The sequence below is a fragment of the Amblyomma americanum genome, chromosome 4, assembly GCF_052857255.1.
Source record: "Amblyomma americanum isolate KBUSLIRL-KWMA chromosome 4, ASM5285725v1, whole genome shotgun sequence".
Taxonomy (NCBI): domain Eukaryota; kingdom Metazoa; phylum Arthropoda; class Arachnida; order Ixodida; family Ixodidae; genus Amblyomma; species Amblyomma americanum.
The window spans coordinates 212615371-212687459 of NC_135500.1; the positions used below are offsets into that span (position 1 = coordinate 212615371).

Sequence of the window (72089 nt, forward strand, 5' to 3'; positions counted from 1 at the left end):
ATTCCGTCTTGAACGATGAATGGCGCCGATCGTGCTCCCGTACGGGCCGCAGCAAGACAAGATTGCAATGCGAGGTGGTTTTGTTGCTCGCGTCAAAAGGCTTCTCTATTTGGGAACGGTGGGGAGAGCGAAGCCAAAGAGCTATCGAAGTCCTCCTCCCCGCTAGATGTTGGTGGCAAAGGATGGCGTGACAAGCAGTCGGCATCGCTGTGGCAGCGACCACTTTTTTAGGCAGCAGAAAAGTCGTATTCCTGCAGGCATACAGCCAACGCGCCAAACGGCCAGACGGATCGCGCAGGCCTATGATCCAGCATAGGGAATGTTGTTCAGTTACAATCGTAAACGGCCGTCCATACAAGCACAGGTATAACTTGAGGGCAGAAACGACAACAGCCAAACATTCGAATTCAGTTACAGTGTGCTTGCACTCGTACTTCGTTAACGTGCGACTGGCGTGTGCAATAACGTGTTCGGCGCTAGTGTGAATCTGGGCAAGCAACACCCCAAGGCCGACGTCACTGGCATCAGTTTGGATCTCTGTTGCAGCGGTGGGATCCAAGTGCCGCAAAAATGGGGCCGAGGTCAGAGCAAATTTCAGCTGGTTGAAAGGGGGTCCACGCGAACTCCGAGTCCTTGTACAGGCGAGTATAGTGAGGGGGTGTGCAAGGTGCGCAAAACCGGCGCGGAAGTAGGACGAGCCCGAGGAAATTACGTAGGCCCTTTTAGGGTTCAAGGCACATGGTAACTAACGCTAAAGACAAGGACAGAAGAGAGACGGACACCACGAATGCTAGACATTACCTGGTTTTATTCCAGACAGACACATTCAATATATAGGCAAAACATGCACAAAAGATGACACTCTAAAGCTCATGTGCGACGGCATCTTCCAGTTCAAGAATTGTAATCCTTTGGATGACAAAGATAAGACAGAATTGCTTACGCACGACTGTCGTTCCATGTAAATGAGGAAGGCTTCCAGTATTTCACGTTCCTTCTGATCTGAACTTCAAAAAATGGCCCGTGTCTGATTATATATCAGAGCACACTTATCCTCACAACGTTTGCACTGTGCCGCCAAGTGTCCCGAATCTAATGTGCTTTGAATCTCAAGATCCCCAACTATCCCAGCTTTCCGCTTTAAATGCCTTACTTTTAGGGTTCGTTGTTTTTTGCAAATCCTGAATTGCGGCAAGCTTCTGCGGACCGGGCCGGATTCCGTCATTATCCGCGAGAATTCCCAGAACGGGAGTCTGCCGCTCTCGGAGATGGCACATTTAGAACTTACGATGATTCCAGCCTTGCTGCTGCAGTTGAGAACGATACCGAGGCGTTCATTGTGCTTTAAATTGAAATTCAAATGTCATTTAAATACCGCATGTAATGTCCCATTTCAATCCACGAAGGATTGTATGCATAAAAAGCTCGAACGCCGCAGGCGCATTACACAAGCACCACGGCATTGCACTGAATTCGAAGAGGCTGCCGGAAGTCACGGAGGTGGTTTTCTCTCGATCTGATGAATGCATCAGTATTTGCAAATACCGAGATCGGAGATCAGCGGACGAGAAGTATGACGCCGAGGGAAGGCAGACGCGCGCGGCCCACGGGCCGCAAGATTCCCGAATGACTCTTTTCTGCAGCATCTCTTGGAACTGATCGTGAAGGATTTTATGCTCAGCCGCAGAGACTCGATACGGTTTCTGGCTAGTGGGACAGGCATTCCGTGTATTGATTTTATGTCGTATGCGAGATACTGGCAAAGAGGAAGTAGATCCGGTCAGGGTAAAGTCGAACACGTGGGCAAGAAGAGCGAGAACGTGCTGCAAAGCACGCCGATCGGTAGAAGGAAGGACTTGTTGACCACCTGTTGTAACTGAGCAGAATATTCTGGCACCTTGGAAGCGGTTTGGGGCAATCGGAAAGGGCCGAGACAGTATCGGTAACGTATATAGTCTTCAAATCTCGCGAGTTTATAGCCAGACGAAAGACGCATTGGTGCGTGCGTGCAACGGCACGTTTCGTACACGGCGGCGTGTGTGACAAATACGTTTTCTTCAACACATTAGCTATGACTGCTTCAAATATGATCTGACAATGCCCCAATCAAATTTCGGAAGATTTCACGGGGATGAAAGCTGCGGTCTAGCTCCACACTCGCGCGAAGGGTCAATGCCCAGGATTACGCCATGCGTACCACGTTCTAACGCAAAAAATTCTGTCCTGAAACTTTCTCCACCCAGTGCTACAGAGGAAGAGCAAAGACCAACAGGACTAAAGTTTCACCCCAAACGCCGCAAAAAGCGGTGGCTTGGTCCCACGTAAACACAACTTCCTGCCCAAGACGATGCCTAAACGAAAGTGTCATCCCAGACACAGCGGTGCCAGTGTCTGCCAAAGCAACAGTTTTAACACTGTTCACTCACACAACCACTTTGTTCTTCAGCATGAGAATAAGAAGAGGTATCGGCGAAGCTGACCGTCGGGACCGTCCATTGGTCGCACCAGCTAGATTCCCTCTGGAGGCGGACTGGAACGGCGACGGGGCGAAGGGGAAGAGCCAGGTTGCAGTCGGGGCGGTGTGATAGTACGCCCGGGCACGGGAGACTCCCCATGGTCGGGGGGGGGGGGGGGGGGGGGGGGGGCAGAAGGCGGTTGGCATCGCCCCCGCGTCGACCGAGAATATCCTGCAGGTGCGCGTCGAGGTGTTGCAGGTGGCATGGACTCCGGTAGGTCACCGGGTATAGGTATTGGCCAGGTTGATGTCGGAGTTCAGAAAACAGCCGTTTTCGCCGTAACTCTTGCGCGGGCTGCTCTATGTGTGTCCGAAGTAGGGAGCGCGGGTTGCACGCGTGATTGTGTGTGACACCTTGCAGCTGAGAGGTCAACTCCTCACGCACGATCCGCCAAATCACTGAGGCGATATCCTCAGACCCAGGAAGGTCGACACTGGCGCCACCTGTGACGTTGGATAGCCGGCCAAACTTGAGGGAAATCCGCCGCGACTTGAGTGCCTCAAATGCCCGACAATGCAGCATCACGTCGGCAGCAGAGGCAAGGTTTTCTTTTGTGATGATAAAGCTGTGAACATTTTCGCAATCCCTTTTAGCAGGTGGCCCGCTTTGTCCTTGTCAGTCATATTCCTGTTGACAAGCACGTCCCACCCGGGACCTGAGGTCTTTGTGCAAGTGCCTGCTCAGCTTGTTTTTTTCTTGGTGACAGCATCGCCGAAGGACTTGGTAGTTTCGTCCACAAACTGGGTCCAAGTGGTGAAGGTGTCCTCATGGTTCTTAAACCGCAGAAGGGCGGTCGCTGCGAGAAAGAAGCCGACACTACTCAGCTGAACAGCCGGGTCTCAGAGGTTATACTTCTTCACTATTTGGTAATGAGTCTGCCAGTCTTCAAGGTCGTCCTCAGATTCACAAGTAAACGTGCAAGGTTCACGCTGCGGTGGCCAAGCGCTAAGTGGTAAAGGATATCGGGTCTGAACCTCCTGAGCGGCACTGACGTGACATGAGTGGCATGACGCTGACGTTGGACAGCAGTACAGTGGCAAAGCAGCTGAGCGCCTGCTTCGACGAAGGACCAGGGGATCTAGGACGGCATACCCAGCCGACCTCCACCAAATATTGATAGAGATGGATTGGGTTTATTTGCAGATAAACGCTGGGCGTACTAGAAGAAAAAATAAGAACACTTCTTAACTTAAGAATTTCACACCATGTCTCGGAAGGTTGCCACCCGTGTAATCAGCCAAGATGCAGAATTTGCGCACGTAAGACTACCTCAATAACAGCTACAAGCACCGCTTATAACTATCAGATAAGAATTAATGTCACTTTTTGTTGCGATACTTCAAACGTAGTCTATCTGTTGGAGTGCTCTGTGTGCAATAAAGAGTACAGGGGGCAAACCGAAACTTTCTTCTGTTTACGCTTCAACAAAAACAAGACTCATGGACCTCTCTCCACAACCTTCCGCTATCTAAACACGTCAGCATTCCCGGTAACTGATTCGACAAAATAAGAGTTACCCTTTTACAATCAGGTTTTAGGACACATCGTGACAGAGAAACCCGGAAGTCGTATCTCATTTACTAATTTCATACTGTTTCTGCTGGTTTAAACGAGGGTGCTGGTGTACTGCCATTTCTTCCCCGCTAACAATTTTGCTTACCGCATGTTTGTTCCAAGTTTTGAGTTTTCGCTTTTTTTCTGTATCTTTCATTGTGATTCATGATTGTATCCACGTAGCCAGGTGCGTTCTGTGCTTTGTTCCTAGTGTTGATAAGTTCTTGATAGTTGCTGGCTTAAAAGCCTCCTACCAACAACAAAATTGTTCACTCTGACGAAGGCCGGACCCGGGCCGAAACGTTAGTAATAGGGCGCTCTTCTCCGGTGCCCTTTTCTTACAGACACACACCCCGGAGACCAACGTGTTTTCATTTCGGACAGACACGCACGCACACACACACACACGCGCGCGCGCGCGCGCACACGCACGCTCACACATTATATATATATATATATATATATATATATATATATATATATATATATATATATATATATAGACAAGTTAAAGGAAATGAGGGAAATATATATATATATATATATATATATATATATATATATATATATATATATATATATATATATATATATATAGACAAGTTAAAGGAAATGAGGGGCCCGTTTGACAAATTTTATGAAGGGGGCCAACAGTCACCGAAACCAAGGTGCATAGGGGAACGTTATTTTTTTTTTTAATGTGTTATGCTTATGAGTGGGATAATAATACTTAGATTAATAAATTGCTTAAAGAAAATTACTTATAAAGCAGCAGAAAAAACAACCATGCCGCCGGTGGGATCCGAACCCACGACCTCCGAATATCGCGTCCGGTGCTCTTACCAACTGAGCTACGGCGACGGCCGTCCAATCTGCTGATATCGTGGGTATTTATGTTTACTAGGTGTAAGCGAGCCTTGAGAGTGTTCACCAGCGCCACCCTCGACCATAGCGGCGGACGTAGCACGTCCTGTAATACCGCGAGCGTGACGTAGAACGTCAACTAACGGTGAGGGCGGAAACTGTGCGAGAGCCCTCTTATGCTACCTATGGCATCAAGACTGCCAGAACCGAGACCCTCGTTAAGCTATTAGCAGACAAGTTAAAGGACGTGCTACGTCCGCCGCTATGGTCGAGGGTGGCGCTGGTGAACACTCTCAAGGCTCGCTTACACCTAGTAAACATAAATACCCACGATAGCAGCAGATTGGACGGCCGTCGCCGTAGCTCAGTTGGTAAGAGCACCGGACGCGATATTCGGAGGTCGTGGGTTCGGATCCCACCGGCGGCATGGTTGTTTTTTTCTGCTGCTTTATAAGTAATTTTCTTTGAGCAATTTATTAATCTAAGTATTATTATCCCACTCATAAGCATAACACATTAAAAAAAAAAATTAACGTTCCCCTATGCACCTTGGTTTCGGTGACTGTTGGCCCCCTTCATAAAATTTGTCAAACGGGCCCCTCATTTCCTTTAACTTGTCTGCTAATAGCTTAACGAGGGTCTCGGTTCTGGCAGTCTTGATGCCATAGGTAGCATAAGAGGGCTCTCGCACAGTTTCCGCCCTCACCGTTAGTTGACGTTCTACGTCACGCTCGCGGTATTACAGGACGTGCTACGTCCGCCGCTATGGTCGAGGGTGGCGCTGGTGAACACTCTCAAGGCTCGCTTACACCTAGTAAACATAAATACCCACGATAGCAGCAGATTGGACGGCCGTCGCCGTAGCTCAGTTGGTAAGAGCACCGGACGCGATATTCGGAGGTCGTGGGTTCGGATCCCACCGGCGGCATGGTTGTTTTTTCTGCTGCTTTATAAGTAATTTTCTTTAAGCAATTTATTAATCTAAGTATTATTATCCCACTCATAAGCATAACACATTTAAAAAAAAATAACGTTCCCCTATGCACCTTGGTTTCGGTGACTGTTGGCCCCCTTCATAAAATATATATATATATATATATATATATATATATATATATATATATATATATATATATATATATATATATATATATATATATATACATTTAATGTGTATCACGCCATACAGTTTATAATGAACCACAAAACTCTTGCCTACATTAAAGCAGCGGCGAATCTACGCACACAGTGCCCATGAGACGGTGATGTAACGTTCAGTCGCGTAGGTAGTAAGTTCTGCTACAATTATGATCGGAGAACCCCCTAAATGAGGAGGCTATTTTTTTACCCAACAGTGAAAATATATAGAATTTATGCGCATGCAAATGAAGGCTGAGATATTATCTGAAAATGACAGAGTTTCTCCTGAGCTTTTTGCTCGCTGCTGCAGTCAGGCTGCTTACGTGTTCGGCAGAAAATTGTTGCATTATAACAATAGAGACAGGAATTAGGCCCCCAGTGTGTATACTTACACCATTGTGTTGGCGCTTAATTGGAGGGAGCGAACTATAGGCCAGCGCGACAAACACTCCAAGCCCCGAGCTCAAGATTGTAGCGTCCAGTGCTTCCGTCCTTTCACGATGTTTGGCCTTTAACGGAAGTGGACTCGTTTGCTCCTGTCGTGAACAAAGGAATGGATGTGGAAATAAAGCATTTCGCCTTTAGCAGCAGGCTGCGGCTCGAATTGCTTTGACGCTTCTCCTTGCCTGCCACTTCTTATCTACCTGGCGAAGAAAGCAAACGAGCTTCTTTCCAGCGAGCACTGACTGCTTGCGCGTGCCGTGACCTCAAGTTTTGACTCTGCACGGCTTTTTGCGGTGAGTGGAAGAAATTTGACGCGATTTGCATTTAGTGATCAGTTACATGCGTTCGCTCGCCGATAACATACCGCTCGTAAGGTTAGGGACATTTGACCAACACTGTTCCCACTTCGAGTTATTGATCAATTCGCTCTCGCCCTACCATAAGCTTGCCGTCCCGGTAAGCTCAGTTGGTAGAGCGACCGTTCCGGTGGAGCGGTGGTCCTGGGTTCGAACCCCGAACAGGGACGAATTTTTCTTTAACTATGAAGTTTTTGAGAAAGCTTTTTAGCTTTCCTTTGTAGCCGTATGGCGGCGCACGGGTGGATGCCAATGAGTAATTACGCCCTTATTTCGAAGTGAGGGAGCTCAGTGGCAGCAGAGGAGAGACGGTCACTATAGATTCTATGCCCGACTTTACACCTAACAACTCCAAGGCCAAGAGCGAGTTTTTAGGTTTCAACCCAGCTTCCCCGATAATCAACGCAAGTTCTAAGATTTCTGAAGAAACAAAATTTTTATCACGTGATAAAAAATAGCGAAAACCTCTTTGAAACCTTAATCAATTAGAAATCACTTTCTTCGAATTTGCTTCTTTAAATGTTAAAACGAACAAAGAACCGAAGCTCACGGTGAGATAATAGGCTGAGTATTCGGCGACACGAAAGAAGCAATCCCACACAGCGGTTGTACACGGCGGTATGCGCCTGCTGAAGCATTGTCATAAAGCAGGATTTTTTTTTAATTTTCCACTTCACTTTTTTTTTCTTTTGACAGCGTCGCGCAGCAAAATAGACCGAATTTTGACATAATACGTTTCCGCCAGCGTTCCCCTTGTTTGAAGGTAATAAACCATCGGGGCAACATCTCTATTGCAAGGAAATGCAGGCACCACTTCTGATGTAGAGGCTTCCTTAAATCGGGGAGAAAGAGAATTTTTGTTCTTATAGGAAATTCTCCTTTCCTTGCTTTCCGAGTCCCACTGGTTGATCCAGCAGTCTCTTTCCGGTCACCAATCGCAAGTAAGGCCAGCTCTGATCGGCATTCATCGTGGTTCGATTTAACATTTCTAATAGTCTATGCAAGGTCATTTTACGTACCCAGCATTAATTCCCGGTTCCTTAGTAGCCTAAACGACCGCCACCTACTTATTGACCAGAACCATGTCTTCCGATTGGCGGCATATTTCCTTAGTAGTGACACGGCCGCTCGATCTTCCGTGGGAGCGGCGTGCCGAGCCGTAAAGCGGACGATGGGGATGATGGGGAATGTGATTGGCTTTATGGGGGTTTAACGTCCCAAAGCGACCCAGGCTATAAAGGACGCCGTAGTGAAGGGCTCAGGATAATTTCGACCACCTGAGGTTTTTTAACCTGCACTGACATAGCACAGTACAAGGGCATCTAGTATTTCGCCTCTATCGAAATTAGACCGCCGCGGCCGGGATCGAGCCCGCATATTTCGGGTCAGCAGCTCAGAACCATAATCACTGAGCCACCGCGATGGCGATGGGGAATGTGGGACCAAGTCGGCCGCCAGGGGCGCCATGCGTCGCTGAGGTGTATGACACTTATGAAAGCAGCGCTGGTCCATCAAAGCACCCTAGAGAAGCTCGCGGTAGGCGGGCGCTGCGGGTGGTTTAGAAGCTATGGCTGTGCATGTAACGGCCCTTGCGTATGTATAGAGTATTTGTTAAACCTTCGCCGTGCACATGGGATAATGTTTATGGTTTATGGGGGTTTACCGTCCCAAAGCGACTCAGGCTATGAGGGACGCCGTAGTGAAGGGCTTCGGAAATTTGGACCACCTGGGGTTCTTTAACGCGCACTGACATCGGACAGCACATGGGCCTCTAGAGCTTCGCCTCCATCGAAATTGGACCTCCGCGGCCGGGATCGAACCCGCGTCTTTCGGGTCAGCAGCTGACCGCCATAATTACTCAACCACCGCGGCGGCCCATGGGAATATGAGGAAAGCAAATATGTTCAAAGGGTTCTCACGCTTATGTACTGCTAACGACTAATCTTTAGCGAGCAATAAATTTCGCGAAGCGAACGTGGTAGTGTGGAAGATTCCTACAGCTGCTAGGCCGGGACGTGGCTCAATACGAATGGTACCCCACTCTCGCCTAAACTGCCAGCAGCAGGCAAAATGAAAACGCACTGACCACTGGCGCATCTTGAGAAAGACATTTTTGGAGCTAGTCGGTACGCCTACAAAATTATGCAGCCCACCTCACCGGACGTTAACATACATTTGTTTCCTAAACTTCCCTCGTTCATGTGGCCAGCACAAAAACTCACAAAATCCAGCAAAACCAGAGAGGCCTTTTGAGCTCGCCGCTGTGTTCAAAACAGTAGACGGAAGAGAGGAGACCACGGTGGGAAGGCGCTGACAAACAAGAAAGACAAGGACACAAATTCGGTCGGTAACTAGAAGAGATTAGACTTTAGACGCTTGGCTGTGAGCATATTACCTCTTGGAAACAAAGAAAGCAGTTCTAAAAAAAGGCGGTGCATTTTCTTCGGGAAGATCCCCACGAAAATTCAGTCCTTTACAGTTGACGGTGAATTAGGTGCTGCATTTAGTGAACATTGTTTGCGTCCTTTTTATGCTTGCTTCTTTTATGCGCGCGCGTAAGAGGTATCTTAAAGGAGTTTTTTCGAGTGTGTGGCGGTATTCCACGATGCTGCTGCGTGCTGCTGGTCACCGTGTTTAACATTAGCCAGACTCATGGTGCACTCTCCTAGAGTCTCAAGGGCGAAAAAACAGCCCCTGGAATACGCTATCAAGCATAGGCTCCGTTCGCTGTTATGTTACCTACGTTCCTGCTTTATCAACCACAGGGTTTTCGGCAATGCCCAAAAACTGGTGCGTTCCATGCTGGCAGACTAATGCTGCAAGAAATAACAAAATTAGCTGCCATGAACTGTCGTCCAACGCAGAGGTTCCGTAGGCAGAGCTGAGCAACATTTCGCGGCCAAGTATTGACAGAGACAGCCCGTGGCAGCCGGGCTCTAGCCGTTGCGTGCTCGCTACGTTTAAACGACAGTGATTACAAGGATAGAACGAACGGCAAGCATGCTGAGGCCGACAGCGGTTCCGACACATGAAAATTTGTCACCGATAAAGTAATGATAAATAAACAAATATGGACAGAAATAGAGCACAAACCGTTGGGAGGAATAGATGTTATTTTCTGTCGTATACTTAATGGATTTGTCATTTGTTCTTATCACAGTGACTTCTTTCTGTATGAGTTCTTGATCCAAATTCATTTCCTTTAAAAAAATATACTGTGGCAACAGCATATGTATTTTGTTTTTCCAGACAACTGCTGCTGGCTACGTAAGGATTAGTGCGCAATGACAGAGCTCCTCTTCGCACCAGCCAGATTTCTCTGGGAGATCTATGAGAAAGGGGACCCGAGAACCAAGAACTACCCGCTCGTATTGAACCCTCTCTTTGTTTTCCCCTTTCTCGCCGCCTACTTGTACTTCGTCAAGGTCGCTGGGCCCCGATGGATGGCAAACAAGGAACCGTACCAAATAATGAACTTAATCCGCTTCCACAACGCCTGCATGGTCGTCGTTTGTGCCTGGTTCCTCTATCTGCTGCTCAAACTCACGTACCTTCCCGGGGGACGCTACAACCTCTGGTGCCAGGGTGTCACTGGCTACATGGATGAAGAAATGGAGCGCTACTACAGATACGGCTGGTTCTTCATCGCGGCGCGCTACGCCGACCACTTGGACACGGTCTTCTTCGTGCTGCGCAAGAAGTTCAGCCACATTACTCACCTCCACGTCATCCACCACACCATCGTCACTGCCAACATCTGGTACTGGGGGCTGTACGCGCCCGAGGGCCAACCGGCATTTGGCCTCGGCCTAAACGTGTTCGTGCACACCATCATGTACACCTACTACCTGCTCGCGACCATGGGCCCCACCGTGAGGAAGTACCTGTGGTGGAAGAAGTACATCACCAGGCTCCAGATCACCCAGTTTGTCCTCTCCATGGCGCACCTGTCGATACCGTTGTTCGTAGACTGCGGGTTTCCAAGGCACTTGATCCTCATTGGAAACGCGCAGACGTTATTAATACTCTGCCTCTTCATCAACTTTTACGTCAAGGCGTACGTTACGCGGAAAGACCACGGGTGTGGCAGTATTCACGTGCGTTTGGCGACGAAAGGGTGCGATGCTAGGAGTAAGGAACAGTGAGCTAACAGAGACCTAACAGAACTTCAAAGTCTATAAATAAATCATACGATAAAGAACACACGGCGTTTGATGTGAAATTTCTATTATGGTTACCGGCACTTCTTTCATTGAAGCATAACTTCTAGAAATAAAGCGAAGTAATTTTCACCTCACCGGGGGCGTAAGTTCTAATGAAGTTTTCTCCTGTTTGATGCAATGAAAAACCATGTCCTCAATGTTAACACGCCAATGCAGTGTTAAATCAATCTTCTTTGACAGCTGCAATCCTCGGGGATCCGCAGTGGTAATGGCGTTCGGCTGCTGACCCGAAAGACGCCGGTTCGATCTCGGCCGCGGCAGTCGCATTTTGTTGGAGGCGAGATTCTAGAGGCCCGTCTACTGTGCGATGCCAGTGCACGTTAAAGGACCCTAGGTGGTAGAAATTTCCGGAGCCCTTCGCTACGGCGTCCCTCACAGCCTGAGCTGCTTTGGGAAGTTAAACCCCCATAAACCTTACACTGCGATCCTCTATGGCATTATTTTGCATACGTGAAGTAATTTTTAAAGATCGTAAACCATACTTATCTATAGTCCTAATATGTACACGAGGCATGAGCAGAAAAGGCGCACAGATTGGTTCATTTTTAGCGATAACAAACGACAACATGAGGCCTGAATCTCTCCAACGCCAAAATAAAAAAAGCATAGAACACACAAAGAGAAAGTATATACCCCAGAAAAGCGTTCTATGTCCTTCAACAAAGAATGTACTTGCGCAAAGAACACAGGACACAACAAAGTAACACATACGACAAGTGTTACTTCGTTGTGTCCTGTGTTCGTTGCGGAAGTACTTTTTTGTTAGAAATGAACCAACTCGCCCAAACATGAGTGTTAATTCTGTCCTTCAGAGAGAAAAAAAGTCCTGGCACGCTTATGCTCCACCTTAAGGGAATGAAGCGCTAGCGTTAATGGTTTCCTTCAACGATCTGGAGTCCTATTTGTGAATGATGATCATGATTTTTTATGGCGCAAGGTGGTTAAAGTGCACCACGGCACAAGGTTTCTTCTTCTGCTCAAGGTGGGGTTAAAGACCCATTTTCAAGGCACTTCACCTTAAATTACCCGAGCGCCAGGGGAAAGCCTGTACCCATTGTATCATCGGTGGGTGCCCGCAGTCATTGGGGATCGAACCAGGCACCTCCCGCATGCGAGGCGGATGCTCAGACTCCTTGGCCACCGCTGCGGTGTCTCTGCGAATGACTTTGCAGACAAGGACATCGTTGGACAAGACATAGAAGGCCTGCTTCTAACCAAGTCGAACGATCGTGTCTCAACGGCATAGGTGTAGCGGACCTAACTAGCGACCCAAGGTTTACTGGTTCGAGTTCAGTTACTGCAATTGTGTTTTTACCGCAAATGTAAAGTTCATTAGTTAATTTACTTTACATTCTTGCATGTCATAAAGACGTTTGATTCGAGTTGCGACCTTATAATCACAATTTATGTAATGTTTTGATCACTTTTCAATTCCGCATTTTCACGTGTGACGTCACGACCCCTTACCCCACCCGGATTTTCTCGACGTGCCTACTAAGAGGACGGGTTCTCCACTCTGTGAGACCACTAATGCTATTGCATTGAAAATTGACGAAAAAAATTTACCTGCTTGAAAATTATAAATTTCGAATTGTCTATCCGCAAATTTCTCTGTATTCCCTCCAAAATTATATCGCTTATTAGGAAAATTAATTTCATTTGAACGCATTTTATCGTGAGACAATTTAATTTGTAGCAATACTTTTCGCCACCTAGGAGCATGCTTACCTCCCCATCTTTGACACAGCGACATTATAACCTATGGTAGCAGTCCGATAGTAAAACATCTAAAAATACCCCTTATTAAAATAAAGCAACCTTCCCTAATTTTTATTTTCGTTTGGAATGTTTTGGCAGTTGTGACATGCATTCTCCGCACAGACTGAAGTGTCGCAACACCTCGCAAGGCACACGCTGCGAATGGTTTGTTGAAACTTGCGCCCGCTGTACAAGTAGGCTGGAACAATGGAATAAAAATGAGGGGTTTTCCCATTCTCCGCTAACTGTCACCACGTATGTAATTTTAGAGTCTGTTCCATTCAACGGAGAGGATGCATCGCATTGGAACATTGGCGTAGATGTGAACACCAAGTGAAATTTAAGGGCATGTTTCATGGTGTTTCGGCGTTTTTCCTTGCATTTACGGGCGAGCTTTGAGCATTCCTTTTAGGTGCCCTCTAAGGCCAGCGGCGCCGCTCACACAAGGCGACTGGGCTCTTGAGGTGTGAAAACCAGCTGGTAACTTTGCAGCGCAGTGTACCGGCACAACGTCTAGAACATCTTAAACATGGAGTTCACGATCTCGTGTACTCGATCGCAGGATGCTTGAGAAGCCATAACACTTCTCTTAACAGACGTGAATCCTTCAAGGATTAAAAAAATGCTAAGCATCTACAAAAGTCTGTAATGCTGCATTCAGTAGGGGAATACAAAAATGTGCTTTATGATTGATGCCAGGCTATGTCGGCGCTGGTGTTCTCGTGTGAATATGCGGCGAGGACGGCTAGTATTTAGCCTTATGTTACCATGAAGGAGCGTGAGACTCAAGCCAGGACGGCCATGCCAGCCAACTTGGTCAATGCAGGCAGATGATTTGCGGTTGGAAGTGTTGGCGCAGTGACCATACGACTTCTGTTCTCGCTACGGAATGCCTAAGAACAGTCTGCTGTACTGATATGACGACCGCTGAAGCCAGAAGTCTGGGGTTGACTTCCTTAGGCACCTCCAAGCCACCTCCCAGCTCGAGGACCACAAGAATTCCGATCAACCTGTTTTATGGGCTTCATGGCTAGATACTACCACGACGAATACCTCGTTCATCACCTCTCCTTCGTCGCCAGAGGTATTCGCGGTGGCCTTCACTTCGTCTGTTAGCCGCCTGTTGACAGGCTGTTCTGCATAGGTAATTGGGAATTGCAGTTCGCTCTTAAGCAGCCGGCCTATCAGTCATGCTCTACGTTGTCCTCTTGACTCAAAAACACGGCCGACATCAAGCCGCTGAAAGCTGCAGTGTAGCGCTATTAAAGATGTGAAGCAATGAAGTATGAATACTGAACTTCGTTTTCTACCATGGTGTCATGAAGGGAAGTTAATGCGACGAATGTCTTCGTTGCTCAGTAGACCTAACTGGCTTCTAGGAAGAAAAAGAAGAGGGAAGTGGAAATGCTTATGCCGACTGTATGCAATGTTCCTAAGCAGCATTCCACTCTTCTTTCATATCCTCCTCTCCATTTTATTTGCCACGTTCTAGTCCAGACTTTTACGCCCTTTTCATGCACCGCCGTCGCGTAATTTTCCCACTTAAGAATTCAAAGGGCTCACTTTCCTGCTTGTTTTCCCGAGGCTCAAAAGGCCTTCGATGGTCACAATTTAGACGCCTCTTTTAGCAATTACGACATATGAGGAGAGGAAGGAAAAAAGTTCCGCTTCGTTCCCACAAGGCTTGAGATAACTCTGGAGATCATGCCCGCGTGTTTGTTATGTGTTTATCCAGCAACAACAAGAGACTCAAAAAGAAGTAGTGTGGTGGCTGATAATCATCCCTGGTTAAAGTAAAGGAGGAAGAATAGAGGAGAGTGACAGCAAGAGAAAAATAAACTATGGCCTTTGTTTATAGTTGCAGCGCAAGTAAATTTGCGTGCGTAGTCCTTATTGTTGTAACACCGAAGGCTGCAGTTTACTTTCCAGACGAACCAGAACGATGTCGCTCACAATGGTCGCACAACCTGAATGAGAGATTTCTTCTTTCGCTGAGCTGAGCTCGCAGTACAACTGTGCGGGTACGTCCAGCTCGGTACAGGAGCAGAAAAACACCATCTGGGATCGGCTCAACTCAGACGTCGAGGTAAGTGCTAGTTACTCCTTCTACGAGCTAGCTCTCAATGAGGGTACGTTTTTTTTTAAGGCTAGTGTGCGGTGACTTGTGGCACCTGTTTTTGTTCGACTGTTTCGGCAACACATAGATCAAGACCTTTATAAAGCCGATTTTTCGCGACGAGTATCAATCAAGCATCCAATCAGGAGCTTCTTAAGAATGCAGTTAATTGTGTTTTAGTGACGTCCGAACATAAATTCTCGTCTTGAGTCAAAGCGGTTAGTATTGGTTTATATATTAATGCGATCATTAGATCATGTGATTAAGTTTCGATGTTCTGAGAGTTAGTAGAACAGAGCCTTGTTTCTGCGATGAAAAGAAGTGATTATTTTTTAAGAAAGAAAAGCACTAGCACATTAACTTGAATAGATCGCAAGGAAATAGTTGCGCTGGAGCTTTGTAGTATCAAGATCTGAAGCGTCCAGAAATAAGTAGAGGTCCCGCCTGCGGTGCCGTTGCATCGGCCCTCTTGCTGTGTCTCTTCTGCAATTTGTTATTTATTGTCAATAAACCTCGAACTTCCATACCTACATATTTCAAACTTCCTTGGTTATCTGAACTCTGCCTAAAAAGAAAAATAAAGTCGACAGGCGCAAATGCAATCAATGATATTATCTCGCGCATAAGAACTCCTGAGGATAAAATTATACAATGCTTTGAACGAAGCACAATATATAATTCGTGCAAATAGCGATTTAGGAAGGGGAAAATTTTCGATCTTGACCATAGCGCCGCAACGCCGACCACACTTTTTGGCCAGCAAATTTCAGAAGAAGAACTTCGTCTCAGAACACGTTATAATGCGTCCGAGTTAAAAATAACGTCTTCCCGAATATTTGCTACAGCTCATCTTCGAAGAATTTTCACTACATGCTGTCGTGACCTTCGGAACAGGGAACTAGTTTGAAAGAACCACTTCGGTCGTAGAAGCGTCCGTGCTCTTGTGACAAAACAGTGCTTTTAGTAACCAATGGACATTATGATTATATAAGGTACTACATAATGCGCGAGTAAACGGGGTTTTTATTAGTGTATAAATCTATCTGATAAAAAAATTTGCATTATGCGCGCGCGCATTTTAAACGCGCGTGAGCGTTTAATCGGCTGTAATTGAAGTCTGTAGAACGCGCTATGCAAGCTCCAGATCTTTTGCATATGAAGTTACGACACCCTCAGTATGGCACTTTCTGGCCTTCTTATCCTTGCTGGCGACTCCTCTAGTGTATACCTCGAGAACGCCCGCCTCCTCTTATTTAATCTAGAAATTCTTTCTTGGTCATGGTCACTGCCTACAACGGAACTCGAGAAACACATAATTACACATGCGTAATGGGCACCTGTCACTCGCCGCTGTAGCTCCGAAGCCATGTAGTTCTGCAAGTGCATACGAGGTCACGGGTATGACCTCGGCTGCGGCAACGGCGTTCTGATGCCCTCTTCATTGAAATTTTTGAGAATCAAATTAATCCCGTCTTCGAATACAAAATGCCTCAAAGATGCCTTCTCGTCACTCTCTTTATTCAGAATCAGAATAAGTTTATTGGAATTAAAAAGAAAATATAAGGTGGATAAATTTACACACAAGGGTTCCGTCCATCAATTCATCGTTACTCTGACGCTAAATCCATTTGTCAGCTTCAGTGACGAGAAAAAAAAATTGGATGGCACACTTAAGCTCCGCCTTAAAGGTATGACTAAATAGCCTAAAATATTTTTTTTTATATGCAGAAGGTCATTCTCCACTTTACATTCATAGATCCTGTCCCAGTGGTACAGCGGTTAAGCGTGCGTCACTGCCTTGCAATGGCAGGTGGTCCCAGCGGTGGGATCTGTGCGGCTCAGGTAGTTCTTCCCGAGCAAACAGTCATTAATTTAACTGCCACCTGTCTTGGTGGGCAGTTTGCTCACTATCTTGCGGGCAGGTTGCGATGATGCCGCAAGATCACGTGATCTACGTGGGCCGCCTGCTTCCCAGGTTGCTCTCTGGGGACCACCTGCCAGAGTCATACCCGAGATTTTTAGCTCACGACGCAAACACCGGACTTTCTAGACAACGCGGTCCTTAACGCGGTCGCTTTAAAGGAAACTTCCGTAGATTAGGTCTCAACATTAGTTACATGACTTGATTAGCAGCATTTTTAACTCCGTGTTCTACACTCCAATGAGCGACGCGCATTGCTTTAATCAAAGGCTGAGCGTATGGACCTTGCCGACCCACCTTCTAGTTTCCTGTATTCTCAAGCCTAATATATTTTCGACACGAAGCTGCCTTTGAGTCATTATATGCCAACAATATGCGAGAAAAATCTTCAAGCACAGCACCTTACGTGTCATGCATGAAAGCATGTCCCGCATAGTTGCCATAGTCTAATTGTTGCCTTTAGGACTCCTCGCCCTATGCCGCACTGCAAACAGAACAAGACTGAATAGTCAGTGGGCCTAGTTGGCCCATTCTTTTTCCTCACGATTCTAAAAAGACGTTACGGAGGATACGAGCACCGCAAAGGTAGAAATTTCCTCCTCATAGCAAAACATGAATGAAACAGGAAAAAATAGAAATCTCGTAACAGAGGCGCAGGCGGTATATGAAGTCCAGCAAGCCTTATTGCGCAGGGTAATTTCTGGAGGTTTATCAGTTTTCACTTAATTTTACGTAAGGAAAACCATATGTCTTAGTTGAGGGCTGAGGATTAATTTCTATTTGATAGCATTTGGGTGCTTTTGCATTCTGCCTCCGTATAAAAGAGACCACCGCAGCCGGGATTCGATCTCACGTCTGGAATCAGCAGCCGAACGCCAAAGCAACGCACATCACTGCTGGACTTGCAATTTGTTTCTCTCAGCACATGTCGCAAATGATTTCGATGATATAGTGTTTTTGCGAAAATTCACTCGTAATCGCAAACGCGAGTAGTTTAAGAAAACTACATTTGAAGGAAATGCCCTGTGCTGCAGCTCAATGCCCCTTGAAAAAGTATTCACAGACACAGTAGAAAGCGATTAATGCTTTTCCCGTGGTACACACTGCAAGGAGATACCACCACAGTAAAACACGGTATTCTAGACTTCGCTTAATGTAAGCACTGTTTGTGCATTTCATCGCCAAATGCGAGTTTTTGTACACTTACTCACAGGCCGTCACTATGAGGCAGCACACCGTGACGCAACACCAGAGTTGCTGAGGATGAACTCCGCATATTTTTTAGAAATTAACCTGTGTGGGGCTTCGGGGCTTCTGAATTAAACTTGGTAAATTTTCGTGGACGCTACGGCACACACAATTTGCATTCTCGCCAGAAATGCTAACCACTCAGGTAAAGGTGACGGCTATTTGTGAAGCGGTGTCTTTTGAGAAGCGGGGAACGCTGATCTGGCGCTCTCACATGTCACGCGACGGTGCATAAAAACAAGGTATACCTAGACCACTGAAGGTGTGGAGAGACCAAGATATCCAAGTGTGAATGTGGAAGACAGGGAAAGCGAACATTGCAGTATGCTGTAGGACGCAGCGGAAAGCCATGCTGCGGACGGGTGTTTCAGTATTGAAGTATGTCGGCCAACGAAATCCTGCGCTTATGAGCAGCTCGAGTTTCTCATCCCATTCCGAACACGAGCGTTTACATGGATAAAAACGTTTCTAGTGAGCCATTATTACTCGTCACATTTTACAGAGTTCGGCAATACTCACAACTATATACTTCGGTTTATTTGATGACGCTCTATCATGAAAACAATAAAAAATTAAGAAGTTTTGCATATCTGGTCGCTGAATCATTGTTACCTATATATTCGGGACTTGCCAAGGAGACAGCAGTGATGTGTGAATCACACACTGCATAAGGAAGCAAAATTTTGTATTTATCGATGCGGCCGTTTGAACTCAATTGATCTGAACTGCCACAACTACTACAGGATGACAGTGGGCCGACCAAACCATGGAGGTGTTTGCCGATTATTCAGTCGTTTTTCATACTGTTGTTATTCTCATTGCAAAAGTTCATCAGGGCTCCTAACGCATGTCGTATGTAGGGTTGCTCTGCACCCCCAATCACTGTCTACAGAGACCGTAGCCAGTACCTCCGCCTCATGACGTTCAGAAATAAATCGTAAAAGTCGCCCGGATTCTCATACGGATTGCAAAACAGCATGATTAAGATCTCTCAGGCACTATTTGAATACCTAGAATTTTTTGAGGTCTTCAGGTGCCACATAACACGCCACTAATCGTTGTCGGCACCTGAAAGCCAAAAACTCCTGTTTGAAAGCACTGTTATGGAGCGTGGTGTAATAGGCTCCCCAAACCGATTACAGATTGTTGACTGCTGCAATTTAAAAGGACTAATTTCCACCTGTTAGGTTCACGGTCTTATTCATTGCCGGCCTCAGTCATGTAAGTCCAGTTCATTTTGTCCGATATCTTTTGCCACAGTCAGGCAGTGAAGTTCCGCCCCCCCCACCCCCTATAAATAGGCAGAGGCTGAGAGGAGGGTAACTGGAAAGAGGGTAAGAGGGGGAGGGGCAGGAACGATGCCCCACATCGTGCTAAATATTCAGGTGCCAGGGTAAACATAAAAATCTGTCACCGATAAAGTAATGATACATAAATAAATATGGACAGAAATAGAGCACAAACCGTTGGGAAGAATAGCTGTTATTTTCTGTCGTATACTTAATGGATTTGTCATTTGTTCTTATCACAGTGACATCTTCCTGTATGAATTCTTGATCCAAATCCATTTCCTTTAAAAAATATACTGTGGCAACATCATATGTATTTTGTTTTTCCAGACAACCGCTGCTGGCTACGTAAGGATTAGTGCGCAATGACAGAGCTCCTCTTCGCACCAGCCAGGTTTCTCTGGGAGATCTATGAGAAAGGGGACCCGAGAACCAAGAACTACCCGCTCGTATTGAACCCTCTCTTTGTTTTCCCCTTTCTCGCCGCGTACTTGTACTTCGTCAAGGTCGCTGGGCCCCGATGGATGGCAAACAAGGAACCGTACCGAATAATGAACTTAATCCGCTTCCACAACGCCTGCATGGTCGTCGTTTGTGCCTGGTTCCTCTATTTGCTGCTCAAACTCACGTACCTTCCCGGGGGACGCTACAACCTCTGGTGCCAGGGTGTCACTGGCTACATGGATGAAGAAATGGAGCGCTACTACAGATACGGCTGGTTCTTCATCGCGGCGCGCTACGCCGACCACTTGGACACGGTCTTCTTCGTGCTGCGCAAGAAGTTCAGCCACATTACTCACCTCCACGTCATCCACCACACCATCGTCACTGCCAACATCTGGTACTGGGGGCTGTACGCGCCCGAGGGCCAACCGGCATTTGGCCTCGGCCTAAACGTGTTCGTGCACACCATCATGTACACCTACTACCTGCTCGCGACCATGGGCCCGACCGTGAGGAAGTACCTGTGGTGGAAGAAGTACCTCACCAGGCTCCAGATTACCCAGTTTGTCCTCTCCATGGCGCACCTGTCGATACCGTTGTTCGTAGACTGTGGGTTTCCAAGGCACTTGATCCTCATTGGAAACGCGCAGACGTTATTAATACTCTGCCTCTTCATCAACTTTTACGTCAAGGCGTACGTTACGCGGAAAGACCACGGGTGTGGCAGTATTCACGTGCGTTTGGCGACGAAAGGGTGCGATGCTAGGAATAAGGAACAGTGAGCTAACAGAGACCTATCAGAACTTCAAAGTCTGTAAATAAATCATACGATAAAGAACACATGGCGTTTGATGTGAAATTTCTAATATGGTTACCGGCACTTCTTTCATTGAAGCATAACTTCTAGAAATAAAGCGAAGTGATTTTCACCTCACCGGGGGCGTAAGTTCTAATGAAGTTTTCTCCTGTTTGATGCAATGAAAAACCATGTCCTCAATGTTAACACGCCAATGCAGTGTTAAATCAATCTTCTTTGACAGCTGCAATCCTCGGGAAGCCGCAGTGGTAATGGCGTTCGGCTGCTGACCCGAAAGACGCCGGCTCGATCCCGGCCGCGGCAGTCGCATTTTGATGGAGGCGAGATTCTAGAGGCCCGTCTACTGTGCGATACCAGTGCACGTTAAAGAACCCTAGGTGGTAGAAATTTCCGGAGCCCTTCGCTACGGCGTCCCTCACAGCCTGAGCCGCTTTGGGAAGTTAAACCCCCATAAACCTTACACTGCGATCCTCTATGGCATTATTTTGCATACGTGAAGTAATTTTTAAAGATCGTAAACCATACTTATCTATAGTCCTAATATGTACACGAGGTATGAGCAGAAAAGGCGCACAGATTGGTACATTTTTAGCGATGACAAACGACAACATGAAGCCTGAATCTCTGCAACGCCAAAATAAAAAAGCATAGAACACACAAAGAGAAAGTACATACTCTGGAAAAGCGTTCTATGTCCTTCAACAAAGAATGTACTTGCGCAAAGAACACAGGACACAACAAAATAACACATATGACAAGTGTTACTTCGTTGTGTCCTGTGTTCGTTGCGCAAGTACATTCTTTGTTAGAAATGAACCAACTCGCCCAGACATGAGTGTTAATTCTGTTTTTCAGAGAGAAAAAAATCCTGGCACGCTTATGCTCCACCTTAAGGGAATGAGGCGCTAGCGTTAATGGTTTCCTTCAACGATCTGGAGTCCTATTCGTGAATGATTTATCATGATTTTTTTACGGCGCAATGTGGTCAAAGTGCACCACGGCGCAAGGTTCTTTTTCTTCTGCTCAAGGTGGGGTTAAGGACCCATTTTCAAGGCACTTCACCCTAAATTAGCCGAGCGCCAGGGGAAAGCCTCTACCCATTGTATCATCGGTGGGTGCCCGCAGTCATTAGGGATCGAACCAGGCACCTCCCGCATGCGAGGCGGATGCTCAGACTACTTGGCCACCGCTGCGGTGTCTCTGCGAATGACTTTGCAGACAAGGACATCGTTGGTCAAGACATAGAAGGCCTCCTTCTAACCAAGTCGAACGATCGTGTCTCAACGGCATAGGTGTAGCGGACCTAACTAGCGACCCAAGGTTTACTGGCTCGAGTCCAGTTACTGCAATTGTGTTTTTCCGCAAATGAAGAGTTCATTAGTTAATTTACTTTACATTCTTGCATGTCATAAAGACGTTTGATTCGAGTTGCTACCTTATAATCACAATTTATGTAATGTTCTGATCACTTTTCAATTCCGCATTTTCACGTGTGTCGTCACGACCCCTTACCCCACCCGGATTTTCTCGACGTGCGTACTAAGAGGTCGGGTGCTCCACTCTGTGAGACCACTAACGCTATTGCATTGAAAATTGACGAAAAAAATTTACCTGCTTGAAAATTATAAATTTCGAATTGTCTATTCGCAAATTTCTCTGTACTCCCTCCAAAATTCTATCGCTTATTAGGAAAATTAATTTCATTTGAACGAATTTTATCGTGAAACAATTTAATTTGTAGCAATACTTTTCGCCACATGGGAGCATGCTTACCTCCCCATCTTTGACACAGCGACATTATGACCTATGGTAGCAGTCCGATAGCAAAACATCTAAAAATACCCCATATTAAAATAAAGCAACCTTCCCTAATTTTTATTTTCGTTTGGAATGTTTTGGCAGTTGTGACATGCATTCTCCGCACAGACTGAAGTGTCGCAACACCTCGCAAGGCACACGCTGCGAATGGTTTGTTGAAACTTGCGCCCGCTGTACAAGTAGGCTGGAACAATGGAATAAAAATAAGGGATTTTCCCCTTCTCCGCTAACTGTCACCACGTATGTAATTTTAAAGTCTGTTCCATTCAACGGAGAGGATGCATCGCATTGGAACATTGGCGTAGATGTGAACACCAAGTGAAATTTAAGGGCATGTTTCATGGTGTTTCGGCGTTTTTCCTTGCATTTACGGGCGAGCTTTGAGCACTCCTTTTAGGTGCCCTCTAAGGCCGGCGGCGCCGCTCACACAAGGCGGCTGGGCTCTTGAGGTGTGAAAACCAGCTGGTAACTTTGCAGCGCAGTGTACCGGCACAACGTCTAGAACATCTTAAACATGGAGTTAACGATCTCGTGTACTCGATCGCAGGATGCTTGAGAAGCCATAACACTTCTCTTAACAGACGTGAATCCTTCAAGGATTAAAAAAATGCTAAGCATCTACAAAAGTCTGTAATGCTGCATTCAGTAGGGGAATACAAAAATGTGCTTTATGATTGATGCCAGGCTATGTCGGCGCTGGTGTTCTCGTGTGAATATGCGGCGAGGACGGCTAGTATTTTGCCTTTTGTTACCATGAAGGAGCGTGAGACTCAAGCCAGGACGGCCATGCCAGTCAACTTGGTCAATGCAGGCAGATGATTTGCGGTTGGAAGTGTTGGCGCAGTGACCATACGGCTTCTGTTCTCGCTACGGAATGCCTAAGAACAGTCTGCTGTACTGATATGACGACCGCTGAAGCCAGAAGTCTGGGGTTGACTTCCTTAGGCACCTCCATGCCACCTCCCAGCTCGAGTACCACAAGAATTCCGATCAACCTGTTTTATGGGCTTCATGGCTCGATACTACCGCGACGAATACCTCGTTCATCACCTCTCCTTCGTCGCCAGAGGTATTCGCGGTGGCCTTCTCTTCGTCTGTTAGCCGCCTGTTGACAGGCTGTTCTGCATAGGTAATTGGGAATTGCAGTTCGCTCTTAAGCAACCGGCCTATCAGTCATGCTCTACGTTGTCCTCTTGACTCAAAAACACGGCCGACGTCAAGCTGCTGCAAGCTGCAGTGTAGCCCTATTAAAGATGTGAAGCAACGAAGTATGCACATTGAACTTCGTTTTCTCCCATGGTGTCATGAAGGGAAGTTAATGCGACGAATGTCTTTGTTGCTCAGTAGACCTAACTGGCTTCTAGGAAGAAAAAGAAGAGGGAAGTGGAAATGCTTATGCCGACTGTATGCAATGTTCCTAAGCAGCATTCCACTCTTCTTTCATAGCCTCCTTTCCATTTTATTTGCCACGTTCTAGTCCAGACTTTTACGACCTTTTCATGCACCGCCGTCGCGTAATTTTCCCACCTAAGAATTCAAAGGGCTCACTTTCCTGCTTGTTTTTCCGAGGATCAAAAGGCCTTCGAAGGTCACAATTTAGACGCCTCTTTTAGCAATTACGACATATGAGGAGAGGAAGGAAAAAGTTCCGCTTCGTTCCCACAAGGCTTGAGATAACTCTGGAGATCATGCCCGCGTGTTTGTTATGTGTTTATCCAGTAACAACAAGAGACTCAAAAAGAAGTAGTGTGGTGGCTGATAATCATCCCTGGTTAAAGTAAAGGAGGAAGAATGGAGCGGAGTGACAGCAAGAGAAAAATAAACTATGGCCTTTGTTTATAGTTGCAGCGCAAGTAAATTTGCGTGCGTAGTCCTTATTGTTGTAACACCGAAGGCTGCAGTTTATTTTCCAGACCAACCAGAACGATGTCGCTCACAATGGTCGCACAACCTGAATGAGAGATTTCTTCTTTCGCTGAGCTCAGCTCGCAGTACAACTGTGCGGGTACGTCCAGCTCGGTACAGGAGCAGAAAAACACCATCTGGGATCGGCTCAACTCAGACGTCGAGGTAAGTGCTAGTTACTCCTTCTACGAGCTAGGGCTCAATGAGGGTACGTTTTTTTAAGGCTAGTGTGCGGTGACTTGTGGCACCTGTTTTTGTTCGACTGTTTCGGCAACACATAGATCAAGACCTTTATAAAGCCGATTTGTCGCGACGCGTATCAATCAAGCATCCAATCAGGAGCTTCTCAAGAATGCAGTTAATTGTGTTTTAGTGACGTCCGAACATAAATTTCCGTCTTGAGTCAAAGCGGTTAGTATTGGTTTATATATTAAAGCGATCATTAGATCCTGTGGTTAAGTTTCGATGTTCTGAGAGTTAGTAGAACATAGCCTTGTTTCTGCGATGAAAAGAAGTGATTATTTTTTAAGAAAGAAAAGCACTAGCACATTAACTTGAATAGATCGCAAGGAAATTGTTGCGCTGGAGCTTTGTAGTATCAAGATCAGAAGCATCCAGAAATAAGTAGAGGTCCCGCCTGCGGTGCCGTTGCATCGGCCCTCTTGCTGTGTCTCTTCTGCAATTTGTTATTTATTGTCAATAAACCTCGAACTTCCATACCTACATATTTCAAACTTCCTTGGTTATCTGAACTCTGCCTAAAAAGAAAAATAAAGTCGACAGGCGCAAATGCAATCAATGATATTATCTCGCGCATAAGAACTCCTGAGGATAAAATTATACAATGCTTTGAACGAAGCACAATATATAATTCGTGCAAATAGCGATTTAGGAAGGGGAAAATTTTCGATCTTGACCATAGCGCCGCAACGCCGACCACACTTTTTGGCCAGCAAATTTCAGAAGAAGAACTTCGTCTCAGAACACGTTATAATGCGTCCGAGTTAAAAATAACGTCTTCCCGAATATTTGCTACAGCTCATCTTCGAAGAATTTTCACTACATGCTGTCGTGACCTTCGGAACAGGGAACTAGTTTGAAAGAACCACTTCGGTCGTAGAAGCGTCGGTGCTCTTGTGACAAAACAGTGCTTTTAGTAACCAATGGACATTATGATTATATAAGGTACTACATAATGCGCGAGTAAACGGGGTTTTTATTAGTGTATAAATCTATCTGATAAAAAAATTTGCATTATGCGCGCGCGCATTTTAAACGCGCGTGAGCGTTTAATCGGCTGTAATTGAAGTCTGTAGAACGCGCTATGCAAGCTCCAGATCTTGTGCATCTGAAGTTACGACACCCTCAGTATGGCACTTTCTGGCCCTCTTATCCTTGCTGGCGGCTGCTCTAGTGTATACCTCGAGAACGCCCGCCTCCGCTTATTTAATCTCGAAATTCTCCCTTGGTCATGGTCGCTGCCTAAAACGGAACTCGAGAAACACATAATTACACATGCGTAATGGGCACCTGTCACCCGCCGCAGTAGCTCCGAAGCCATGTAGTTCTGCAAGTGCATACGAGGTCGCGGGTATGACCTCGGCTGCGGCCACGGCGTTCTGATGCCCTCTTCATTGAAATTTTTGAGAATCAAATTAATCCCGTCTTCGAATACGAAATGCCTCAAAGATGCCTTCTCGTCACTCTCTTTATTCAGAATCAGAATAAGTTTATTGGAATGAAAAAAGAAAATATAAGGTGGATAAATTTACACACAAGGGTACCGTCCATCAATTCATCGTTACTCTGACGCTAAATCCATTTGTCAGCTTCAGTGACGAGAAAAAAAATTGGATGCCACACTTAAGCTCCGCCCTAAAGGTATGACTAAATAGCCTAAAATAATTCCTTTATATGCAGAAGGTCATTCTCTACTTCACATTCATAGATCCTGGCCCAGTGGTACAGCGGTTAAGCGTGCGTCACTGCCCTGCAATGGCAGGTGGTCCCAGCGGTGGGATCTGTGCGGCTCAGGTAGTTCTTCCCGAGCAAACAGTCATTAATTTAACTGCCACCTGTCTTGGTGGGCAGTTTGCTCACTATCTTGCGGGCAGGTTGCGATGATGCCGCAAGATCACGTGATCTACGTGGGCCGCCTGCTTCCCAGGTTGCTCTCTTGGCACCACCTGCCAGAGTCATACCCGAGATCTTTAGCTCACGACGCAAACACCGGACTTTCTAGACAACGGGGTCCTTAATGCGGTCGCGTTAAAAGAAACTTCCGTAGATTAGGTCTCAACATTAGTTACATGACTTGATTAGCAGCATTTTTAACTCCGTGTTCTACACTCGAAAGAGCGATGCGCATTGCTTTAATCAAAGGCTGAGCGTATGGACCTTGCCGACCCACCTTCTAGGTTCCTGTATTCTCAAGCCTAATATATTTTCGACACGAAGCTGCCTTTGAGTCATTATATGCCAACAATATGCGAGAAAAATCTTCAAGCACAGCACCTTACGTGTCATGCATGAAAGCATGTCCCGAATAGTTACCATAGTCTAATTGTTGCCTTTAAGGACTCCTCGCCCTATGCCGCACTGCAGACAGAACAAGGCTGAATAGTTAGTGGGCCTAGTTGTCCCTTTCTTTTTCCTCACGCTTCTAAAAAGAAGTCACGGAGGATACGAGCACCGCAAAGCTAGAAATTTCCTCCTCATAGCAAGACATGAATGAAACAGTAAAAAAAAGAAATCTCGTAACAGAGACGCAGGCGGTATATAAAGTCCAGCAAGCGTTATTCCGCAGGGTAATTTCTGGAGGTTTATCAGTTTTCACTTAATTTTACGTAAGGAAAACCATCTGTCTTAGTTGAGGGCTGAGGATTAATTTCTATTTGACAGCATTTGGGTGCTTTTGCATTCTGCCTCCGTATAAAAGAGACCACTGCAGCCGGGATTCGATCTCACGTCTGGAATCAGCAGCCGAACGCCAAAGCAACGCACATCACTGCTGGACTTGCAATTTGTTTCTCTCAGCACATGTCGCAAATGATTTCGATGATATAGTGTTTTTGCGAAAATCAACTCGTAATCGCAAACGCGAGTAGCTGAAGGAAACTACATTTGAAGGAAATGCTCCGTGCTGCAGCTCAATGTCCCTTGAAATAGTATTCACAGACACTGTAGAAAGCGATTAATGCTTTTCCCGTGGTACACACTGCAAGGAGATACCACCACAGTAAAACACGGTATTCTATACTTCGCTTAATGTAAGCACTGTTTGTGCATTTCATCGCCAAATGCGAGTTTTTATACACTTACTCACAGGCCGTCACTATGAAGCAGCACACCGTGACGCAACACCAGAGTTGCTGAGGATGAACTCCGCATATTTTTTAGAAATTAACCTGTGTGGGGCTTTGGGGCTTCTGAATTAAACTTGGTAAATTTTCGTGGACGCTACGGCACACACAATTTGCATTCCCGCCAGAAATGCTAACCACTCAGGTAAAGGTGACGGCTATTTGTGAAGCGGTGTCTTTTGAGAAGCGGAGAACGCTGATCTGGCGCTCTCACATGTCACGCGACGGTGCATAAAAACAAGGTATACCTAGACCACTGAAGGTGTGGAGAGATCAAGATATCCAAGTGTGAATGCGGAAGACAGGGAAAGCGAACATTGCAGTATGCTGTAGGACGCAGCGGAAAGCCATGCTGCGGACGGGTGTTTCAGTATTGAAGTATGTCGGCTAACGAAATCCTGCGCTTATGAGCAGCTCGAGTTTCTCATCCCATTCCGAACACGAGCGTTTACATGGATAAAAACGTTTCTAGTGAGCCATTATTACTCGTCACATTTTACAGAGTTCGGCAATACTCACAACTATATACTTCGGTTTATTTGATGACGCTCTATCATGAAAACAATAAAAAAATTAAGAAGTTTTGCATATGTGGTCGCTGAATGGTGCCTAAATGAATGGTGCCAGCTATGGCTCATGGAAATTAATATCAAAAAAAACAATGTTGATGACCTTTTCCACGCGCACTAATATACCTTCTAATGTGTACACAATTAATGAGAATGCAGTTGAAAGAACGGATTGTTTTAAGTACCTAGGTGTTTATCTCAGTGCTGATTTAAGCTGGAACACCCACATAAATCACATCACAAACAAAGCATTCAAGAAACTGGGACTCATCAAACGTCGTCTATATCTTGCCAACCCCGAGACAAAGCTTCGCGCGTATACTACACTCATAAGGTCAGCCTTAGAATATGCATCTTTAATATGGAGTCCAAGTAGTGTTTCATTAATTAACCGTCTTGAGTCTGTGCAAAATAAAGCTGTGAGGTTCATCCTTTCTTCATACTCACCGTATGAAAGTGTGTCATTATTGAAGCAAACTATCAGTATTCCCGACCTTATCACTCGGCCCAAGTTCTCTCGTTTATCGTTTTTTCATTCCTTGTACTACGATGGCTCCCTGTCCACAGCTGATCGACGCCCCTGCCCATCATGTTTCATCCCGGTCTGATCATTCCCACAAAGTGCAACCCATCTTCGCACGAACACTGAAATATCAAACATCACCCTTACTATTATCTATGGCAGAGTGGAACTCGTTACCGGCTGACATAGTTTCTGAAAGTGAGTTATCACATTTCCAAACAAAACTTTCATCGCACCTTGGCCTACAAAATTCACCGTGATATTTTCAGTATTGTTGAAGCATTAAGTCTCATACGCTCAACCTATGTATCTTTCAGCGACTGCAGTGATGTGTACTTGCAATTTGTATATATAGTTATTCTTTGTATTTGTTAACTACTGTGTGCCAATAATCTGTATTGTGTTGTTTTCATGCCCTCCCCCCCTATGTAATGCCCACTTGAGCCTTTAGGGTATTTAAATAAATAAATAAATAAATAAATAAATAAATAAATAAATAAATAAATAAATATTCGGGACTTGCCAAGGAGACAGCAGTGATGTGTGAATTACACACAGCATAAGGAAGCAAAATTTTGTATTTATCGATGCGGCTGTTTGAACTCAATTGATCTGAACTGCCACAACTACTACAGGATGACAGTGGGCCGACCAAACTATCGAGGTGTCTGCCGATTATTCAGTCGTTTTTCATACTGTTGGTTATTCTGATTGCAAAAGTTCATCAGGGCTTCTAAGGCATGTCGTATGTAGGGTTGCTACGCACCCCCAATCACTGTCTACAGAGACCGTAGCCAGCTCCTCCGCCTCATGACGTTCAGAAATAAATCGTTAAAGTCGTCCGGATTCCCATACGGATTGCAAAACAGCATGATTAAGATCTCTCAGGTACTATTTGAATACCTAGAATTTTTTGAGGTCTTCAGGTGCCACATAACACGCCACTAATCGTTGTCGGCACCTGAAAGCCCAAAACTCCTGTTTGAAAGCACTGTTATGGAGCGTGGTGTAATAGGCTCCCCAAACCGATTACAGATTGTTGACTGCTGCTATTTAAAAGGATTAATTTCCACCTGTTAGGTTCACGGTCTTATTCACTGCCGGCATCAGTCATGCAATTCCAGTTCATTTTGTCCGATATCTTTTGCCACAGTCAGGCAGTGAAGTTACGCCCCCGCCCCCCTAAAAATAGGCAGAGGCTGAGAGGAGGGTAACTGGAAGGAGGGTAAGAGAGGGGGGCAGGAACGACGCCCCACATCGTGCTAAAAATTCAGGTGCCAGGGTAAACATAAAAATCTGTCACCGATAAAGTAATGATACATAAATAAATATGGACAGAAATAGAGCACAAACCGTTGGGAAGAATAGCTGTTATTTTCTGTCGTATACTTAATGGATTTGTCATTTGTTCTTATCACTGTGACATCTTCCTGTATGAGTTCTTGATCCAAATTCATTTCCTTTAAAAAAATATACTGTGGCAACAGCATATGTATTTTGTTTTTCCAGACAACCGCTGCTGGCTACGTAAGGATTAGTGCGCAATGACAGAGCTCCTCTTCGCACCAGCCAGGTTTCTCCGGGAGATCTATGAGAAAGGGGACCCGAGAACCAAGAACTACCCGCTCGTATTGAACCCTCTCTTTGTTTTCCCCTTTCTCGCCGCCTACTTGTACTTCGTGAAGGTCGCTGGGCCCCGATGGATGGCAAACAAGGAACCGTACCGAATAATGAACTTAATCCGCTTCCACAACGCCTGCATGGTCGTCGTTTGTGCCTGGTTCCTCTATCTGCTGCTCAAACTCACGTACCTTCCCGGGGGACGCTACAACCTCTGGTGCCAGGGTGTCACTGGCTACATGGATGAAGAAATGGAGCGCTACTACAGATACGGCTGGTTCTTCATCGCGGCGCGCTACGCCGACCACTTGGACACGGTCTTCTTCGTGCTGCGCAAGAAGTTCAGCCACATTACTCACCTCCACGTCATCCACCACACCATCGTCACTGCCAACATCTGGTACTGGGGGCTGTACGCGCCCGAGGGCCAACCGGCATTTGGCCTCGGCCTAAACGTGTTCGTGCACACCATCATGTACACCTACTACCTGCTCGCGACCATGGGCCCGACCGTGAGGAAGTACCTGTGGTGGAAGAAGTACCTCACCAGGCTCCAGATTACCCAGTTTGTCCTCTCCATGGCGCACCTGTCGATACCGTTGTTCGTAGACTGTGGGTTTCCAAGGCACTTGATCCTCATTGGAAACGCGCAGACGTTATTAATACTCGGCCTCTTCATCAACTTTTACGTCAAGGCGTACGTTACGCGGAAAGACCACGGGTGTGGCAGTATTCACGTGCGTTTGGCGACGAAAGGGTGCGATGCTAGGAGTAAGGAACAGTGAGCTAACAGAGACTTAACAGGGCTTCAAAGTCTGTAAATAAATCATACGATAAAGGACACACGGCGTTTGATGTGAAATTTCTATTATGGTTACCGGCACTTCTTTCATTGAAGCATAACTTCTAGAAATAAAGCGAAGTGATTTTCACCTCACCGGGGGCGTAAGTTCTAATGAAGTTTTCTCCTGTTTGATGCAATGAAAAACCATGTCCTCAATGTTAACACGCCAATGCAGTGTTAAATCAATCTTCTTTGACAGCTGCAATCCTCGGGAAGCCGCAGTGGTAATGGCGTTCGGCTGCTGACCCGAAAGACGCCGGCTCGATCCCGGCCGCGGCAGTCGCATTTTGATGGAGGCGAGATTCTAGAGGCCCGTCTACTGTGAGATACCAGTGCACGTTAAAGAACCCTAGGTGGTAGAAATTTTCGGAGCCCTTCGCTACGGCGTCCCTCACAGCCTGAGCCGCTTTGGGAAGTTAAACCCCCATAAACCTTACACTGCGATTCTCTATGGCATTATTTTGCATACGTGAAGTAATTTTTAAAGATCGTAAACCATACTTATCTATAGTCCTAATATGTACACGAGGTATGAGCAGAAAAGGCGCACAGATTGGTTCATTTTTAGCGATAACAAACGACAACATGAAGCCTGAATCTCTCCAACGCCAAAATAAAAAAGCATAGAACACACAAAGAGAAAGTACATACTCTGGAAAAGCGTTCTATGACCTTCAACAAAGAATGTGCTTGCGCAAAGAACACAGGACACAACAAAATAACACATATGACAAGTGTTACTTCCTTGTGTCCTGTGTTCGTTGCGCAAGTACATTCTTTGTTAGAAATGAACCAACTCGCCCAGACATGAGTGTTAATTCTGTTTTTCAGAGAGAAAAAAAGTCCTGGCACGCTTATGCTCCACCTTAAGAGAATGAAGCGCTAGCGTTAATGGTTTCCTTCAACGATCTGGAGTCCTATTTGTGAATGATGATCATGATTTTTTTATGGCGCAATGTGGCCAAAGTGCACCACGGCACAAGGTTTTTTTCTTCTGCTCAAGGTCGGGTTAAAGACCCATTTTCAAGGCACTTCGCCCTAAATTAGCCGAGCGCTAGGGCAAAGCCTGTACCCATTGTATCATCGGTGAGTGCCCGCAGTCATTGGGGATCGAACCAGGCACCTCCCGCATGCGAGGCGGATGCTCAGACTACTTGGCCACCGCTGCGGTGTCTCTGCGAATGACTTTGCAGACAAGGACATCGTTGGACAAGACATAGAAGGCCTCCTTCTAACCAAGTCGAACGATCGTGTCTCAACGGCATAGGTGTAGCGGACCTAACTAGCGACCCAAGCTTTACTGGCTCGAGTCCAGTTACTGCAATTGTGTTTTTCCGCAAATGAAGAGTTCATTAGTTAATTTACTTTACATTCTTGCATGTCATAAAGACGTTTGATTCGAGTTGCTACCTTATAATCACAATTTATGTAATGTTCTGATCACTTTTCAATTCCGCATTTTCACGTGTGACGTCACGACCCCTTACCCCACCCGGATTTTCTCGACGTGCGTACTAATAGGTCGGGTGCTCCACTCTGTGAGACCACTAACGCTATTGCATTGAAAATTGACCAAAAAAATTTACCTGCTTGAAAATTATAAATTTCGAATTGTCTATTCGCAAATTTCTCTGTATTCCCTCCAAAATTCTATCGCTTATTAGGAAAATTAATTTCATTTGAACGAATTTTATCGTGAAACAATTTAATTTGTAGCAATACTTTTCGCCACATGGGAGCATGCTTACCTCCCCATCTTTGACACAGCGACATTATAACCTATGGTAGCAGTCCGATAGTAAAACATCTAAAAATACCCCATATTAAAATAAAGCAACCTTCCCTAAATTTGATTTTCGTTTTGAATGTTTTGGCCGTTGTGACATGCATTCTCCGCACAGACTGAAGTGTCGCAGCACCTCGCAAGGCACACGCTGCGAATGGTTTGTTGAAACTTGCGCCCGCTGTACAAGTAGGCTGGAACAATGAAATAAAAATGAGGGGTTTTCCCATTCTCCGCAAACTGTCACCACGCATGTAATTTTAGAGTCTGTTCCATTCAACGGAGAGGATGCATCGCATTGGAACATTGGCGTAGATGTGAACACCAAGTGAAATTTAAGGGCATGTTTCATGTTGTTTCGGCGTTTTTCCTTGCATTTACGGGCGAGCTTTGAGCACTCCTTTTAGGTGCCCTCTAAGGCCGGCGGCGCCGCTCACACAAGGCCGCTGGGCTCTTGAGGTGTGAAAACCAGCTGGTAACTTTGCAGCGCAGTGTACCGGCACAACGTCTAGAGCACGTTAAACATGGAGTTAACGATCTCGTGTACTCGATCGCAGGATGCTTGAGAAGCCATACCACTTCTCTTAACAGACGTGAATCCTTCAAGGATTAAAAAAATGCTAAGCATCTACAAGAGTCTGTAATGCTGCATTCAGTAGGGGAATACAAAAATGTGCTTTATGATTGATGCCAGGCTATGTCGGCGCAGGTGTTCTCGTGTGAATATGGGGCGAGGACGGCTAGTATTTTGCCTTATGTTACCATGAAGGAGCGTGAGACTCAAGCCAGGACGGCCATGCCAGTCAACTTGGTCAATGCAGGCAGATGATTTGCGGTTGGAAGTGTTGGCGCAGTGACCATACGGCTTCTGTTCTCGCTACGGAATGCCTAAGAACAGTCTGCTGTACTGATATGACGACCGCTGAAGCCAGAAGTCTGGGGTTGACTTCCTTAGGCACCTCCAAGCCACCTCCCAGCTCGAGTACCACAAGAATTCCGATCAACCTGTTTTATGGGCTTCATGGCTAGATACTACCGCGACGATACCTCGTTCATCACCTCTCCTTCGTCGCCAGAGGTATTCGCGGTGGCCTTCTCTTCGTCTGTTAGCCGCCTGTTGACAGGCTGTTCTGCATAGGTAATTGGGAATTGCAGTTCGCTCTTAAGCAGCCGGCCTATCAGTCATGCTCTACGTTGTCCTCTTGACTCAAAAACACGGCCGACATCAAGCTGCTGAAAGCTGCAGTGTAGCCCTATTAAAGATGTGAAGCAATGAAGTATGAATACTGAACTTCGTTTTCTACCATGGTGTCATGAAGGGAAGTTAATGCGACGAATGTCTTCGTTGCTCAGTAGACCTAACTGGCTTCTAGCAAGAAAAAGAAGAAGAAAGTGGAAATGCTTATGCCGACTGTATGCAATGTTCCTAAGCAGCATTCCACTCTTCTTTCATAGCCTCCTCTCCATTTTATTTGCCACGTTCTAGTCCAGACTTCTACGTCGCCTATTTTTTTTATTTCATAAAACTAAAGCTGTGACGCAAGAGGAGCAAGTGAAAGTAATGCTTTAGCAAGGAGAAATGCCAGAGCACGTCAGGAGAGCCTTCGCCCTTTTCATGCACCGCCGTCGCGTAATTTTCCCACCTAAGAATTCAAAGGGCTCACTTTCCTGCTTGTTTTCCTGAGGCTCAAAAGGCGAAGGTCACAATTTAGACGCCTCTTTTAGCAATTACGACATATGAGGAGAGGAAGGAAAAAAGTTCCGCTTCGTTCCCACAAGGCTTGATATAACTCTGGAGATCATGCCCGCGTGTTTGTTATGTGTTTATCCAGCAACAACAAGAGACTCAAAAAGAAGTAGTGTGGTGGCTGATAATCATCCCTGGTTAAAGTAAAGGAGGAAGAATAGAGGAGAGTGACAGCAAGAGAAAAATAAACTATGGCCTTTGTTTATAATTGCAGCGCAAGTAACTTTGCGTGCGTAGTCCTCATTGTTCTAACACCGCAGGCTGCAGTTTACTTTCCAGACGAACCAGAACGATGTCGCTCACAATGGTCGCACAGCCTGAATGAGAGATTTCTTCTTTCGCTGAGCTCAGCTCGCAGTACAACTGTGCGGGTACGTCCAGCTCGGTACAGGAGCAGAAAAACACGATCTGGGATCGGCTCAACTCAGACGTCGAGGTAAGTGCTAGTTACTCCTTCTACGAGCTAGGTCTCAATGAGAGTACGTTTTTTTTAAGGCTAGTGTGCTGTGACTTGTGGCGCCTGTTTTTGTTCGACTGTTTCGGCAACACATAGATCAAGACCTTTATAAAGCCGATTTTTTGCGACGAGTATCAATCAAGCATCCAATCAGGAGCTTCTTAAGAATGCAGTTAATTGTGTTTTAGTGACGTCCGAACATAAATTTTTGTCTTGAGTAAAAGCGGTTAGTATTGGTTTATATATTAAAGCGATCATTAGATCATGTGATTAAGTTTCGATGATCTGAGAGTTAGTAGAACAGAGCCTTGTTTCTGCGATGAAAAGAAGTGATTATTTTTTAAGAAAGAAAAGCACTAGCACATTAACTTGAATAGATCGCAAGGAAATAGTTGCGCTGGAGCTTTGTAGTATCAAGATCTCAAGCGTCTAGTCATAAGAAGAGGTCCCGCCTGCGGTGCCGTTGCATCGGCCCTCTTGCTTGTGTGTCTAACTTCCAAACCTACAAATTTCAAACTTCCTTATCTGAACTCTGCCTAAAAAGAAAAATAAAGTCGACAGGCGCAAATGCAATCAATGATATTATCTCGCGCATAAGAACTCCTGAGGATAAAATTATACAATGCTTTGAACGAAGCACAATATATAATTCGTGCAAACAGCGATTTTGGAAGGGGAAAATTTTCGATCTTGACCATAGCGCCGCAACGCCGACCACACTTTTTGGCCAGCAAATTTCAGAAGAAGAACTTCGTCTCAGAACACGTTATAATGCGTCCGAGTTAAAAATAACGTCTTCCCTAATATTTGCTACAGCTCATCTTCGAAGAATTTGCACTACATGCTGTCGTGACCTTCGGAACAGGGAACTAGTTTGAGAGAACCACTTCGGTCGTAGAAGCGTCGGTGCTCTTGTGACAAAACAGTGCTTTTAGTAACCAATGGACATTATGATTATATAAGGTACTACATAATGCGCGAGTAAACGGGGTTTTTATTAGTGTATAAATCTATCTGATAAAAAAAATTTGCATTATGCGCGCGCGCATTTTAAACGCGCGTGAGCGTTTAATCGGCTGTAATTGAAGTCTGTAGAACGCGCTATGCAAGCTCCATATCTTTTGCATCTGAAGTTACGACACCCTCAGTATGGCACTTTCTGGCCCTCTTATCCTTGCTGGCGGCTGCTCTAGTGTATACCTCGAGAACGCCCGCCTCCGCTTATTTAATCTCGAAATTCTCCCTTGGTCATGGTCACTTCCTACAACGGAACTCGAAAAACACATAATTACACATGCGTAATGGGCACCTGTCACTCGCCGCAGTAGCTCCGAAGCCATGTAGTTCTGCAAGTGGTTACGAGGTCGCGGGTATGACCTCGGCTGCGCCCACGGCGTTCTGATGCCCTCTTCATTGAAATTTTGGAGAATCAAATTAATCCCGTCTTCGAATACAAAATGCCTCAAAGATGCCTTCTCGTCACTCTCTTCATTCAGAATCAGAATAAGTTTATTGGAATGGAAAAGAAAATATAAGGTGGATAAATTTACACACAAGGGTTCCGTCCATCAATTCATCGTTACTCTGACGCTAACTCCATTTGTCAGCTTCAGTGACGAGAAAAAAATTGGATGCCACACTTAAGCTCCGCCCTAAAGGTATGACTAAATAGCCTAAAATAGTTCCTTTATATGCAGAAGGTCATTCTCTACTTCACATTCATAGATCCTGGCCCAGTGGTACAGCGGTTAAGCGTGCGTCACTGCCCTGCAATGGCAATTGGTCCCAGCGGTGGGATCTGTGCGGCTCAGGTTGCTCTTCCCGAGCAAACAGTCATTAATTTAACTGCCACCTGTCTTGGGGGGCAGTTTGCTCACTATCTTGCGGGCAGGTTGTGATGACGCCGCAAGATCACGTGATCTACGTGGGCCGCCTGCTTCCCAGGTTGCTCTCTTGGCACCACCTGGCAGAGTCATACCCGAGATTTTTAGCTCACGTCGCAAACACCGGACTTTCTAGACAACGGGGTCCTTAACGCGGTCGCGTTAAAAGAAACTTCCGTAGATTAGGTCTCAACATTAGTTACATGACTTAATTAGCCGGATTTTTAACTCCGCGTTCTATACTCGAAAGAGCGACGCGCATTGCTTTAATCAAAGGCTGAGCGTATGGACCTTGCCGACCCACCTTATAGGTTCCTGTATTCTCAAGCCTAATATATTTTCGACACGAAGCTGCCTTTGAGTCATTATATGCCAACAATAGGCGAGAAAAATCTTCAAGAACAGCACCTTACGTGTCATGCATGAAAACATGTCCCGCATAGTTGCCATAGTCTAATTGTTGCCTTTAAGGACTCTTCGCCCTATGCGGCACTGCAGACAGAACAAGGCTGAATAGTCAGTGGGCCTAGTTGCCCCTTTCTTTTTCCTCACGCTTCTAAAAAGAAGTCACGGAGGATACGAGCACCGCAAAGGTAGAAATTTCCTCCTCATAACATGACATGAATGAAACAGGATAAAATAGAAATCTCGTAACAGAGACGCAGGCGGTATATGAAGTCCAGCAAGCGTTATTGCGCAAGGTGATTTGTGGAGGTTTATCAGTTTTCACTTACTTTTACTTAAGGAAAACCATCTGTCTTAGTTGAGGGCTGAGGATTAATTTCTATTTGACAGCATTTGGGTGCTTTTGCATTCTGCCTTCGTATAAAAGAGACCACCGCAGCCGGGATTGGATCTCACGTCTGGAATCAGCAGCCGAACGCCAAAGCAACGCACACCACTGCGGGACTTGCAATTTGTTTCTCTCATCACATGTCGCAAATGATTTCGATGATATAGTGTTTTTGCGAAAATTCACTCGTAATCGCAAACGCGAGCAGTTTAAGGAAACTACATTTGAAGGAAATGCCCTGTGCTGCAGCTCAATGCCCCTTGAAAAAGTATTCACGGACACTGTAGAAAGCGATTAATGCTTTTCCCGTGGTACACACTGCAAGGAGATACCACCACGGTAAAACACGGTATTCTATACTTCGCTTAATGTAAGCACTGTTTGTGCATTTCATCGCCAAATGCGAGTTTTTATACACTTACTCACAGGCCGTCACTATGAAGCAGCACACCGTGACGCAACACCAGAGTTGCTGAGGATGAACTCCGCATATTTTTTAGAAATTAACCTGTGTGGGGCTTCGGGGCTTCTGAATTAAACTTGGTAAATTTTGGTGGACGCTACGGCACACACAATTTGCATTCTCGCCAGAAATCCTAACCACTCAGGGAAAGGTGACGGCTATTGCAACAGATTTCGCGAGATCTCTATTGCGCAATAGTTTTGTTTTTCGGCAGGCAGAAAAAATTAAGTCTTCTAGAATGAAACACAGCGCTAACTTCGGGAGAACGAAAGGACAGCTCAGGCCACTTTTTCCTCCTCAGGCCATCTTTGTGCTCCTGCTGCAAATGTAGCAATCTTTCAGTTTCGTCCCTAGAGGCAAGCGGAGCAAAGCGTCTTCTTGCTTCTCTGTTACACAAGTGGAAATTCAAATCTCACGCAAATGTGGAAAGGAAACGCGATGTGCTCCGTCTTGCTCGTACTTTCTTTCCATAGCCTTTCTTCCTCCGAAATGCTTTGGTAATTTTAAGTTCATTCCCTATTCAGAACCTGGCCTCTTTGCTGTAACTATTAAATCTCGGGATAACGTTGTCTCCTCAATTTAAGTCGGCTTTTTGGTGATACCAACCTCCGTACGCGCAATTTGAATAAAGACAGGTTATGCGATTACTGCGCCTCTGGCGTTTGCGTTGCTTTATTGTCGCCCGTTGATACGAAACTGCGTCACTACGCGATTATTTTTAACTCGCAATGAAAATAGCTGGCGCTCCAGCTGGAAATACGTCGCAAAAAGACTACTTTGTATGATTCTCTTGCAGGGTTCCATTCTTGTGGTCCACCAAGCACCAGACTCCAGCAAAGAAATGACGCTCACGTGGAACCCCTTCACCCTAGCCTCCAGGCTAGTGCAGATGGGGGATCCTAGAACAAGGGACTACCCTCTAGTCGTAAACCCCATGTTTGTGTTTCCCCTGGTGTTCTTTTACCTGTACTTCGTCAAGGTGGCCGGGCCGCGATGGATGAAGGACAGAAAACCTTTCGACATAATCAACGTCGTGCGTGCCTACAACCTTTTTATGGTGGCTGTCAGTGCCCGCTTCCTGTACGTGCACCTCAAGCTGACGTACCTGCCCGGAGGCCGTTACAACCTTTGGTGCCAGGGCCTGACCGGCTACATGGACGACGAGCTTGCCTACTACTACAAATACGGCTGGTTCTTCGTAGCGGTGCGCTACGCCGACCTTCTGGACACAGTCTTCTGCGTACTGCGCAAGAAGTTCAACCAGATCACGCACTTGCACGTCATTCACCACACTCTGGTGACTGTCAACGTTTGGTTCTACACGCTGTTCGCGCCCGAAGGACAACCTGCGCTCAGTCTGGCTATAAACGTGTTTGTGCACATTGTCATGTACTTTTACTACTTCCTCGCCACACTGGGACCGCAAGTTCGCAAGCACCTTTGGTGGAAGAAGTACTTGACAACGATGCAGATCGTGCAGTTTGTCGTAGCCATTGCACACGTCTCCATACCTCTTTTTGTGGATTGCGGTTTTCCAAAGTACATTGTGGTCATTGGAAACTTGCAGACCTTCCTGTTGCTGTGCATGTTTGTCAACTTCTACATTAAAGCGTACTTGAAAAAAGAAAGCTCTAAACAAACCCCGCCAGAAGTATTTGCCAACGGGTCTGAACATAAAAGTGTGCAGAATGGCAAGATAGACTGAGGTACTCGCTTTTGTAAATAAAATCGCTTTTGTTTGTGAAATTCACGTGTAATTTTTTTCAAGCAGGGTCATCTCTGCATTTACGTGACTCGCACATAGGCGCTAGTTTTGTTGTTTTTGCTTTCTCAGCGCGCCTGGAAGTGACAATACATCATAAATACTCGCCTTCCAGATTAGCTTCTGACAGCTTCATTTAAATCGCCTAACCTAAAAAGTAAAACGAACGTTCGGTCTCGCAGCTTAAACACTTTTATTATCGTTCTAGAATTTCAATTTTTCCTGATTTGACATCATACATTAAGGTAGTAAAATACAGAATAAACAACTACTAGTTGGCCCTGACGATGTCCAACATCTTGTGCACGTTATCAGGCTTTACCGAATCCTTTCATTACCCCTTGGAATATATGTTATGTAATGTGGTATATAATGCGAAGGCAAAGTTAACCGAAGGTCCTTAGGGGTAATGGAGCGGGTTCCAAGAGAAGGCAAGCGTAGCAGCGGGCGGCAGGTGGGTGGTAAATTTTAAGAAGTTGGTGGGGATACGGTGGCCACAGCTGGCACAGGACAGTGTCAATTGGGTATAGGCATGGGAGAGGCCTTTGCCCTATAATGGGCGTAGTCAGGCTGATGACGATTATGTATTTATCGTGCAGGGCAAAACACATGGTGCTTGAAAATTCTTACGAACACGTCTCCTCTCCACCTGTATCAGAAGGCAAAAGTGCAAAATATAAGCTATTCGGCACGCAGGCGTTTTAATTTAGGCCTGAGGAGCCTGAGAAATTTCCCGGGGACATGAAATATCCCGGGTCAAAGACGCAGCGAGGGGCAGGTTCAAGCAAAAAAGTAAAGCAGGAACACAATGGAGAGGTGACGGCTCGCGGCTAAAAATGACCACGTTGCGACATGCTTATGCGAGTAATGCAGTTTAATTCAAGCTACACCGGCCACTTAAACGGGATGCCGCTATCATTAGGATAATATGGAAGGGCAAGCAGCTTTATATAGTGGGTCTACCACCTCTAGATAGTGGACGCTTCGTTCGACACTTCATGTCATAGTGAATAACGCAGCTGCTATTTTCGGCCTTGTTTTCGTTAACGCTTCATTTTATTTAGTGTTTTTAATGTGAATAAAAAAGGAAGGTGCTAATTATTCTTCATTCACTTGATTCACTTCTACGACGAGTGTTACTGCCACTAGGATCATCGCTGTTCTCCGTACAGCTACTACCGCTAAAATTATTACTGCCATTGGCTTGCATAAAACGAGATAGTGAACGTGGAATGGTTCGTATATTTTATAAAGCGCGTAATCTTTAAGAAGAATACAGTTACTGATAATACAGTTTTTAACTACTGCTAACTTCTATATTATCTAGAAAATTTGGGACAACCCCGACACCAAGGCCAACAGGATCATTTCGAATAAAGGCTGATCGTCCCGAGATTCAAATTTTCAAGAAATCTCGTCAGTCGCACAGTAAGAATACGAGGGTGATAACCCTGGTTGGGGCACCGTGATAAGGAACGGCAGATGTTTAGGACTGGTAGTTGCTACTGAGGCTTTTGACTCTAAGGGGGCTGTCATGAGGACAAGTGAAAGAATCAGAAGCAAAGCTGACGATCAAATGACAAGTATCGTACGTTCAAAACCAAAGAAAACAAATAAAAAAATTGACAGCCGATTACGAAAGCCGGCAGTGAAAAATTCGAGTGCAGTTCTTCATGGCTGGCATGTGGCGTATTACGCTGCTAGCCATCCTCCGGGATCTTAAACTGGGAGCCACTGTCTAGGTGGCAGTAAAAGTACAAAAAAGAGCACCGACGACGGACAAGAACGAAGAAAGAAGGACAAGCGCATGGAATGGCAAATAGTTTTTGCCAGCCGGTTAGGAGATTACAATCGGCAGCCTTTCCGGAAGAGATAATCTTGCTTGCGTGCAATAAAACCGTGAGGAAACTAAAATCTTTCGAGAATTGTCATCCATCAGAGCCGTCAGGTACGAAGAGGCATGCGGTTATACTATATGTTCATCTTTTGTCACATAAATTAAAGAGTTGTAGGCGCCAGATATGGTATTCAAGTGCTCTTCTCAGCCCTGAAAAAACTTGGAAAATCATGTGCCATAGTAGATAGGAAAGAAAAGGCTAAAAAACAGAAAATATCCGATAGTAGAGCCTGCAAGATAAACCACCAAAATAAGTTCACGCCATGTGCTGAAAGGGTAGCCTATGACTGAGTTTTCTTATGGCAAGAAATACATCGGCCAAACCGGAAACTGTGTGAACACCCGTCTACGCCAGCATAATACCTCGTTAAACCCCCCCCCCCCCCCCCCCCCCCCCCATCGACCAACCTTGCGTTTCATAACTGAGGTTTCCCCCTGAACAATACCGGGTTCCTCCGAGAAGAAAATGTGCACACCTCTTTTCCATGAGACGAAGGTTATTTGCAGGCATAGGAAAAAACTAACAAGAAAACTGTGTGAGGCATATCACATCCACGTGAATGGTAACACACGTGTAAGCACAGCTTCGGTGCTTCTTCATTGTGAGATGAAGTATCTACATTCCCATCATTAGAAGTATTTTCGGAGAAGCTTGCATCCTCGATCTTTTTTGGAGTGTATCAATACCTGTTTTTTCCAATAAACCTCAGTTGTTAGTCCGTCGTCACTGCGCTTTTTTTTACTTCATCAATATGCACCAACTCGCTCAGTTTTCGGTTCTTCTGCTATCCAGATGGCGTTCCGCTCCGCTACATGGACAACCGGTTACGCCGACGACAACGACGACACGAAAGCCAGGAACGAGCGCCTCAGAGCTGCACTCTACAACAACAGCCGAGCGGCACATCTTATTTTCTTTCTTGCCCGTATTTCAGTTTCGCACTATCAATTCAGGTATTCACAAACACAACATTCCCTTAGCTGTCATACATCAATGGCTATAACATATACCAGGTGTTTCAGGGAAGGTGATGACTCGTGTTTAAAAATAGGGTTTTTTAGGTAAACAGAAGCTTTTACCGGCATAGTAATGCCAGCGTTGGCGGACGTCAAAAAACAGGCGAATCATCTGAACCAGCTAAGTGATTAACTAAATTCAAATAGTTAAATTTTAGCTAGTACCAGTAGGCATCTGACTGCAATTAGAGATTTGTAGCCGGCCGTTAGTAATAGCCATATCAGTTTTTTAGAATTTCGAAAACGCCATTACTCTCGCCGCTGTGGAACGACAAAATTTGGCTACACCGTGCTTTCGAAACCGTGCTACATCGTGCTTTCGAAAAGTATGCAGGCGAAGCAACCCCTCCAGTGGTCGTAATTAGTCAAAATAGCCAAATTTTGTCGTGCCACAGCGGCGAGAGTAATTGTGTTTTCAAAATTCTAAAAAACTGATATGACTTTTACTAACGGCCGGCTACAAATCTTTAATTTCAGTCAGATGCCTATTGGTACTAGTTAAAATTTAACAATTTCAATTTAGTTAATCACTTTGCTGGTTAAATTGACTCGCCTGTTTTTTGACGTCCGCCAGCACTCATATTACTATGCAGCAAATTGCTCCTCGTTACCTCAAAAACCTTTTTAAAAATTAGTGATCACCTTTCCTGAAACACCTGGTATATTTGCTGCACACGGGACTGTGCACTAGTTTTCCATCCATGGCAACCTTACTTTAATGAAAGCGGAATGCATAAACTAAACAGCAATGCGATGCTCTTATGCGTAACAAAAATTTGAAGAAAGTCGGTGTGGTAGCAACTATTTAGGGTCTCTCCAATAAAAAATATGCCTGATGACACGATCTAGTTTCCTTGCATGAAAATGATCTATTTTTATGCTTTACGGGCGCACAACGCTGTACACGAAGTACTTGTTTGTCAGCATGACACGGGGATAACCGAATATGCGCATTTCTTCTAAGCTGGTATGAAAGGGGCTCGCATATTTCCAGTCAAGAACCTGCTTTGATAATGAGTGACATATTGAGGCCTCCTGTCACATTTACACGGGCAAGGTCAGCTCGTGCAATAGTAAGTAGTGTTTATGGTTTATGGTTTATAGGGGTTTAACGTCCCAAATCGACTCAGGCTATGAGGGACGCCGTAGTGAAGGGCTCCGGAAATTTCGACCATCTGGGGTTCTTTAACGTGTACTGACATCGCACAGAACACGGGCCTCTAGAATTTCGCCTTCATAGAAATTCAACTGCCGCAGCCGGGATCGAACCCCCGTCTTTCGGGTCAGCAGCCGAGCGCCATAACCACTGAGCCACCGCGGCGGCAAATAGTAAGTAGTGTAGGAGTTGTAGCGCTTTATCAAGAGATGATCCCATTTGCCCTACTAGATAGAGAGTTTTGCCATTTGCATTTTGTGAATACTCCTTGCCAAACTACGTATGCGGAAGAAGCGTTTTCTGCGCCTCGCTTCATAATGCTCTGGCGGAGTCCTCATTTCTTTTCCAACCCACCTAGACGTCGACTCCCTTCTACTGCTTCCGCAACCCATCTCCAGACTGAAGTCACCTTGCCTCAAGCAACAACACCCCGCGCTTGATTTGGAACAAGAACTCTCGTTTTTACCTCTGTATACGCCCAGACGTAGGTGTTCCCGAGTCAGTGACAAACCGGAAGTCATCTTCTCTGGCCGCTATAACCATCAAGCAACGAAGCGAATGCAGGCGGTGGCTTGCCGGCTCCCAATTTAGCCGGCTGAAAGCACGTGCAGCACTCTGCCCCGAATGATTTTTTTTTTACAAGCCTGCTGCTGCGACTTAGAAACAGTGTCACTGGCAGCACCCATGGACACCAGCCCCGCACGGAGAGGTCGCTTAAATGCACGACCGAAGTACGCGGCAAACCTTTCATTCTGGTCTTCGCGGCGTTGAAGAAGGTAAGTTGTCCGTACACCTTACGAAGGAACTTTCTGTTTCCAATACATTTTGATTGTCGTTGAAAACTATTCTATGACGGATGTTTAAAGACTCGGTGTGTCTTGTTCATAACCCTTACTGCTGTTTTTTTTTTATCTCTTGTCGCTGGTTTCAATATGTAGGTGGTAAGGAACGGAAAAGAACGGGGCAGCGGATGAAGGAGCACCAAGCTCTTTACCTGTCGGCGGCTATACTAAACTGCTTTGAACTTTCAAGCGTCGAATATGCTTTCCACCGTTGCAAATTAACACTTCAAACTCAATTGCGTTTCTAACTTGGTAGAAACAATGACCTTCAATTTTAGCGTCAATGTGAATGGCTCGCGCTTAATCGAAAGCACTATATAAGTTATGGGCTACGCACGGCTCTCCAGTAGTTCGCGTGCAAATTACTTTGGCAGTATCAGCGGGGCATCATAATGCTAAATGTGGTTTTACTTAATATTTGTGTGCACAAACTAGTGCCACGATAGCTCACACTTTTGGCTTCTTTAAGTACGTTGGCTACGTCTATCAAAGTTCTCTACTTCTTTTGGGCCTTTGCGGTCCTCTGCGGACACTGCGTCAAATTTAAGCGCATGACATGTTGCATATGCGTTGAGCATCAGAACCTATTGTAATGTGCACCACTGACGAGATTCTATGCGATGAACGAGTTGGCTAGCAAGATTCTGATTTAGACACAAAATTTAAAAGTCGGATTGTATTTGAAGGAAGGCAAAAAAAAAAGAAAACCTCGGCGAATGGCTTGTTTACCACAGTTACGAAACCCCAATTCGCAGCACGTAGAGAGGGGCAACTAGATAGCAATAAAACCTTATGGACGCATGAGTGTAAGAGTCCTATCAAGTCGTCCGATCAATACAAATGGCATAACGGAAACAAATCTCCGGCTTTTTGAGTACGAAATCAATATCGGCCCTGCAGACAGAAAGCTGCAAGTCCATTTTTTGCATGTAGCTTGTCGAAAGCATCTTCGCCTGTCGGTGAAAATTCACCCCAACAAGAGAAACTTCTGCATCCTCTCCTAATTCCTGCATTTCTGAACCGCCAATACGTATTTATTTATGAAAAAAATAAAGCTTGACTGCCGCATTTCGGCGAAGAGTGCGAATAGAAAGAACGACTTGTTGAGTACTATCATTTCAAGAAAGATCTGCATTCGAAGCCTTACGCAAAAACAGAAACTGAACGTTTTCCTCAAACAAACGAAACTAATTCTAGTCGCATAGATCCTGAAACGCGCCTTTTGTGACGGGCTGTGCGTCGGCTTGAAGGTGGCACCAATCGTGCCGATGCAGCCCAAAAAACAGTAATCTGGATATATATCATAGAAGTCATGCTGAATGAATCTTCTGTGAACTCAAGTGCGCACGTCGTTCGCATGTTATTTAGACAAGACTGTGCACGTTTCATGACGTGCTGAGAAATCAGTGTACGTAAGGCAATTTATTTCGTTGCTTTTAAATGTATTTTGTTACCTTCGACAGTGATAGCAAACAAATAAGTACTACGTCAGCCCTGTAATTTCATTCATGCACGTGTGGACACGGCGGTTGTCAGCATGCTTACTTAATTTAATACTTGTGTAATAATAAAACAAATTTCATCTACCGTTCGCAGGTCCAAATCTTGCGAGACACAGAGGTACCTGGCTCAGTGAAACGATGGCATTCACCTTGAACCCTATCACTATTGCCAACAAGATCGTGCAGATGGGCGACCCAAGGACGAGGGATTACCCTCTGGTCGTGAATCCTCTCTTCGTCTTCCCGCTCGTGTGCTTCTACTTGTACTTTGTAAAAGTAGCTGGCCCACGCTGGATGAAAGACCGTAAACCGTTCGACATCATCAACCTCGTGCGGAGCTACAACCTCTTCATGGTGGCCATCAGCGCGCTGTTTTTGTATTTGCACCTCAAGATGACGTACCTTCCCGGAGGCCGATACAGCCTATGGTGCCAGGGAATGACTGGTGACGTCGACGAAGAACTCGCCCACTACTACAAATACGGCTGGTTTTTCATTGCAGTACGTTACGCTGATCTCTTCGACACAGTCTTCTGCGTTCTTCGCAAGAAGTTCAACCAAATCACCCACCTGCATGTCATCCACCACACCATGGTGACGGTCAACGTCTGGTTCTACACGCTCTTCGCACCAGAAGGACAACCCGCTCTAGGCTTGGCCATAAACGCATTCGTTCACATAGTAATGTACTTCTATTACTTTCTGGCCACGCTAGGCCCAACTGTGCGAAAACACCTCTGGTGGAAAAAGTACCTCACCACTTTGCAAATTGTGCAGTTCATCGTAGTCATTGCACACATATCCATACCGTTATTCGTGGACTGTGGCTTTCCGAAACCCATCGTCCTCCTAGGAGGTTTGCAGACTTTTGTGTTATTATGCTTGTTTGTTAACTTCTACATCAAGGCTTATATGAAAAAAGAAAGCTTCACCAAAACTCCGTCGGTAGAACAAGATGTCAGTGTTAAAGAACAGAAGGCTAAGCAAGATGGCAAAGATGAATAATGTTGACTTGATGTAACATTTCTGTAAATAAAATATTTTGTCAGAAAAAAAAACAGCCTTATTATGACATATTTCACACTCAACACAAGATTCTGCATAATAGGTAAGCGATACGGCGTGCCTCTCCTATGCATTTCATGGGTGACCTATATTTCTGTACTGCACCTCCGAGATTTCCAACGCATAGTATACTCTGGAACAACTCTGCTAAAAACATTTTTCATTGCTTGCGCATACTTTTATCTGTGTTTATTGTGATAAAATAGATAGTAACATCAAATTGAAAAAATATTTCAAAACTTTCAGTTCCAAGGAAGAGCAGCCTACTAGGAACAAAATTTTTTTAACAACAATACAAAGCTTTTGTTCTTTCTTACAAAAAAATACTGCCGAGCCATTGGTTCAGTCACGCTCATAGCTACTGCTTGTACAAGCCATGGATATCAAGGTTCTATTTCATAAGATGCAAAAAAAGTTTTGATATCTAGGGCTTGGTCTTCGCCCGTTTTTTTTTTTCTCAAGGCTACGATGAGGCGTAAAATAGGTGTCGGAATGGCAACCTGTGCATTCTAGATCCTTTTCCAGCAGCGCATTGCGTTCCACTGGCAAGAAGGGGGAGCTCTGATGTGTCGCCATAGAAGATGGCATATGTGCTGTGTGTGCTAAATCTGGACAAACAAATGAAAACCTCATATTCGAATATGATGGCATCCATCCGGATGTCGATGCAGGCACAGTCATTCTCCCTGTGGCCCTAGGGTTAAGAAATAACAGTGGCCGTGCAAATAAATCTGCGGTGGAAGTTAGCACGAAGTGATAAGAAGATTGGTGGCTAAAAACCAGAGAAGTGGCATAAGGGGACTGAATACGTGTTCAAAGAAAATGGTCAATTTTAAGAAGAATTTATAACACAGTTAAATAAAAAAAAGCCGAACATGGTGGCAACTGCCACCGCCGCGATGGAACTGGGACGCTCCTATATTCCCTCCATCCATGCACTGGTTCATTCCGAACACTTGCCGAGGGCTCTAGGAGGAGCTCGCGCAGCCCTCAGACCCACCGCTCTCACAATGGAATGCAGATGTGGTTTGGCTAAAAGAGGACGCTTAATCTTCGCCTTTAAGAGTGGAACACGACAGCGTGTTGCAGCACTGCCAGGGAGTCCACGGAACGCCATCACCCGTTCGGCGCGACGCCTTGCCCGTTAGACAAATCGCTCTGCTAAGATACGGTGAAAAGCGCTGCCAGGCGCCTTGCCGAAACGCGCGGGACTCAAGTTGCAGTCGTAGTTCGTCGGCACATCGTTCTCGACAAATCCGGTTCCACGAACGCCAGCATAGCTTCCGCGCCAAACGAACGGGCAGCAAGCCGCAAGCGTCCTGGTGAACGCGCTTTGGATGTGCGCCGCGCTGTTCGCCGCTCACCGCGTGATTCCTGCGTGCCCGCACGGCCCCACTGCGCCCGAACGAGACGAGGGAGGCGGGAGCATGCACAGGAACACTAGGAGGCGCTGCAGTCGCGCGCTCTCTGTTGGGGCAGTGGCGCACATTGCGAAGAGGAGGAGAGATTTTTCGCTCACAGCCGACGCCAACGACACCGGCTTTTCTGCGACCCGAGCTCGTTAACGCTCTCGCGTTGAAACGTAGCGCCCATTGGTACAAATCGGCCCTCACCCAAGGGATATCGCGCCATTCCTAGCTCATCCCATGGCAACTTGTATATGTCGGTGTGCATATGGACGTATGTACTGTCTTCGCTAAAAGAATCCAAGGAGCCGCGCCAGTGGCCGAAGTGGGCTCACAGCCGAGCTGCCGAGTGGCGGCACTGCTGTTTCTATAATCTGCTGCCAGGGTAACGTTAGCCGGCACCCTCGCTCTCCTTCCTTGGGTAATAACAAGTACGGCGTAGACTCACGTCAGCCAGTTGTCACTTTCACCCAGTAGGGGAACAGCGCTAGAGTGCCGGACACCGCAGCAAGCCCATGCACTCCGGCCGCCGGTGCGGCTAATCTACTTTTAACAAAGACAGTGCCTCCACGACTGCCAGCGCGTGCACGCTTTACGTACCGGCATTTATCTGTGCGAGCGTCGAACTACCCTGACAGCGTTCCCCGCCCACGGAACTGCACAAATATGAAAAATTACTTCAATATCCAATAAATAGAGAACACTGCTGCAAGAAGGTGCAAAAGACATTTCTCTGGTAAAGTAGCGTGGCTTTTTGGGCTTGTTGGTACATAGTTCCAATACACTGTAGCGCAGCAAAAGACGAGGACACAAGAGACGAGAGACGAACACCACGAGCGCTAACTATAATGCGATACAGCGCGAATAAAGACGGGGACGAAGCGAGACAAGACACCACAGCGCTGACTTCAACTGAATTTTTATTGCGGAGAGGGGATATTTATACAGGAAATGGAAGGGAACGCATGATGCCGCTACTGCTGGAATTGATACGCGGGATAAGATATTTAAGGGCGAAAAGAAGAGGCTGCAACAGCGCACAAGGGTGACTGCTAATAACAAACAACAACGCAGTGCAAGTCAATGATGAACGATAAGACAAGGCACCGGCATTTTGCCACAAAAACACAAAAACAAGAGCCAAAGGGCCTTAAACCGCAGTACAAGGCGAGGAAGGAAACTAGGGAGCAAAAAGCAGGGCACTAACAATTTGCTAGGGGAAAAGAAAGCTGGCGGTATGAGCCGAGAGGGGGCAAGTCCCTGCTTCCTTATAGTTCTGCCCACTCTAACATTGTTAAGCGCGGCATCGCGAACCTGTGTTTTACTAAAGCTCTAAAGAAATCTTGTCTGCACTCTATGGGTGACAGCTTTAACAAACAGTCTTCTAGTCTGGAAAGAGCAGGCTACCCTAAGACACTTCTCATCTCGGTAGCAGAAGGCCTCCTGAAGAAGCTTAAGGGAGGAATACGCGAAGTTGCGTTTCCAGACAAGCACAACAAGGTTGTTGTGATTCCTTACCTGCACGCGGTGTCTCACCGGTTGAAGAGATTAGGCCAGCGGGCTGATGTTAGAGTGGTGTTTTCGGCTCCTGACAAGCTCTCCAAGCTCTGCCACAGAGTAAACGCCCCCGCAGAGCGTAAACCAGCCTGCCCGGTCAAATACCGTTCACCGTTTGTATCCTGCAAAGTCGGTGTCGTGTATAAAATTCCTTTTAGTTGTGGCAGGGCTTACATAGGCCAAACTGGTTGGTGCCTTAATGAGCGACTGATGGAGCACTCTAATGACGTCAGCAACACAGCAAAGAGGAACCTGTGAGTGCATTGCTTGAAGTGTCCGTCTCGCCCTTGCAAACCGTTGTTTCAAGATTGCACTGTTCTAGATAAAAATGCCCATCAAAGCACTCGCGAAATCATGGAGGCATTGCACATCTTGAAACTAGGAGAGGACTGTGTCAGCTCTCCCTCGATCGCCCTGACGAAACGAGAAGTAGATTATTTGAGCCAGATGTCATCTAGGTGATTTCTTCATTCGGTTTTGATTTTCAGCGATTTTAGAACCTTTTGGCTCTTAGTAGTTTTCAGGTGTGTTTGCCGCCATGTCATGAGCAGCCTCTTATTTTCCCCTTTTGGCCCTGCAATTTTAAAGTCTCTCTCGCACGGTTTTAGATCTTTTATTACCCTTTTTTTGGCTTTCTTTTCCCCTAGCAAATTGTTAGTGCCCTGCTTTTTGCTCCCTAGTTTCATTCCTCGCCTTGTACTGCGGTTTAAGGCCCTTTGGCTCTTTTTTTTGTTTTTGTTGCAAAATGCCGGTGCCTTGTCTTATCGTTCATCATTGACTTGCACTGCGTTGTTGTTTGTTATTAGCAGTCACCCTTGTGCGCTGTTGCAGCCTCTTCTTTTCGCCTTTAAATATCTTATCCCGCGTATCAATTCCAGCAGTAGCGGCATCATGCGTTCCCTTCCATTTCCTGTATAAATATCCCCTTTCCGCAATAAAAATTCAGTTGAAGTCAGCGCTGTGGTGTCTTGTCTCGCTTCGTCCCCGTCTTTATTCGCGCTGTATCGCATTATGGAAAAATACCAACTAGCCCGATCTGCCACTCTTGCGAGCGCTAACTTCCAACAAATTTTATTCTCCTGAAGCATCACATTTATACACCAGAAAACAGTAATCACACGTGCGAACAGTATCGATTTCTTAGAAAAACGAGCTCTTTATCTGAGAGGAGAATGGAAGGTGTGCTTACACACGAGCATCCTGACCTATTTATCTTTTCGGCTTCAATTATTTCGCGCGTTAACCTTTCTCTGCTTTTTCCTATTACAAGACTTTTATCACAGAAAGGCTTACAGGGTTTTGACTTGCATGCGAGAATGTGGTCAACCAGCGACCCGCCTTGCCCGTTTCTGACGTTGCGAGCGTGTTCCATTAGGCGCTCGTTCAGACATCTCCCCGTCTGGCCGATACATTCTCGCATGCAAGTCAAAACCCTGTAAGCCTTTCTTTGATAAAAGTGTTGTAATAGGAAAAAGTAGAGAAAGGTTAACGCGCGAAATCATTGAAGCCGAAAAGATAAATATTTCAGGATGCTCGTGTGTAAGCACACCTTCCATTCTCCTCTCAGATAAAGAGCTCGTTTTTCTAAGAAACCGATACTGTTCGCACGTGTGATTACTGTTTTCTGGTGTATAAATGTGATGCTTCAGGAGAATAAAATTTGTTGGAAGTTAGCGCTCGTGGTGTTCGTCTCTTGTGTCCTCATCTTTTGCTGCGCTACAGTGTATTGGAACTACGTACCAACAAGCCCAAAAACCCACGCTACTGAACTATATTCCTAGTACAACAGGCCCGCTTTTTAATGTTCACCCGAATCCCTGTGCTACGGTTTCACTCATAGCGCTTGCAACATGTCGTGCACGCACAATGTCGTTTTGCATTCGCAACAGGTTGCTGCCTGAAGACGTGAGGCGGTTGCTTGGAGGATTCGTCCAATCGGCTGGTCACGGCATGAGGGCGTGCAAGCTTGCCAAATCCTAGTGGTACCGGCAAGCCCGGCTTCACAGGCAGTGCCTCGAGGCTCAGCTTCTCTCGATTGGCGAAAGTCAGGCAGCCTGGCGAACTCTTTGGGAATACCAGCGTATCACTGCTCAAGCTACCGAATGTTTGTGGGCTCAACATATGCCACAACTACGGGCCGACCTTGCGAGCAGGACGAAGACAGCCCGGAGCACCGTCCACACCCTGGAGGCCCTGGATCTACCGGATGACGTGTCAAGGGTTCTATCGTTAGGACCAAAGTTTGCTGTGCAGCCCAAGCCGTCAGCTGCACAACTACTTGCGATGGTACGCCAAGTATCGCAGCGTGCAACGCAACTGGAACACGACCGCTGCATTTCAGAAGCAGTCGACCTTTTGCAATGCTCAAAGCCAGGATCTTCCAAGCTACCCCTCAAGCGCGTCGAGTCCTTCATCAAGGAACAGGACCTGGTCGTGCTGCTTGCTGACAAAGAAGGTGGCTTTGCGATTTTATCCTGTGAACTTTACAAGTCCAAGGCTGACGAAGCCGTGTCTTCTGTATTTAACTGCCGCAACGAAGTAATGATGTCAAAAGTAAAAGCTAAAGCGAAGAAGCTATGCAACAAGTTAAACCTTACCAAGCTGGCTAAAAAAATAGGCGATGCACGAAAAGATTTTTTAGACGTGTTTTTCAGTGCAAAAACCCATAAACCGGAAAAACCATTCAGGGTGATCATCTCTGAAACTGGCACATGGCAAAAAACGGTTTCAATGTACTTACAAAGCAAACTTAACCTTTTACCGCTTGACGACCCCTTTATAGTTAAGAAATCTGACGAAAGTTTAGACTTTGTTCGGTCGTGCTCTGATAACAGCATGGTTGCATTTTCAGTGGATGTTAAGGATCTATATTACTCGCTGCCGAACGACAAGGTGCTGTGCTGTGTAGAGGAGTGCATAGATGAGTTCGGGTGTGTTGCTTTCCAGAATGCGGCGGGTGTGTCGGCGAGCAGTTTTTTAGAAATTTTAGCTATTTACTTGCAGTCAACGTTCATTAACTGGGAAGGAAAACCCTACCTTCAGAAAGAAGGGATATGCATCGGGTCGTGCATAGCGCCAATCCTGAGTAATCTGTTTTTAACAAAACTTGACAAGGCTGTTTCCAGCCACCATGACAGCTTGGACGTAATCAAGGTCTTTAGATTCGTTGATGACTTTTTTATTCTTGTTAAGTGTGACCAAGGCTCACTTGAGTCAAAGGCTCATAGCATTTTAACTACCATGACAGAACATTTTAAACCGCATGTTTTAACATGCGAATTGCCCATCGATAACTCCATTAGATTTTTAGATATTAACTTCACCTTTCACGCTCATCACATATGCTGGGCCTACCAGCCGCGAAGCAACAAGCCGATGCTGCCATATCACTCCGCTCATTCAAAACTGATAAAAAGAGGTATTGTCAATTTATGTTTTCGAAATGCTCTCCAGAAATCTTGTCCGCACATGATGACCGATAGTTTTCAAGAGCAGTCCAAGAGGCTTACTAATGCCGGATACCCCTCCCATGTTCAAGTTTCTGTTGCAAAAAAACTTGTTAAGAGAATGAAACCAGAAAATCAATGTAATCCAAACCCAGTTCCTCATGAACGGAAAAACCTTGTTGTATTACCTTATCGACACAAGATTTCCCACAATTTAAAAAATTGGTCAACGAGCGAATGCGACCGTCGTGTTCTCGGCGCCGAAAAAACTTGCAACGTTGTGCAAACTGGGAAAAACCAACACCAACAAAGCGCGCGGATGCGCAACTAGGCACCAGAAGCCCTACGTCACGTGCGATGAAGGTGTTGTATATCAAATTCTTTTGTCATGCGGGAAACACTATATCGGCCAGACGGGGAGATGTCTGAACGAGCGCCTAATGGAACACGCTCGCAACGTCAGAAACGGGCAAGGCGGATCGCTGGTTGACCACATTCTAGCATGCAAGTCAAAACCCTGTAAGCCTTTCTTTGATAAAAGTCTTGTAATAGGAAAAAGCAGAGAAAGGTTAACGCGCGAAATCATTGAAGCCGAAAAGATAAATAGGTCAGGATGCTCGTGTGTAAGCACACCTTCCATTCTCCTCTCAGATAAAGAGCTCGTTTTTCTAAGAAATCGATACTGTTCGCACGTGTGATTACTGTTTTCTGGTGTATAAATGTGATGCTGCAGGAGAATAAAATTTGTTGGAAGTTAGCGCTCGTGGTGTTCGTCTCTCGTCTCTTGTGTCCGTCTTTTGCTCCGCTAAAGTGTATTGGATCTCTGGTAAATGCAGCGCTGTCAGCTGGCTTAACTTTCAGCCAAGGGTTTTCTAAGCTGCACATCTTTATTAAAAAATGAAAACTGACCTGAACTGCTGGAAGAACAGCAAGCTCAGTGCTCGAACAGATTCTTAAAACTGAATATCGCCGACCGTACAACTTTGTTCTCTTCCGCTTTGCGTGACTGTCGAATGGTCGACAATGAGGGCGGAAGGGCGGCCCGTCATTCCGACCTCCTGACTTCACCGCTTTTACTTTGTTTTTTGTTTCCACGATTCAACGCACCCAACAAGAGCGCTGAGCTTGCACGCCCCAAACACTGTCTCGTTGCGCCATTTTAAGACTTGAGGTTCGTTGACCTGGCGTATAAATCTTTGCACAACTTACCCAACGCCTTCAGTATGCTTATTAGCGTTTGCGTTCATTCATATTTTGAGTGTCTCTGAGTTGGCACCGCTCTTTCTTCCGAGTACTGAACAGGAAGTAGTTGCCCAGAGCTCCGGCAACTCCCGTAGGGCGAAATGAAAGCAGAATTTTGTTGTTTCGTTACTATTATTCAAATTATGCCATGTTGTCATTCAATAGATGTCCTCCGTCTTCGCGAGCTTCTTTGTCATGCCAAAAGCGTGTTTTGTCTTCGATGTGGAGCTGCCGACGGCGCAAGAAAAAAGGCGTCCCTATGACAGTCTATTTGGGGGCTACTCCCGGCTGGACAAGCTCTCTGCTCGAACAGCCAATTTCGTACAAGAAAGAGACGAGCCCAGCGCAGCGGAGTTCACACTGACGTTAAAGTGGTCGTTAAAATGATCTCGGTCGAACAAGGCCGCTTTAATGCGCAACAAAGCTGCCACATGTTCCTCCTGTGTGAACCACCAAGCTCGGGTAAGTGCTAGTTTCTTTTGGACGGCATACTGCTTATGCTATGCATGTCTATTTCAACTAAGCAAACTATTTCCGCGTGCCCTGTAGTGATGACCGACGCTTCGTCTCGAATTGTTTTTTTTATTTCACTTTCAAAGAACGTGTTATTTCCGGCAATTACTGATACCGCAGTATTACATACATCGGCAGTGTCACAGCGTAGCGCCATTCACTTCACGTCTCTTGTCATCACTTTCGTAAATATTTTGGTCGAGATGCCTTGCTTACTACACGGCTATTATACCTATACCATGAGCAGTAAGCGTATTGGCACTGCTGAACCTTAATAGGAGGAATTGGAATGACTTAACCTGTTTTGGGACTAAACCTGCAGTAGTATACACGGCATGGAAATGATGTGAGTGTGTGTTGGCAGGACTCGCTCATTGTAAGAAAAAAAGGGGGGGCTTAAAGATACGTCCGACAGACCCAGTTCAACCTCATTAATGGTACGGCACACGTCATTGTAGGTTTATGGCTAAAGTCCAGCGTATGCGCGTCATGCATGGTGCCTGTCCACTTAGCTACACTCTCTTCTCCGCGAAGCACGGTTGCAAGTTTCACACCACATTCGCATCTTCCGAGGAGCTGCAAAGAGAAGTTCGCCCATTCTTATATCTCCGACTGTCGCTCAATCGATGCGGCTACGCGAAACATATCTAGCTCGTATGTGCGTCACGGCAAAAACCACTGACATGCACGAAGCATCCGTGGCCCTAAATGCACGTGATTATATTCAGATGTAGTGAAAGACTCCCAGAAATTCTCACAGGGACGAGTCTTCAAGCCCGGTTGTGCGCTGCGGGACTCGCACGAGGTCGTATACACAGGCGTCAAGCGATGCGACCTACGCCAGTATTCGAGCCGTGCGTTCCCACTCCGGCTTAGTAAATAGTCTCGTAATCTGTCACCTCGTTGTGCCCGTAGTCAAAGTAAATTATCACCAGCATTTGTTCCGGCGACAATGCTGCAACGGCTTGTGAAGCGCAGTGGTATGCCTGGTAGGTATCGAACTGCCCTACTCGGCGCAACACGCATCTCTAACTGCAGAACACCAACGTGTAATCCACAACAAACATCATTGTAGCTTTTCTACAGACAGACAGAGTGTTCACTGTAACAATTTTAGAGTCTGCCAAACAGCAAATGCAAAAGCAATCGTATGTCGAATTCATTTGAGGACTCGGTTATAACAGTGACGACCAGGCAGACACGCTTGCCGAAGTTAGGACGTACTCGAACACATTGCAAGTAGGCACTGGGGAGGAGCAACCGCAAAGTCTGAAGCGTGTACAAGCAGCTTCTGGGCAAACATCGACACTTTTTAGGTGAAGACGAGGAAAGTGCTCTACTCGCAGCTTGGTCTTGCGCGCAGAAGTTCCCTCATGTGGAATTTAAACCCTCGCTGGCTCAAACATAGCGTGAGTCGAACGCCTCCCATCACCACACATGTAATTAGAGAACCGATGCGGCGTGCACTGACCTTAAGCTGTAGGACAGCGGTTTGTCGCAAGGAAACAAACAAGTCTCCTACTTCACGAAGCTGACTTCGACACAGGGCAGAAAAGCACGTAAGCTCCATTTATGTTGGCCTGAAAATCGCCAGGAGTAATTTCGCAGTTCGCACGCTGCAACCGAACGTCGTGCGGCAAACTGTGCGAACGGAGTACATGGTATTTGCCATGGCCGTAACAGAATAAGTAGTTCATTGCAAGGCGCTCTCGAAGTATGTGCACCGAACGCCAGTCGGCCTATTCTGAGCAGTGAGTGAACATTCTTAAATTAAATGATGATTTATGGTTTATGGTGGGTTTAACGTCCCAAAGCGACTCAGGCTATGAGAGACGCCGTAGTGAAGGGCTCCGGGAATATCGTCCATCTGGGGTTCTTTTACCTGCACTGACATCGCACAGTACACGGGCCTCTAGAATTTCGCCTCCATCGAAATTCGACCGCCGCGGCCGGGATCGAGCCCGCGTCTTTCGGGCCAGCAGCCGAGCGCCATAACCACTCAGCCACCGCGGCGGCCTCTTGAATTAAATGAATTGAAGGACTCTAGTGTATCTATATCCTTGTAGATGGCCGTCCAAAAGAGCGCCAGGAGAAGAAATCGAGCGCACCGCAGAGAGAGCATCAAATAGTCAGACTAAAAGCACTGATCATGGCCGACCGACGCACTCGGAGAAAAAAAAGAAAGGCTCCTAGTCCGTTCGACGCAATCGGGAAAAACATGCGAAGGGTCTGACCGAGGCACATTTAAACACAACCAAAAAAAAGCACCCCAAAACTCATTCGTTAACACAGACTACTGTATCTGCTTTGGCGTTATTATAGTTAATTGTTTTTTCTTATTGCCGTCGCTAATGTTGCTCAGTTTACAAGAAATTCCCTCAGACAAAAGCAGTTCATGCATTCATATCTTCTGAGCAAACTGAAGGCCAGAAAAACGGTTGCAGGAATCAAATAATGGAATAAGTGTATTCAGAAATGAACGCGACATGTTTAAAACATCCAAGCAGCAAGAACGTTTTCAATCGCCGCTATTACAGTCACCAGAAATTCTCGGTCATGTCTTTTGCTGGTTATTTTCCTTTAAATCATGTTCCAACTGGGCCGGCAACCTTCCATAATATGTCCCTCATAGCCTGAGTCGCTTTGGGACGTTAAACTCCTATTAACCTTCCATAATATGTAAACCAGAAATAATGCTTTCGTAACTTTGAGCAAGTGGCTTAGGGTACTTAAACACCGGTTTCACATAGCACCTGGTTAAATTTTTCACATTTGGTTGCAGCGGAGTAGGAAATTCATACGATGTTTTCATTTTTCAACACGAAGAGGAAATTTGGCATGAATACAGACGACAAAATTTCCCTTGTGCTTTCTGTGCTTGGCTCGCTTGAACCATGTTTGCTTTTTAAAACAGGTTTTAATCACACTACTAGCAAATTACCCCTTGGTTTAGGACAGCTGTGCGCTCTGAGCACTCCGTTATCTTCACATTTTTAAACACGTGCCTTTGAAAGCAGAACGCGCAACTGAAAGCGCCGGACAAGCGGCAATTTTGGTTGAAGAGAACGGAAGTGGATTCTGCTTTAGCCCTCATATAACGAGAACCCGCTTTAAACAAAACCGGCCCCTCCATTGTTTTGCATTTGGTCCTTACTAATGACCTCGCGCATTCGTCTGACACGTGCGAGCAGCCAACCACTTAGTGCACGATTACTCCTCGCTACTCTCAACAAAAGCACGGCCCCTTCCTGCTTCCTGTCCAGGGAGAACTGCACAGACCTGCAGCCGCGCTCCAGGCCTTTGCCCGTGTGAAAGGCAAAATGAGCTCGTATTGTCGGCCAAATTTCACACCGAAAGGACATCCTGCTTTCTGAGGTGCGTCTGAGGCCCATGCCCTCCTCCGCCCCATACTTGAAAAAAAAAAAACATAGAGAAGGAGTAGGAGAACCCGTTTCCGCCTGTTACATGCGAATACACCGGGTGATTTGTTTGTTTAAACTTCATAGATTTTTATTTTAAAAACTGTGATAAGTACGTCCACGCAGTCTGGACAGGTGAATTTTACAGTAACGCGGATATTATGCACGTGACAGAGCTGAATAAATAGAGTCTCATTAACTAAATGGTCTAACGAACTTTCTTTTTTTAATGTTATAGGACGAGATTATATTGAAGAAATGAAGGCCGTAGGCATCCTAAATGAGCTCAGTTGTTAAATATTAAGCGACATATGCTGCGAAATATTCAACGTCAAAAAAAAAACGCATTTGAAACCTAGTTGAATTGGCCTTCGCGCATTGCACATTTTTAAAATGGCGTCGCTCGCATTTTTAGTGCAGCAAATACCGGGGACGATCGTCTGTTGTGTAATGTAAAAGCAGTCGACGTGATTTCGGCGGGGATACTGCGCAGGTGAAAGGGGATAGTCCCCTACCTGCACTGTCACGCTCCCATGGTCATGAGATTTAGCCGATGCCATTGGCTTGAAAGAGGTCTTTTGGTAAAGATCAAGGTTTTGGTAAAGATTTTGGTAAACATTTTGGAAAAGATCAAGAGAACATCTATGTGAGTTATCCCCTCTTCCGAAAAAGTGTTGCCGGGCGTCTTACTTGGCGAGTACAAAGCTCGAACTCTCTATTAATTCATCTGTACAGTTCATCGTCATAATCATCATTAGCCCAAGTACGTCCACAAAACAACAAATGTCTCTACCTTTCATCCGCACTTAACCCTGCCGTGCATTTACGGCAGAAACCTGATCCCCGCAAAGGCTTTAACTAATCTGTTCACATGACTCTGTGGCCAATTACTATGTTTACCTTCTCTTGAAGTCCACTCCGTACCCCTCGACCATCGGTTATGTGATCTCTGCAAGCCAAGCTCAGAAAGCACGAGCACGAGGGAAATATATGCCACTATTTTTAATGCAAATGTCCCGTTGCGCTTTTTTCAGCCGTGCAGTCAGCTGACTGCTTTATTCTTCACGCAGCATACCTGAGGCATGCCATCTACTTATCGGCATCTGCGTTCATTCACACTAGAATGTTTCTTTGTAGGCACTGCTCTTCGTTCGAGTACTGAACAGGAGGCAGTTCTCCCCAGTTGCTGCATCCGCAGTGAGAAGACGGAATGAACGCAGCATTTTCATTGTTTTCGAGTTGCAGCGCGAATTGCGCCATGCTGACATTAAATACACATCTTCCGTGTCAAGCTTCTATGTCATGCCAAAAGCGTCTTTTGTCTTTGATTTTGTGCTACTGATGGTACAATAGAAAACGCGCCACTAGGACTGAGTGTTTTTCGGTGTACTCCAGAATGGGAGGGGTGTGTGCGCATAGATCGAATGTCGCTTAAGCAAAAGACAAGCCTACCACATTGGTGTTGACTTACAGACCGCAATAAAATGATCTGGGCCAAATAAGGCCAATTACGTCGCGACAGGATTGGCCCACGTTACTTCTGCATCGGCCGTCGAGGTCGTGTGAGTACTAGTTTCGGTTGAATGACGTTTCGCTTATGCGTCCTCATTCAAAAATTTCAAAGCTAAAAATGACTGCGTGCGTTGTAGTGATAACAAGCTCTTTGAAAAAAAAAACAGTCTTTTGTTTTGTTTTCCTGTTCAAAGAACAGGTTTTTATGCTAAGGATGGATGCCGCAGTGGAACAAACAGGGGCAGTGCCGCAACATAACATCGGTTTCTTGGACCTTTCCATCACGTTCACAATTCTTTCGGCCTGGCTGACAGCGCTGGTCGCGCAGCAGCCTCAGAAATTCTTCGGGCCGAAAAGTCCTGTCGTGGGGGGGGGGGGGGGGGGGGGGTCATTTTGGGCAAAAAAAAAACAATTAAAACGGGAATAAATGTGACCAGTCCATAGAAAGGAATAAAGATGTGGGAGCCAAAGTATCCACAAGAATCTGCACTCTTGGAGAAGCAACGTTCGAGCATCAACTCCGCTCGGAGCTGAGGGGTTCGTCATCAAAACAAGTACGTGCATGCGTGTACGTGTGTGAGCGCGTTGTAGCGTATGCCTGTGCTTGTGCGCGTGCGTGTGGGCATGTGTGCGAGCATGTGAGTGTGCGTGTGTGTGTGCACGTGTGTCAAAGTGTGCATGTGTGTGCCCGCGTGTGTGTGCGTGCGTTTGTGTGAGTGCGTGCGTGAGCGTGTTTGTGTGCGTGCGTGTGCATGTGTGTGTGTGTGAGTGTATGTTGTGTGCGTGTGTGCGCGTGCATGTGTGTGAGTGTGTCTGCGCGTGTTTCTGTTAGTGTCCGTGTGTATGTGCGCGTGCGCGTATGTATGTGCGTGTGTCTGTGTGAGTGTGCGTGCGCGTGTGTTTGTTTAGTGTGCGTGTGTATGTGTGTGTGTTTAAGTGAGTGCTTGCATGTGCGTGCGTCTGTGAGTGTGCGTGCGCGTTTTTGTTTTAGTGTGCGTGCGTGCGCGTTTGCGTGTGCGTGCATGTGTGCGTGCGTCTGGGTACGTGCGTGTGTGTGTTTGTGCGTCAGTTGTGGTCCTCTTCGATGCGGCCGCCAACATGCAGGTGCGAGGGGAGCCCCCGCCGGCCTAGTGGTGCCACTTGGCTCAGCGGGAACATCTTCGGGGACAAAGACATAGCCTAAATAAGGCGTTCAGCGAGCATTAAGATGCAAACTTAGTACAAAATATCTACGGCTATCCTTAGTTTCGGCAGCCGACAAACGAATTTGCCTTCCCTTTAATCATTTCTTCTGATGAACCACTACCACCAGAAGCAGGGGGAGTAACAGATGTCCACTACCAGGAAGGGCACGCGTGAGCCGTTTATTCGTATACACGACCTCTTTGTTATCCATCCTGCATCGATAGGAAGTATTACCATCATCAGAAGTAGACAAAATTTAATGGAGAAAATTTTTTGTAAGGTCATCTACTTTCATCGCTACGCTCAAGCTAATAATACCCGCGTGCCCTCTTTGCTAAGGAATAAGTTTTACATGCAGCATATGATGGAATGCAACAAGCGTATAGCAGGTTTCGATACCTTGAGGCGATTATTTGAAGAAGTTACTTAATTGGACGCGATGCGAATGTTTTGTTTATTTTACCGGATGTTTTTCTTCCCAGATTTTCCTCTTAATAACCGCGAAAGATACGTTGGTGAGGTATACATGTGAACTGTACGACAAGCCGGGCGTTGTGATAAAGAACAATTGAATGATGGCGAAATAAATTACTAATTCATTTTAATTTACATTACGCCAAAACCAAAAGTCACTGAATCCACTTTTCAAAATTATTTTTCTTGGAATATCTCCTGGACGTCTGAATTAGAGTGGATTTTCGACGAAGATAACAAGGCATCTTAATAGTATTGCTGCAGCGCCAGGAAGTACCGAGAAACATCAGAGTAGCGTCAACCGCAATTAACGCGCTCAAATAGGCGCTGGCACCGGCAAGCACTCGAGTGGCGTGAAGAAGCTCGTACGAGACTTGAAGTGTTGCTTGTCGGGCGAGTCGGTGATCCAGAATAATAGGGCAGCGCATGACAATACATGAACCACAGCATGAAATGCTGTGGATGATGTACTTAAATGCAGCAACCGCAAGAAATAAACACTTGACAGTTAGCGCTCGTGTTGTTCTGTGTTCCTCCTGTGGTCCTGTTTTGATACGCGCTGCTCTATTATTATCGTGCAAGCATCGTGCAAAGGATTTATGGACAGTTCTTGTGAAAGAGGTCGCACTAGAAGGCACAGATTTTGTTGTTTTGATTTCACAGCCAGGTATCACGATAGAAGATGAAGACGATGGAGCACGTTGTTAAATGAACACACTGAACGGGACAGGGGATCGAGGAAGCTCCGTACGCTGCGTCGGCAGCAGCTCCGAGCTGGCGCACTGGAGCCCTCACCAGCGGCTGCGACAGCCCGGGAGCAGCAGGTCACCGCGTTGGCTGCAGGCCCTCGTTGCGTGGACAGAGGAAGCAGCAGCGTGGAAAGCGTTGGTGTCCAATCCCAGTCAGTAGGCCTCTGGCAGGAGACGACGATGGCCGCTTTGCACCGCCGGTGATTAGAACGTGTGCAAAGGTAGCTAATTAGCACATACATGTGATCAGGAATGACTGCCCTGATGAGAAAAGTAACCTTGCACACCTCAAAAGAGCCGGACTGACGTCCACCTTGCCTGATCAAGAGGCCCCCCTTGAAAGTGTGCAAAGGTGGCTAATTAGCACATACAGGTGGCCAGGAATGACTGCACTGATGAGAAAAATAACCTTGCGAACTGCAAATAGTCGGACTGACGTCCACCATGCCTGGTCAAGAGGCCCCCCTTGAACGTATGCAAAGGTAGCTAATTCGCACATACAGGTGACCAGGAATGACTGCACTGATGAGAAAAGTAACCTTGCGAACTGCAAATAGTCGGACTGACGTCCACCATGCCTGGTCAAGAGGCCCCTCTTGAAAGTATGCAAAGGTAGCTAATTAGCACATACAGGTGATCAGGAATGACTGAACTGATGAGAAAAGTAAGCTTGCACACCGCAAAAGAGCCGGACTAACGTCCACCTTGCCTGGTCATGAGGCCTCCCTTGAAAGTATGCAAAGGTAGCTAATTAGCACATACAGGTGATAAGGAATGACTGCACTGATGAGAAAATGTGTTGTCTTGTATTGTGTTTTATGGCACATAGGCAACCGAGGCCATCATGCGCCAAGAACAAGGTATAGGAAAAGGCTTTTGTTGAATATTATAGAAATGTAAGAATCATCCCTTCTCTAGCGGCCCTCACACATTAATATTACACTGTGAACACATACACAAATTTTATAAATGGCTACAAGTAAAAGCTTTAAAGAGGGCCGGGGAACCTCAGTAGCCTTACTTGGCTGCGGAAGGATATCGAGGCTCCCAACCAATCAAAATAAAAGCCTCAGCTTTCTTCTCAGGCATGACAAATTGGCTGAGGTGTACTAAAATTCAAACAAACCAGTGGGTAAAAATTTACAGTCTCTTGAGAAATCTCGTTTCGTTAAGAAACCTAAAAACACATGGTATATTAACAATTGCATCATCTCCTAAAAGCAGTTCGGGATGAAAAGGAATGCATTTATTATAAAATTCCGGGCACGTTTTTCTTGGTTCTTCCAGTTCCACACAAGAGAATAAAATATGGTTAACCGTGAGTTCGTCTCCACATTCTTGGAAAACAGGTTTGTCTTGTTTTGTTAGTAGGAAGTTGTGCGTAAGGTGTGTGTGGCCTATTCTGAGACGGCATAAGATCACTTCTTTGAAACGTTCTTGGTGCACACACGACTTAAATTCCCCTAAAATTAGTTTTACGAAGTGTAGTCTATTTTTGACCTCATTGTTCCAAGCCGACTGCCATTTTTTTCTTAGTTTCCTTGCTACTAATTTCATGCAATCATTAAACGGCATATTTACTTTCATTATTTCCTTGTCACGTGGTTTACCAGCACACACATCTGCTCTCTCATTGCCTTTTATTCCCACATGACTCGGGACCCAGCACAGTTTTATATTTTGTCCTTGAGCTATGGCAGTTACTATGTTGTGTATGATGTCACCAAGCAGAGGGGAGCTTGCATTTTTAGAATGGAGAGATCTAAGTACACGTAAGGAGTCTCTGTAAATAACAGCATTTTTGAGGTTCTCACTTAGTATCTTTTCTATGGTCATACATACTGCGTAGCACTCCGTGGTGAAGATGGAGGAACACTGTGGTAGTCTTACTATTTGCTCCGAATTTCCTCGCACCACTGCGCTTCCTACGCAACTATCTGTTTTTGATCCATCAGTATAAAATTCTGTAAAACTACTGTATTTTTCTTCAAGGGCACAGAATTCTTGTAATATATGTTGCTGTGGAGTTCGCTTTTTACGGAAATGTGCAAGAGTGAGATCACAGATTGCAGGAAAATTGAACCATGGAGGCAGTGGACCACGTCTTCGAGCAACGCCAGGTAATGCATCCATCACGTCGAGGTTTTTGCACATATCTTCAAAACGCAGGAGAAGTGGCCTTATAACTAATGATTTGTTGTTAAATAGTGTTCTAGATGGGCACTTTGTGACTATTTGGTGATTGATATGTTTAGGTAGTGAACGGATTTTTAAAACGTACGAGCATGTGAGCATAGTTCTCTCTGTAAGTGATGGTTCGTTGGTTTCGACATAAATACTTTATCGGGGACGTCCTGTATGCACCGGTGGAAAGACGCAAGCCTAAATTGTGTACTGGGTCTAGCCGTTTAAGGTACGATTGCCTCGCTGATCCAAAAACTATGCATCCGTAATCTAATGTAGAACGTACTACAGAGCGATGAATCTGTAAAAGACAAGCCCTATTGGAACCCCAATGTTTTCGTGAAAGTACTTTTAGTATATTCAGAGATTTAGAAGCTTTCTTTATGAGTATGTTTATGTGTGGTAGGAATGTGAGCTTTTTGTCATAAATTATTCCTAGAAATTTGTGCTCATCTTTAATTGGTAGCGCGACTTCATTTAAATACAGGGAGGGATCAGTGTGCAGTCCTCTTCTAAGCGAAAAAAGAACAGCTACTGAGTTTTGCGTAGAAAACTTGAAACCGGTTATGTCTGCCAATGTTGTTAGTTTATTTACTATCATCTGTATTTCCCTCTCACACGATCTAAAGCTGGAGGATGTGCAAGCAATCTGGAGATCGTCGACGTAGACAGAATACATGATAGACTTTGGGATTATTTTTGCTAGGGAATTCATTTTTACTATAAAAAGCGTGGTGCTTAAAATGCACCCCTGAGGCACGCCGTTCCCTTGAATGAAATTCTTAGAAAGAGTGGCACACAGGCGTACTTGAAATAAACGGTTGGTCAAAAAGTCACTCAAGCATTTTAGCATTCTACCACGGATTCCGAGATCTCCAAAGTCCCGCAGTATACCAAACCTCCATGTGATGTCATAGGCTTTCTCAAAATCGAAAAGGCCGCAAAGCAGTGTTGCTTGTGTATAAATGCTTCTCGGACTGTGTTCTCTAGGCGGACTAGATGGTCGGTTGTAGAGCACGCCTTTTTAAACCCACACTGATGGATGTCAAGAAGATCACGGGATTGTAATATAAACATTAATCTAATGTTAAGGACGCTTTCGAAGGATTTGGCAAGTACGCTTGTTAGGGCTATAGGCCTGTAATTGCCAGGGGAGGTAGGAACTTTTCCCGGCTTCAACAACGGCACAATAATGGCTTTTTTCCATGCCTCTGTAATCTCTCCTGATAACCATATTTTGTTAAAAAATTTCAGAAGCGAGTCTACAGCATGTTCGGACAAGTGGGCAAGCATTTCGTAATGGACTTCATCTGGTCCTGGTGCAGTCTGTTTACCCGAAGAAAGTACACTGTTAATTTCTTGTAGTGTAAATGGGCTATTATATGCTTCGTGAACACTGTCCTATATCGGCAGTCTTTCTTTTTCGGCTGTGTCTTTATATTTTAAAAATGATTCTGTATAGTTAAAGGAACTAGATACAGTGGAAAAATGTTCGCCTAATATGTCTGCTTGTTCTTTTATATTTGTCTGTACACCAGGGGCGGTCAGAAGAGGAACTGTGAATGGAGTGTAGCGACCATCCATTTTGTGTACTGCCTCCCACATTTTTTTCGAAGAGACTTGGCTGTTTATCGAGGAAATGAAACGCTGCCAGGATGATTTTTCGGCATTTCGACGTATGTTCCGCGCTTTTGCTCTTGCTTTTTTAAAGTTTATAAGGTTCTTCTGTATGGGGTATCGGCGAAATATACCCCAAGCTTTATTTTGTTGCTTTTTTCCTTCTTTGCAATCTCGTGTCCACCACATTTTATGGTTGCGTTGTACTATTCCTGAATATTGTGGGATAGCCAAGCGTGCGGCAGAAAGAATGCAATTTGTGAACTTTTCATTTATTTCTTTTACATTAAGATTTTCTAACGTCATATTTTCTAACGTGACTGCTGTTCTAAAAAGCTGCCAGTCTGCTAAATTGAGCTTCCAACACTGTGGTTTTGTCTGGGTAACTGATGATGGGGATGACAGGCAGATTTTAACAGGGAGATGATCGCTTCCGTACGGGTTGTCTAAGACATCCCATTTAAAATCGTTAAAAACTGAAGGAGAGCTAAAAGACAAATCTAAAACACTCATTTTTCTTGAACTAGGGGAGCAATAAGTAGGTTTACTGGTGTTCAATAAACAAATATTGTTGGATAGTATAAAATCCTCAATAACCTGACCTCTGCTATCGGTTTTCTCACTGCCCCAGAAACAAGAGTGTGCATTAAAATCGCCAACTATCAAGTATGGCTCCGGTAACTGTTGTAAAAGGCTCTCTAATTCATGCTGTCTTACTTCGAGATGTGGTTGAAGATATACGCTACAAACTGTAACGGTTTTGTAACCAACCACTGTGGCTGCTACGGCTTCGAACCTAGTTTTAAGTTTGATCTCGCTAGCTGCTACGCCAGGTTGCACAAAGATGCCTACGCCTCCCTAGAGTCTGCACGCCCCCTCTCGGTCACGGCGGAAGACAGTATACTTCTTTAGCACCTTTGTGTGCCGAGGGCCTAGATTGGTTTCCTTCACACATAAAGAAATAGGAGAAATTGTGTTTAAAATGTCTTTTATGTCGTTATAGTTATTTACGGGACCTCTGCAGTTCCAGTGTATTATGAAAGCCATCTTAATGTTGTGTGCGTGTGTGCAGATAAAATTACATTAACTTTGATTTGGCCCCTTGACTCGGAGCCTCACATTTTTTTGATCGATCCAAAGACCTCTGCCGTCCGTCCAATGTGGACGGCACGGGGCTGCCCTGGGTCGTGTCCATCGCCTCAGCAGAGGCGCTGGACGACCGTGCAGGATGCACGCTGGCTTTTGAGTTAGACCTCGACCTGTCGGAAGAGATCTTGAGGCCCGCTGACCCGGGGGTCTGCGCAGACTGCTTTGGGGTTGGCGAGTAGTATCAGCTACTCCACCAGGGGCCGCGGATGGCCCTGTCATAGGCCCACTGCTTGCGGCCTGGACAGGTGCCGAAGCCTGGTGTGATGCGCCGCGCCCACGCACCACATCGACGAAGGTTGTCTTCGCAGTGAAGGAGAATCGGTTTGTTTTGGCGTATCTTTTTCTCGCTTCCTTGAAAGAAATGTTTTAAGTGGTTTTAAGAGTAATTATTTTTTTTCTTTTTTCCAGGACGGACAAGCCCTGGAGTATGCAGCATGGTCTCCCTCACAATTTGTACACCGCGGGGCAGCAACACATTCATCTGACTGGTTGTCCTTCGAGGAGCATTTCGCGCAAGTTTTGCGGCCGCGACAACTCTGTGAGCCGTGGCCGAACCTCTGGCAATTGAAACATCTGCGTGGGTTGGGTATATATAGCCTTACATTTATTTTCAGGTACCCGACTTCAATGATTTCAGGTAGTGTGCTGGTGTTGAAAGCGAGGATCATGTGTTTCGTATCTATTTCCTTGTTATCCTTCCGGATCTTTATCCGCTGAACATTTATGACATCTTGGTCGGCAAGGCCTTCAAGCATTTCTTTTTCATAGAGGTGAACAAAATCAATTTCTGATATGATGCCTCGGACTGTGTTCAAAGATCGGTGTGACGTGATGAAGACAGGAATCTCCCCTATCGATACAATATTTGCAAGCTTCGAGTGCTGGACAGTGTCACGCATTTCGAGCAGTAAGTCGCCACTAGCCATTTTTGATACCTTGTACCCAAACCCCAAAGTATCTGTCAGGCACTTTGCTACCAAGAATGAGGAAATCAGTCTTGCTTGTTGTTCTTCAGCTTTGCTGTGAATGTCATGAAATTTTGGGAATGACAATTTCCTTTTTGAAAAAAATCTTCATCGTTCAGCCCTCTTTTTAGAGAGCGATCAGGTTGAGAATAGAGGAGAGCCATAAAAAAAATTCAGTTTTTCAGCCACGGTGCCAGCCACCCACCACGGAGCCCAACAAGGGGACGGGACAGCAACTTGCACGCAAGTCCTGCCCATGCCAGCTGTACACCTCAACTATAACCAATTATGACGAAACCCAGGTAAGTTCGCCACACAAGGTTAACCCTAGCAGCCCATGAAGAAATGAAAAAAAAACAAGAAACGCCGAGGAGACAGGACAGTAGTCAGAAAGAAGATAGGAAAGTAAAAGATGTAGAGGAGGACAGGAAAAGGCGACTGTCGATTTCCCCCGGTCGGGTCAGGCCGGAGGTGCCGTCTACAGGAAGCTGGGGCCAAAGTGGTGTGCTGCCTCCGCCAAGGGGCCTTAAAGGTCCAAACGCTCGGCATCGGCTCAACCACCAGGATCCCCTTTTCCCCGGACACGGCGATGCCACGCACGGCGAGGCGCGGGTGCTCGGTTCAGTGGTGATGCACTGTTCACCATCATCCCCTTGCGGGGATGTCCCTGTGGATGCTCGGGAACCCGTGGTGTCGCCACTCACCAACGCCTGCAAGATGCAGAAGCGAGGCCGGCAAGAATGAAATATCTTGCGTGGTGCATGAATGCCGGGCCTAGACAGATCAGAGCTCGCTCTTTCTGAGGTGGCTTCACGAACCCAAGTCGGCGTATCTGCAAAGACAAGTGGAAAACATGGATGTTGTGCGCATGCAATAGAGGTGTCTGGCAAACACGCTGAACACGCACCTTACTGAAGGGAGCAAAAGCGGCGTATGCCACGCGTGCATCAATTCAGTTTGGCTTACCGCCCCATTCCTGGTGTCCAGACGGCTAAGAATAGGGGTCATGCGAGCGAGGAAGGGAACATTTGCGCGGTCCATGGATGCCGGACCGGAACCAAAGTTCTGAGATCGGACTTCCTTAGTCGACTCTCCGCTGTCCGCATTCAAGGCAGACCCAAAGTCGGTGTATCTGCAAGGATAAAAAGTGAATCAGGGCAACCGTGAATGTCGCGAGCCTTACAAAGGCGTCCCAGCGTACGCGTTACACTGGCTGCACTGTCGGGAACAAACGTGGTGTACACCACGCGATCGGCGACTAGCTGCATTCTCCCCTCTTCAGTGACACCTGGTGCACATACACAACCTCAGGGTTTATGGTTTATGGGGGTTTAACCCCCCAAAGCGACTCAGGCTATCAGAGACGCCGTAGTGAAGGGCTCCGGGAATTTCGACCACCTGGGGTTCTTTAACGTGCACTGACATCGCACAGCACACGGGCCTCTAGAAGTTCGCCTTCATGGAAATTCGACCGCCACGGCGGGGATCGAACACACGTCTTTCGGGCCAGCAGCCGAGCGCCATAACCACTCAGCCACCGCGGCGGCTACAACCTTAAGGGGTACCGCTTTCATTTGCAGCCTTGTCAGTTTTCTCGTTCCGATAAGCCGTGCTCCTACAGTACTTATCGAAAACGCAGAAGACTGGACGCTGCGATGCAGTGGGTCCAAGTCTCCGACAGTACAGCGCTTGGGGCGGTAGGCAGACAGTGCACGAAACGAACGCTGCACGATCCGCAGCTGCCATATCGGGCAATATGTCATCGCAGGCTGAATGTACCAGTGCCGTTGGATCAAGTGTGGGCACATCTGCAAAGAACAAAAAGAAAGTGACAGTCACGCAAGCATATCGCAGTGGCGCATACTACTCCCCGTGGGAGCAAAGTGGGCGCGACCGAAGCGTACGCCGCGGGGCTGAAAAAAAAGTAGGGATGGCGAACTACCGACCTTGGCTGCAGCGGAAACACGATGTGTCGCAGACCGTAGACAGTGTCCGTTCTTCGGAGTTGTTGGACGAGGCTGGCGAGAATTTCCGAGCGCCGTGTACGGCCACAAACCAAATGTGAACGACACAGTGGCTTGGTCGCAACGCCGTTAGGAACAGATTTTTCGTGACGTAAACGGCAGCAGGCTCGCCCATCTAAACCCCTGGAGCTGAGAGCTAAGGCCTAAAGCGCTGTATGCATCGCGAATCCTAGCTCACCGCGCTTCCTTCAGGAAGAACAAACACGGTGGGGACAGTGCATGAGACCTGTGCTTTACATGCTGCGTGCTGCTTGGTTACTAGCATCCAATGGCCGCAGAAATAGCGAGAGTGAACCTTAACTTCGCTCTAACAGCCCACAGTCGGTTTCATGGACGTATGTCGCTTTAGCCGCGAGGCCTTGCCCCACACTCACCTTCGATGCCGGTGGCCTGGCTCGGAGTTATGTTCCACGGCAGTCGTCGGTCGGTCGAGGGTCCAACAGCCTCTAGGCGGCTCCGGGGTTCGCCGAAGACGACGGCAATCCACTGGCAACGGGAAGTCACGTCCACAAGCACTGCCGCGAAGCACAAGCACTGCGGTAAAACAAGCACTCGTCGTCGGCACCGAGAAAGAAAGACCGAGTGCCGCATTCTCATTCTTGTGGCGAACGATGAGCGCAAACACTAGGCAATACACGACAAACGCACGCACAGGCGCTACACTAAAATCTGCGTTATTCCTCCTGCGAGCACTCATATGTATACCTATGGCCACCCTTGCGCAAGCAAATCAAAAATAGACAAATCAGAGACAGGTTATCAGCGACGCGAGCTCAGGAACCTATACTCGGCTGTGTTAAGGGAGAGGGAAGTATCGGGAATGCAGCCTTCTGCTTTTATCTTAATGTGATAAGCTTCTAGAGACACGCCCGTGTTCATTCTTGCTTCTGCCATGAATTGACGTCTCTTCGAATCGCGCTGCACAAACGCTGCAACATTTCATGCGTGA

At 46.1% G+C, this 72089-nt stretch overlaps 5 pseudogenes across 3 annotated transcripts; all 5 read left to right on the forward strand.

The window, feature by feature from the left end:
* Positions 1-10158: 10158 nt before the first annotated feature.
* Positions 10159-11055, forward strand: LOC144130004 (very long chain fatty acid elongase AAEL008004 pseudogene; annotated as a pseudogene).
* A 3719-nt stretch (positions 11056-14774) lies between these two features.
* LOC144127561 (very long chain fatty acid elongase AAEL008004 pseudogene) lies at positions 14775-21244 on the forward strand (annotated as a pseudogene). Its single transcript, XR_013313541.1, has 2 exons — positions 14775-14941; positions 19760-21244. The product of XR_013313541.1 is annotated as a very long chain fatty acid elongase AAEL008004 pseudogene (transcript).
* A 3153-nt stretch (positions 21245-24397) lies between these two features.
* LOC144129267 (very long chain fatty acid elongase AAEL008004 pseudogene) lies at positions 24398-34989 on the forward strand (annotated as a pseudogene). Its single transcript, XR_013313898.1, has 2 exons — positions 24398-24578; positions 30377-34989. The product of XR_013313898.1 is annotated as a very long chain fatty acid elongase AAEL008004 pseudogene (transcript).
* Positions 34990-35142: 153 nt separating this feature from the next.
* On the forward strand, positions 35143-40224 carry LOC144129266 (very long chain fatty acid elongase AAEL008004 pseudogene; annotated as a pseudogene). Its single transcript, XR_013313897.1, has 2 exons — positions 35143-35297; positions 39254-40224. The product of XR_013313897.1 is annotated as a very long chain fatty acid elongase AAEL008004 pseudogene (transcript).
* Positions 40225-46765: 6541 nt separating this feature from the next.
* On the forward strand, positions 46766-47638 carry LOC144130005 (very long chain fatty acid elongase AAEL008004 pseudogene; annotated as a pseudogene).
* Positions 47639-72089: the final 24451 nt, after the last annotated feature.